Below are 72,089 nucleotides of genomic sequence, written 5' to 3'. Positions count from 1 at the left end.
CCCTATTTCGTCCCCCACATTCCCAAAACATAAAAACTTGCTCTACAAAGGAAAACTCTCGAAAACCTAACTCCTCAAGGGTCCCTCTACCATCCAAGGTAAGTTTTGATGGTGATTCTAAGTTAATTTCAATTTTACAACATCTTATTAACATGGGTAAACCCTCCATATCATTAGATATTCGATTTGGGATACCATTATTGAGAGAAGAAACCCTAGAACTCGAATTCAAGACGATTGAATGCCAAAAAGGTAATATCTTCACCCTCTAGTTGATTCTATCATTGAATTAATGATTATAGACTCTATTTCATGAGATATGAGTTGATGGGTTTGATAGAAAAGCATGAACGGTGATAGGTTTGGGTTGTTGATAGGTTATTATTGGTTATGGGTGTTGATTACCTTATAGATGATAAAGAATAATATTGTTTATAACTATTTGAGACTTTAGAATTTATCTAAGAGCAAGAGAATGAGTTATTGGGTGTAGAAACACCATTAATAAGGGCTATGAAGCTTTATGCCACCGAGTGTTTGATAAAATGCCTAAGTGACCAAAACATGACTATTGTTGCTAATTTGGAATCCCTTTGACTTGTATTGATATAGATTAAAGTTGAAAGGTTTGGCGAATGTTGTATTATGCTCAAGAGAAGGAAGTTAAGGTATGTGAGGCTAACTCTCTATGTTTGGGAATTTTAATGATTCTCCCTACACTACGTTTCTTTTACGATGTATCAATTGCCTTAGAAATATAGTTAAGCCTAGTTCCTTGAATAGTTGTAGGACTTTTATTCTCTAGCTTCATAACTCGTTCATGACTCTCATTCTGAACGTTGTGAGCTCAGTTCGTATTCAATATAGACTTGGGTTTGATGTCCCTAAGTCTCAATATAGCTTACTCAGCATGTCATAAATAGTTGAAGTTTCAGTATTCATAATCAGTTCAAGAATACATGTCTCATTCTAGTCTTATTCAGTATTCCAGTATTATGTAACTCAGTATGATTCAATATTCCAGTATTATGTAACTCAGTGTGATCTAGTATTTCAGTATCATGTAACTCAGCGTGATTCAGTATTTCACTATTATGTATTGCAGTATGATTCTCAATTCCTAATTTTAAATCCCTGAATGTTGAACACCTGTATTTGGGCCTGAGGCTGCAGTTAATGCTTTATGCATCTTTGGGCCTGAGACCGCAGTTAATGCTTTATGCATCTTTGGGCCTGAGGCTGCAGTTTATGCTTTATGCATTTTGGACCTGAGGTCGCAATTATGTATACATATACTTGGGCCTGAGGCCACAGTTTGTGCAAACACACACACACACACACACACACACACACACATATATATATATATATATATATATATATATATATATATATATATATATATAAAGGTTGTTCAGATAAACAGGTAAACAGGTTGTTCATCATTCAGAAGAGGGAGTATTCATATCCTTACTTCCTTTATCATTTCAGTTATCAGTTATCAGTTCAGTTACCAGCTATTAGTTCAGTTATCAGTTATCAGTTCAGTTATCTGTTATCAGTTATCATTTCAGTTTCAGTTTCAATAGTTATCATTTCAGTTATTAATTATCAATTCTCAGTTATCAGCTTAGTTTTAGTTTTAGCATTTTTAATTCTTTCTTTTAGTTGCTTTACATACCAATACAATTCAAATGTACTGACGTCCCTTTTTCCTAGGGCCTGCGTCTCACAATGCAAGCAATGATTTACAGGTTGACGATTCAGAGCGCTAGGACTCTCGTATCAGCTGTTTGGTGATCCCCAGTTCTTTAGGGGCATTATCATTACTTTACAGCCAGTATTTACAGATAATTAGTGTTTTCAGTACTTCAATAGAGGCTTCATAGACTAGAGTAACAGCTAGACAAAGTCACGGGCTTTTCATATTAAGCTATGTTGGCTACAAATATGTTTCAGAATTGTATTAGTATTTTCGTACTTTGATTTATATCATCCAGACTTTCAGTATATCAGCATATGTTAGTTTATCTTCCGCATTCAGTATGTTATGATACCACATGTTGATTCAGCCAACCGGTTGATTCACTAGGTCACATGTAGTCAGGCACCGAGTGTCGTGTTACGTCCAGGCCCAGGTTCGGGGCATGACAACTAAGTTTCTTGGTTCAGCTTTTCTACTGATTCTATATGTCTATGTTCATGGTAAACCAGGCCCAGGTTCGGGGCATGACAACTAAGTTTCTTGGTTTAGCTTTTCTACTGATTCTATATGTCTATGTTCATTCCGGCTATTCATGGTAAACCAATATTTTTCTCCTTAAATCAGGGTTGTTTTGAATTTTGATTTACCAATTTGCTTCATTAAAAACTATGTGTTGAGCCTTGACTATTCCTTCCTTGCCTGTTTGAATTGTCTACGATATTTGCTGACTCTTTACGTGATTTTCTCTTTAATTGAACCCTTGACTGTTCTGAAATTCTTATTTTCTTGTTTGATTTGAACTATTTTTCTTAGCAAACCTCTAATTCTTACTTCTTCACTCAGCTTGATTGAACTTCTTGCCTTAATTAGTTTTCTCTTGCCTTATTTGAATCAACTATGTTACTTGTTGATTCTTACTAATTGTTTCCTTAATTGAACTCCTTTTCAGTCATCCCTAATTACCTACTCTATACCTAAGTCTTACTTGATTTTCTTCCTTAAATATTTGTCCTGCTTTTACCGTTGAGTGATTATCCCTTGATTAAGGGGAAGACATTACTGATTTCACGTGCGTGACTGATTCTTTGAATTTTAATTGCTACATAATTGATTCTTTACCTTATTTTGTTTAACTCTTGATTACTATATATGCCCTTACCTATTCTCACTTCTGAACACGAACAATAGTTAAGAAACTACCACTTTTACACTCTAAAATAGGCTCTCTCTGCTACTTGTGATCTCTGTTATTCTAGCCAGCTGTAAGCCAAGGTTGGAAATTGCACAATACCTTTCTCACATCTTGTGTTTTCTTTCTTAACTAGGTATGCTTCTGATTAATTTTAAGAATCTAAACCTATGTGCTTATTTACTGCCTTAGTTCATATGGCCTGAGTCCACTCTTGCTTCTATTTACTGCTTACCTAGCATGCCTAATGCTGCCTATTCAAATTTGTGATTAGCATATTTCCACTTTACTTGCTTGTTTGCTATCTTGTTTAACATGTCTACATGTGTAACTAGCCTATTTGATTGACTATTGTTTATCTTAGCATGCCTAAACTCTGCCTTTGTGTAATTATCATGCCCTCACCTGTTAATACTTGCCTAGAATGCCCATCCAAGTCTTTGCATGTTCTACCTCACTCCTGCTAAGCTAGTTACTCTCCCTAGAGTGGCTTCAACATGCTTCTGCTATGATCTTTGCTACATGGCCTGCATTCTATCTAACCTACTAGTTCTGTAGAACCCCTTAAGAACTCTATGTATCCTATTGTTTATGTGTTCCATTAAGGTGTATTCTCTGTGTTCCCAACCCCTCTTCCCTTAAAAGCTGCTTTCCAAAGTACTCCCTAAAATTGTTTGTTCTATGACTTGTGTTCTGATCGCAAATTGTTCCTTTACGCTTTCCCCAAACTGTTTTATCACTAATGGTTTTCAGAAATTCTTTTCAATCCTAAGACCTTTCTTTTAAACTCTTTCAAACCATTATGCACTTTCACTTACTCCTAGACTACTAAGTCTTGCCCCTCTGGTATGTGTACTACTTAGAGACCCTTGAGATCTCTTTGAACTCTGGTATACCAGGGATGGCACTTCCACACTACACATAAATCAGTTATTATTTGAGAAAGGTCTAGGTGTGCGCACTTCCCGGGATCCTTGAGGTCCTTAGGGAACTCTAACACACCTAGACATGAAATTAGCTATGGAACTTTGAGCATTTGAGGCTACTCGAGGCTTGGAAATCACTTTGGGCCCACTTCATGCTCCCTATAGCTTAATTTCTATTCTATTTATGTAATTCATTCAATTCTTGGTCTGTAATAATTAATTGTAAATAAACAGTGGGGGGATTAGTGAAAAGGAGAGGGTAGTTGTATATTGTGGGTAAAATTAGATAGATAACATGCCTATAGGTACTATTTCCATTCAAATGTGTTTGTTAGATGACATGCCTATAGGGGCTCGTTTGGTTCAAATGTGTTTGTTAGATAGTATGCCTATAGGATCTGCTTGGTTTCAATGAATTTCGCTTGCTTTATATAATTGGACATCATGCCTATAAGATCAAAATCAGCTTTTAATAATTAGATACCATGCCTATAGGATTTAAAATTAGCTGTAATAGAAATCATGCCTATAGGGATTTCGCGTTGGTCAAATAAATTCTGCTTGCTTCACCTTATGTTCAATTAGAAATCATGCCTATAGGATCTAAAACTTGTTTAGTTAGACTTAAAATCAGTTTAACTGAATCAAATTAAATAACCTACTCTTTTCGTGTTAATAAATATCACCAGAAAGCATGCCTATAGGATTCAAATTGCCCGTTTAAAAATTATTTACTGATTTACTAGATTCCTAATCAATAATAGATACCATGCTCATAGGACATCACTATTATATGCATAGGCAAGCCTGTACAGAGATTAAAAGTCCTGCAACTATAAAACTATGCCTCGTATTTGTAACTGCTCATATTCAACAGGTCTAAATTCAGTAGGCAAACTGAACAGGTCGCTGACACTTTGGTCCTAATTCAATACTGTATACTCTCTGCTCACCTAGATATCATGTTCTAAGGTTTTCTCTTAAATACCTGAAACTGTTGTTTGAGACGTGCACTTACTTGTTCTATTTGTGGAGGTAAAGATGTGGGCCTTTAATTGTTCTCTCTTTAATGCAGTCCTAACTGTTTTGATTGACACCTAGACTTTTCCCTTTTAAGTACCTTAGGATGGTCTAGAACTACCTAAATTAGAGTCCTAAATACCTCCATGGCCACAAGGAAGGGACGGGTAATGCACGCATAGGATATCTTTCAAGGTTGCTAGAACGCTTTAGGCTATGACCAAGGGGAGGGAATTGGGTAGTAAGGATATGATAACTACGCGCTAATGCCACGTGTAGCCACTCATTGAGGAGTGACTACCAGGCAATGTGTGGGTATGATCTTGTAGGCTAGCCAACCTAGGACCCCTCTTTCCCAATTTCTGTTGTTTAAATGAGTTTATTTCCCTTTACATATATGCAAATCGTTCAACCTTTTCCCTTATTTTCATTACTTGAATCATACATGCACTTAGAATGTCAAGACATGTCTTTATTTGTGAGTACATGTTAAAAATGTTTGTTTGTTAAAATGACTAATTCACATAGTTTAAGTTCGGTCGGGACCCACCGTTGCGGACCACGAGGGGTACCTAATACCTTTCCCTCAAGGTTATTTCGAGCCCTCCCTAATCTCTGGTAATGCAAACTAGTCCAAGAGTTAATTACTCTAGGTACCCTAACGCACCATAATCCATTGGGTGACGACTCTTCAAATACCCAATTCCCAAAAGGAAATAAATTATTTCTCCCATGAATGTCGAAACCCGGACTTCCCCGCGAAAAGGGAAAAAGAGAGCGCGACAATACCCAAACCTCAAATCAATCTTAGAGAATACCCTCGCTCCCTGAAGCTGGTCAAATAAATTATAAAAGGCACGACAAAGGATACTTGTTCTTGATTGTAACTTTGTTCAACTGCCTATAGTCAATGCACATCCGCATAGTACCATCTTTCTTCTTCACAAACAGGACTGGTGCACTCCAAGGCGACACACTAGGCCTAATAAACCCCTTATCAAGAAGTTCCTGAAGCTGCTCTTTCAATTCTTTCAATGCAGCTGGTGCTATACGATAAGGAGGAATAGAAATGGTCTGAGTGCTCGGCACCAAGTCAATACCAAATTCAATATCCCTATCGAGCGGCATACCCAGCAGGTCTGCAGGAAACATATCCGGAAAGTCTCGCACCACTGGAACAGAATCAATAGTAGGAGTATCAACATCAACATCCCTCACAAAGGGAAAATAAGACAAACACCCCTTCCCAACCATCCTTTGGGCTTTCAAATATGAAATCACCCTGTTGGGAACATAATCTAGAGAACCTCTCCACTTGAGCCTTGGCAACCTAGGCATCGCCAACGCCATAGTCTTGGCGTGACAATCCAAAATAGCATGATATGGAGACACTTACGTCAAAATTGACCATACTAAGCAATAAGAGATCAATGACTCACGGGGCATATCCAAATAACGAGTAAAATAGGATGATACATAAGAATAAGTAGAACCAGGGTCAAATAATGTGGAAGCATCTTTGTGGCACACTGAGACAATACCTGTGATCACTGTGTCTGAAGCAATAATATCTGACCTAGAAGGAATAGCATAGAATCAAGTCTGGCCACCACCTGATCGGCCTCTCTCTATAGGGAGACCTCTAGCTGTTTGGGCCCCACCCCAAGCTAATTGGGGTATAGTAACTGGTGCTGAAGTCGTGGCCTGACTCCTCTGCTGAACTAGAGCTCCCGTAAGGAGGGGACAAAACTTCTTCACATGACCTAACTCTCCATACTCGAAACCTCCCCTCTCGAAAAATGGTGGCAAATACTGAGGCAGACCCCGAGAACTAGAATAACTACCAAAGGAACCAGGTGCAGATGAACCCTGAACTAAAGGTGCACGAGATAAACTATGAGCTGGGAGAGCACTGAGAGATAACTGACCCGGTCTAGCACTTTACGAAACATGGTTATATAATGCACTACGATGAACTGGACGAGCCATCTGAGCAGGCCTATAAGGACGAACCCTGATGTGATAGGACTGCCTTTAGAAGGAACACCACTAAAACCAAGAACCATGAGGCCTCTTGGCCTCCCTCTCCTCATGCTCATGAGTACAAACCATCTCTAGCTACCGAGCAATATCAACCACCTCGTCGAACGTAGCACCTGATACACTCTCCTGAGTCATAAAAAAATGTAACTAATAGTGTAGGCCATCAATGAATCTCCTAATCCTCTCCAACCAAACTGTGTGACGAGCCAAATCTAAAAACCTCATCTCGTACTAGGTCACAGATATGCCATCCTGACATAGCTGCTCGAACTGCTTATGCAGCTCCTCTTTGCGGGTGTGTGGCACAAACTTCTCCATGAAGAGAACGGAGAACTCATGCCATGTAAGTTGTGTTGCACCGACTGGCCTGCGCCTCTCATAGGCCTCCCACCATCTGAAGGCAGACCCAATAAACTAAAAAGTAGTGAATGAGACCATACTGGTTTCCAGAATACCCGCCATGCAAAGAATCTTCTAGCACCTATCCAAGAAGTCCTGGGCATTCTCCGACTCAACCACATTAAATGATGGAGGCTGAAGCCTCCCAAATCTCTCTAGTTTCATCTGCTCATCATCACTCATAATAGGACCCACCTGGGCTTAAGCAACTACAATCGGTTGGGCGAGTAGTACCCCCGGTGTCTGAAGTCCCTGTATCACCTGCTCTGGAGTACGGGCGACGGGAGTCTGAGTACATCCCCCTGCCTGAGAAGTGGTTGGCGCGTTCACAACAGAAACCGCCTGAGCAAGGCTAGTGAAGATAGTCAATATCTGAGCCAAAGCCTCTCGAAGGCTTGGAAATCACAACGGGCACAGCTGGTGCCTGAGCTGGCCCCACTGGCTCAACCACAACTGGTACTTACTCTTGGGCTGGAGCAACTGGTGGATATGCGGGTGTTTCTCTAGCTGCAGTACGAGCTACACCTTGGCCCCTATCGCGAACCCCGACCTCTCGTGGACCTAGATGGTGGTATTGTGAGTTGTCTGTCCTATACGGTAGTACGTGTCCTTACCATCTATGAGAGAATAAAATAGCAGATGTTGAGTTCCCAGAATCAACAAATCCGTACGACAAGAATATAGGAATGTGAAGTTTTCCTAAGGGTTCGGCAGCCTCTCGAAGATAAGTACAGACGTCTTCGTACTGATCCGCAAGACTCTACTAAACCTGCTCATGACTCGTGAGACCTATATAACGTAGGCTCTGGTACCAACTTGTCATGACCGAAAACTCAACCTATCGTGATGGCACCTATCATGGTACTAAGCAAGTCGACAACTAGACATGACCAACACTTCCAAATGAAAAAGATATTAAAACAGGTTTAAATAAGTAAAACTCTCATAAAACTGGATAAAATGTCATAACTCAATACAAAAGTTTCCCAAAACTAGGGTGTCACTGAGAACATGAGCATATATACAACACAAGTCTGAAATACTGTCTAAGAAAACTGAAACTAAATAAATAAGACTGAGGGATAAGGGAGGAAAGTCAAGGTCTGCGGATGCCAGACAACTATCTCAAATATCTCCGAATGACAGTAAACTCTGAGAATTAGCAACCAGCGTGTCCGGAAATACCTGGATCTGCACACGAAGTGCAGGGTGTAGTGTCAGTACAACCAACTCAGTAAGTAACAAGTCCAACTATTGGGTTGAAAGTAGTGACGAGCTTCACAGGTACAGTTCAATTACAGAATTATAGTACAGAAATGTTGGCAAGCTTTCAAGTTCAACAATTAAATCTCAAAATAGGTAAGTCATGTCAAGTTCAATTGAAACAAGATATGGTACATCTCAGTATCTACATGACAGTCATATATGCCAACTGAGGTACAAGATAGTAATGAAATCATATGCATACTCTTAGAATATTAGCCGCTCAGTCCTCCCATTCACTCCATCCTCACAGTCACTCGTTCCTCACAATCACTCCATCCTCACAACCGCCCGGCACTCACACTCACACTCGCACTCAGTAGGTACATGCGCTCACTATGAATGTGCAGACTCCGGAGGGGCAATTCCAGCCCAAGCGATATAATAAGCCAAACATGGCATGAATCACATAACATACTGCGGCGTGAAATCCGATCCCATAAATATCCTCACAATCAGGCCATCAGCTCACTCAGTCATTAATCTCTCCAGTCTCTCGGGCTCTCCAGAATCATGATAATCAGCCCAAAACAATGATGATATAATGTATCAATAAAGGACAAGAGAGATGAGGTATAATATGCAAATAATAGTTGTAACTGAGTATAAAATGGCAAATTAAGCAAATAATTCAACATGTAACACGACCTCTGTAGGTACCAACAGCACCAATACATAGCCTAAGCAGGATTTCTAACATGACTGGTAGCTAAATTTCTCTAACACATGGTGAAAATACGTGTAACGACAAGATTAATCAACTATATAGTTCCATGGAATCGACCAAGTCACAATTCTTATGGTTCACGCCCACACGCCCTTCACCTAGCATGTGCGTCACTCCAACAAAAATCACATAACACGTAATTCGGGGTTTTATACCCTCAGAACCAAGTTTAGAAGTGTTACTTACCTTAAACCGTACAAATCTCTACTCCAACACGTCCTTGCCTCGTGAATCGGCCTCCAAATACCTCGAATCTATCCACAAACAATTCGATACAATCAACGCGAGCTAAAAGAATCAATTCCACAAGAAAATACTATGTTCTTAATCAAAAGTCAAAAAGTCAACTCAAAAGTCGACCCCCAGGTCCACGTCTCAAAATCCGATAAAAGTCACAAGATTCGGAATCCCATTCAACCATGAGTCCAACCATATAAAATTTACCAAATTCCAACACCAAATAGGCACTCAAATCCCCTAAATTAACTCTCCAAATCCCTAACCCCAAACTCCTAAATTCCACCTCAGAAACACACAAACTAGGTGGGAAATTCAATGGGGAAACAAGATTATTGAATAAAAATGACCACAAGTGACTTACCTCAAGAAACCCTTCGAAGTCCCTCTCAAAAAATTGCCTTGGTTCGAGTTTGCAAAGTCCAACATGAGAAAAATCACAAAACCCTTTGGATTTAACACTGCTAGTGCTTTCGCACCTGCGACCCACTTAACCTCATATGCGGTCACACAGCTGCGGACACTTCTCCATTTCTGCGGTTAAACCTGAGATCTCTACCTTCACTTCTGCGATCCCACATGCACAGGTGTGAGTCAGCATCTGCGAAACTTCCTCCGCATTTGCGCTCCACAGCTGCCTCACTGCCCACTATTGTGCCCATACCCCGCATTTGCGACCACGCATGTGCGAAAATACTCTAGCACCTACGACCACTGCACACCCCTCTCCAGACCGCATCTACTCTCCCCTGCGATCAAAAATCCGCAGGTGCTATCACACCAGACCTGGTGCACTACAGTAGTCTTTCAAATTTCAAACTTGATTTGTTAACCATCCGAACTCCACCGAAAGCCCTTGGGACCTCAATAAAATATACCAACAATTCTTAAAACACGATATGAACTTAGTCGAGCCCTCAAATCACATCAAACAACATCGATAATACGAATCGCACCTCAATTCAAGCCTAATGAAAAGTAGGAAACTTCAACTTCTACAATCGATGTTGAAACATATCAAATCTCACATCCGATTGACATCAAATTTCGCACACAAATTATAAATGACACAACAGACCTACTCTATCTTTCGAACCTAAAATATGAGCCCAGTAATCACAAAGTCAACTCTCGGTCAAACTTTTCAATTTCCAAAACTTCAAATTTTTCAACTTTCGTCATTTCAAGCCTAATTTAACTATGGACCTCCAAATCACTATCCAAACACATTCCTAAGTCCAAAATCATCCAACGGAGCTATCGGAACTCCATTCTAGAGTCATTTACACATAAGTCAATATCCGGTCAATCTTTTCAACTTAAGCTTCCAACCTTGAGACTAAGTGTCTTAACTCATTTCGAAACCTCCCCGGAATCGAATCAACCACCCCGAGAAGTCACATAACAACAATTAAGAAGAAAATGAGCAGTAAATGGGGGAACGGGACCATAACACTCAAAATAACTGGTTGGGTTACTACATATTTGTTCCAAAAATCAAGAGATTCAATCCCAACCTTAACTGGTACATCATGAGAATAAGCTGCACAAGAGAATTCTTGAAGAATCTTCTATTTCTTCAATATTTGCCAATGTGAATTCCCAATTAATTTTTCACATTATAATTGAACCGGGATGGCCAAGCGGTCATGCCAACTTATATTTGTTTCAGTAAAGCTCTAGTTTACTTGTGGAATGTGATTCAATCATCATGCTTATACTTGTGTAGTACAAATAAAAGGAAAGTCAGGCAGCCTTTCATATTTTTCCGGTATGATTATAGTAATTTAAAGATATTCAATCTTTCTTTTACTTATAGCCTCAATATGCCAACGCTTTGACTAATATATTTGAAACTCAAAAGGTTTATTTTTAAGACTTACTACAATATCAATATCGTGAACAATTTTATTTATCTGGGTAGTAAAGAATTAGCTCTTCCGGAGCTCTTAACTGCTTTTGTACTACAAGATCTTTTGTCACACCATTCATATGGCAAATATCTCCTTCACAGAGAAAATCATATCATAATAAATTGTCATGGTCAAAATCATCATAAGCAAAATCATTTCTTGCTTTAATTTTGCCTTTAATAATTTTTTAAAATACATAACAAAATATTTTTTGGCGTACCACATGTACGCGACTAATGATATATTCATGTAACCACACAAAATGTTCATTATATTTATTTCTCTCAAACTTCCCTTAGAGGTGAGTTGTGGTATTTATCCAACCATACATAAGCACATTATTATACATAATCTTTATCATATATATATATTTTCATATTCACTTTCAAGAATGAGTAAGCATTTACAATGCTTATAAGAAGTCACATTTTCAAGAAATGGACTATAATCATGTGAATGTGTCTCATATTTACAGACCATATTGATACATATTTCCTTCACTTTTGAAAAATTATTTTGAGAACCCTCATTGTTCTCCTTATTACAATTACCATAATGATAATTATTATTATTATGGTCTTTGGAATGCCCACATTAATTCGTGAATCACTTGTCTTCATTTAGACTTATTATACACCCGCTATCATATTCAATTCAAGAATGGAGCAAATCAAGTGGGACAAGCTTCATGCCTTTTCATGAAAAATATATTATTTTTCTTCAGTCATCATTATATCATCAATAAGGTACATTGGGACTCAAACCTAATGTCTTACTCTCATGGTGGTTGGGACTTAAACCCACAATCTTACCCTTAACAATGTCATAATAGAGCAAAATGCACTATTACTCACCCCTGAGCCTTTAAAAAGTATTATCACTTTGATAGGTTCATAATGATGTAGATGTAGATCTCTACCCGATCTTATGCCCTAATACTCTTGATTTTATTTACAATGATGTATGTATATAGTAATATATGTGCACTTGATTAATATTAATAAGAATATGCAACAACTATATAACATAGAATTTCACTAATGAAAGAAAGGTTCCTTGGTTGCTTACTTTTAAATAATGATATTCCCACCATTGGGAGTCGTGATGGCGCCTACTCATGAAAACTAGGCAAGCCGAGTGTTACAGATTTTATTACCCTTTTTCCTTAACCTCTTAACAATTCCAAATTAACATGTGATCAACATCGGAATGTCCATAATAACAAAAGAAATGAGGAAGACGAAATCTGATAATTTAACTAAGTACTAGTACAAAATCCAACATACAACTCTACCCAGAATTGGTGTCACAATGTCACGGACCATCTAAGAATACTACAAACAGTGGTCTGAATGAAAAATACAAATCTGTCTCTGAAGTACATAAAAATAGAATGGAAAATGTAGAAGGGGACGCCAAGGCCTGCGGACATCTGCAGGACTACCTCGAGTCTCCGCTGGACTGAAGGCAGCAACCTCTCTATGGTCCAAATGCTCTAGAACCGGGATCTGTACATAGTGCAGAGTGTAGTATCAACACAACCGACCCCATGTGCTGGTAAGTGTTGATCCTAACCTCGGCGAAGTAGTGACGAGGCTAGGACAAGACTACCAAATAAACCTGTGCAGTTATAACATATACGACAAATAATAACAACAGAAACTAGCAATTATAGATGGGAAGGGGGAACATGCTACGGTGGGACACCAAGTACTAACAGAATTTCAGTAGAGAAGCACAAAGAACACCATAATTCAATTATGAGCAAAAATAAGGAAAACAGTAACAAGTGCACGACATCACCCTTCGTGCTTTTACTCTCGTTCTCACCATAAAATTAATTGATTCGGCACGGCATCACCCTTCGTGCTTTTACCTCACATAATCATGGCACGACATTAACCTTCGTGCATTATCACTCATATCATGGCACGACATCACCCTTCATGCTTTTACATTCACAATATCGGTACGACATCACCCTTCATGCATTAACACTCACTCACCAATATCATGCACGGTATCACCCTTCGTGCTTTCCACTCTTCCTTACCCAAGCAACAATCACAAGAAATTCGGGCAAGGGAATCAATAAAATCATAATAGAATCCCTGCAAGAGAACAATAGTGTAATAATAATATCCAGGCAAGGGAACGATATCATAAGCAATAATATCCCGAAAAGGGAAACAATATCATAAGCCTCTCCTAATTTCTACAATCACTTCACAACATAATCTCAACTTGAGCCAATGCTCTATAATGTTCAATTACCAAGAATACTTCCATAAGATTTGTTCAATATTGATAATCATAATATTAAGCATGGACAATACATAACGGAGTCACAATAATCATAGTATAAGACTCACGGGCATGCTTGATACCAATGTATAGATACCCGTCACTATACCTATACGCCGTACTCAACAATTAACACATAGCAAATAAGACCACAACTCCTATTGCCTCAAGCTAAGGTTAGACCACCAAACACTTACCTCAATGCCACGAACACAATCAAGCCTCAACTACCGTTTTACCTCTTGATTCCACCACCAACCCGCTTGTATCTAGCCACAATTTACTTAATAACATTAATAAATGTTAAATAAACCAATTCTAATGCATGAAAATAGGTTTTCAAATGATTTCCCCAAAAAGTCAAAAATCGACCCCGGGTTCGCTGGGTCAAAACCCGAGGTTCGAACCAAAACCCGATCATCCATTCACCCATGAACTCAAATATATAATTTGTTTTGAAATCGGAACTCAAATCGAGGTCCAAATCCCCAAAATTTGAAAATCCTAAGTTCTACCCAAAATTACCCAATTTTCCCATGAAAAACCCTTGATTTTGAAATGAAATCATGTAAAAAGATGGATTAGATTGAAAGAAATGAGTTAGAAATGACTTACTAATGATTTGGAAGAGTATGTACCTTTGAAAAATCGCCCAAAGATGTTTTAGGGTTTGAAGAGTTGTAAAAATGGATGAAATCCCGTCTGAAATCCTACTTATCAGGTGCAGATGTCGCAATTGTGACCAGAGGTTCGCAATTGCGAACCTTGAGAATTCCTACTAGCTTCGCAAATGCGAAGAAACTATCACAGTTGCGACCCTCACAAATTCCTGTCATCTTCACAATTATGAAGGAGAGGGTCGCCTTTGCGACCTCTGGGATTTCTGGGGTTTTCGCATTTGCGAAGAAAGGCTAGCAATTACGAGCTAAGCTGGTCAGGGCTTGTTTCGCAATTGCGATCGGCCCTTCACAATTCCCATGCCATCAGGCATCGCATTTGCGATCCCTGATCTCGCAATTGCGAGACTAGAGGCCAAAATACCAGAACTGAACCTGCAACAATTTTCCTAAGTCCAAATACAGTTCGTGGCCTATCCAAAACTCACCCGAGTCCTCGGGGCTCCAAACCAAACATGCACGTAAGTCCAAAAATATCATACATACTTGCTCGTGCAATCAAATCATCAAAATAACATCAACAACTATGAATTAAACCTCAAATTCATGAAATCACTTAGGAACATTGAAATTTTTACTTTCTCAACTATAGGTCCATTTTATACCAAACGAACTCTGATTCTTACCAAATTCCACAAACTCAACCAATTTATTATTTTAAACTTGTACCGGGCTCCGGAACCAAGATACGTGCCCGATACCATCAAAAATTTACATCAATTCACTTCTAAAAACTTTTATATTTTCCAGCAAATAATTTTCTTTAAAAATTCATTTCTCGGGCTTGGGACCTCGGAATTCGATTTCGGGCATACGCCCAAGTCCCATATTTTACTACGGACCCTACGAGACCGTCGGATCACGGGTCCGGGTTCGTTTACCAAGAATGTTGACCAAAGTCAACTTTAATCAATTTTAAAGGCTAATTTCCTTATTTTACTTAGATTTCACATAAAAGCTTTTCGGAAAGGCGCCCAGTCTGCACACGCAAATCAAGGTGGGACAAAAAGAGGTTTTTAAGGCCTTGGAACATAGAAGTCATCACAATCTCCACCTCTAAAACAATCGTTCGTCCTCAAACAGACATAAGAAATGTACTTGAGTTGGAGAAAAGATGGGGATATCGGCTCCACATATCGGAATCGGACTCCTAGATCGCTGCCTCAACAGGTTGACCCCTCCACTGAACACGAACCGAAGGAAAACTCTTCGATCTCAATTGATGAACATGCCGGTCTATAATAGCTATCGTCTTCTCCTCATAGGACAAGTCCTTGTCCAACTAGACAATGCTGAAGTCTAACTTGTGGGATGGATTACCGTGATACTTCCGAAGCATGGACACATGAAACACTGGATGCACGGCTGATAAACTCGGTGGCAACGCAAGTTTGTAAGCCACCTCTCCCACTCAATCAAGAATCTCAAAAGGGCCAATGAATCTAGGGCTTAGCTTGCGCTTCTTTCCAAATCTCATCACGCCCTTCATAGGCGACACCCGAAGCAACACCCGCTCGCCAACCATGAATGCCACATCACGATCCTTACGGTCGGTATAACTCTTTTGTCTGGACGGAGCTGTACGAAGCCTATCCTGAATGATCTTAACCTTGACCAAGGCATCCTATACTAGATTCGTACACAACAATCGAGCCTCTCCCGGCTCAAACCACCCAATCGGCAACCAACACCGCCTACCATATAAAGCCTCATAGGAAGCCATCTGGATGCTCGACTGGTAACTGTTGTTGTAACCGAACTCCGCTAAAGGCAAGAACTGATCCCACGAGCCTTTAAAGTCAATAACACAAGCTCAGAGCATATCCTCCAAAATCTGAATAGTACACTCGGACTGCCCGTTTGTCTGAGGATGAAATGTTGTGCTCAACTCGACCCGTGTGCCCAACTCACGCTAAATTGCCCTCCAGAAATGTGAGGAAAAATACATACCTCAGTCAGAAATGATAGACACGGGCACACCATGAAGACGAACAATCTCCCGGATATAAATCTTTGCCAACCGCTCAGAAGAATAGGAAACTGCCGTGGGAATGAAATGCGTTGACTTAGTCAGCCTATCTAAATAACCCACACTGCGTCGAACTTCCTCTAAGCCTGTGGGAGTCCAACAATGAAGTCTATAGTGATACGCTCTCACTTCCACTCAGGAATCTTAATCTTCTAAAACAAACCACCAGGTCTCTGATGCTCGTACTTTACCTACTGACAATTCAAACACCGAGCCATATATGCAACAATATCCTTCTTCATCCTCCTCCACCATTAATGTTGCCGCAAATCCTGATAAATTTTAGCGGCGCCCGAATGAATAGAGTACCGGGAGCTTTAGGTCTCCTCTAGAATCAACTCCCGAAGTCCATCCACATTAGGCACACAAACTTGTCTCTGCATCCTCAAAACTCCATCATCTCCTAATGTAACTTGCTTGGCACGGTCTCAATGTGTCCCTAAGGACACACAAATGAGGATCATTATACTACTGATCTCTTATACGCTCAAATAATGAAGAATGAGCGATTGTACAAGCTAACATACGGCTGGGCTCAGAAACATCCAACCTCACAAACTGATTGGCTAAAGCTTGAACATCCAAAGCAAGCGGTCTCTCACTGACTGGAATATACGCAAGACTGCCCATGTTGACTGACCTTCTACTCAAAGCATCGGCCACTACATTGGCCTTCCCTGGATGGTATAAGATGGTGATATCATAGTCTTTTTGTATCTCCAACCACATTCTCTGCCTCAAATTTAGCTCCTTCTGCTCGAATAAGTAATGTAGACTCTTGTGATCCGTGAACACCTCACATGACACGCCGTATAAATAGTGCCTCCGGATCTTTAGCGCGTGAACAATGGCTGCTAACTCCAAATCATGAACTAGATAATTCTTCTCATGAATCTTCAACTATCGCGAAGCATAAGCAATGACCTTGACATCCTGCATCAACACTGCACCAAGTCCAATACAAGATGCGTCACAACACACTATATATGGCCTTGAACCTATGGGCAAAACAAACACTAGTGACATAGTCAAAGCTATCTTGAGCTTCTGAAAGCTCGCCTTACACTCATCCGACCACCTAAACTGGGCACCCTTCTGGGCCAACCTGGTCATCGGTGCTGCAATAGATGAAAATCCCTCCACAAACCAAGGTAATAGCCTGTCAAACCCAAGATACTCTGGATCTTTGTAGCTGATGCGGGTCTAGGCTAGTCCTTGATTGCCTCTATCTTCTTCGGATCCACCTGAATACCCTCTGCTAATATAACGTGACCCAAGAAAGCAACTGATCCCAACCAAAACTCACACTTCAAAAACTTAGCATACAACTGACTATCTCTCAAAGTTTGAAGAACGACTCTCTGATGCTGCTCATGCTCCTTCCGACTGCGGGAATAGATCAAAATATCATCAATGAAGACTATCATGAATGAATCCAAGTAGGGCTTGAACACTCGGTTCATCAAATCCATGAAAGTTTCTGGGGCATTTGTCAACCCTAATGACATCACCAAGAACTCATAATGCTCGTACCGAGTGCGGAAAGCTGTCTTAAGGACATCGGATGCCCTAATCCTCAACTGATGGTAGCCAGACCTCAAGTCGATCTTCAAAAATACCTTGGCACCCTATTGGCAATGGATACTTAATCTTGATTGTGACCTTGTTCAACTGCCGATAATCTATACACATCTTCACGGACCCATCCTTCTTCTTAACAAACAACACTGGTGCACCCTAAGGCGAGACACTTGGTCTAATAAAGCCCTTATCAAGCAAGTCTTGCAACTGCTCCTTCAATTCTTTCAACTCAGCGGGGCCATACGATATGGCGGAATAGAAATGGGCTGAGTGCCCGAAGCCAAATCAATGCAAAAGTTAATATCCTTGTCAGGTGGCATACCCGACAGGTTTGAAGGAAATACCTCAGGAAACTCACGAACAACATGCACAGAATCCATAGAAGGAACTTCGGCACTAGAATCACGAACATATTCCAAGCAGGCCAAACATCCCTTATCAACCATATGTCGAGCCTTCATATATGAGATAACCCTACGAGTGGAATGACCAGGAGTCCCTCTCCACTCTAAACGAGGTAGACCCGGCAAGGCTAAGGTCACAGTCTTGGCATGACAGTCCAAGATAGCATGGTAAGGTGATAACTAGTCCATCCCCAATATGAGATCAAAATCAACCATATCCAAAAGTAACAGATCTACTCGGGTCTCAAGACCCTCAATCACAACTACACATGAATGATGGACACGATCTACCACAATAGAATCACCGAACGGTGTAGACACATATATAGGAACACTCAAGGAATCACTGGGCATGACCAAATACGGTGTAAAATAAGATGACACATAGGAGTATGTAGATATTGGATCAAATAGAACTGAAGTATCTCTACTACAAACTAGGACAGTACCTATGATAACTGCATAAGAGTCCTCAGCCTCAGGCCTGGCTGGAAGCATAACATCGGGGTTGGGCCCCACCACTCTGAACTACATCTCTAGGACGGCCTCCTGCTGGCTGGACTTCACCTCTAATACCTCTACCTCCACCTCTAGCACCTCTACCTCCACCTCTAGCTGGCTGAGCAGGCGATGGAACACTCGCTGCCTGAACCATGGCACGGGAACCCTAATGCTGAGAGCTGCTTGGTGCTCAGGGGCAAAATCTAGCAATATGCATCGTGTCGCCACAAGTATAACAAGCCCTCGACTGCTGGGACTGACGACCTTGAAAGCTCTAGAGCGGAGGTGCACTGATAGGAGTTGGCGATGCACTGTAGGGCAGCTGATAAGAATATTGCATATGAGAACCACGAGCACCTGGAGCACCGTGAGAAGCCTGTAGTGCTGAATGAAACAACCTGGAAGGATGTCCCCTACCAAAAGATCCCTGCCTCCAGACGAGGCACTACTAAACCTGCCCGAATGACGAGGCCTCTTGTCAGACCCCTGACCACTCCCCTGTGATAGAACCATCTTAACTCTCCTAGCCACATTGGCCGCATCCTGAAAAGAAATCTCGCTGCCCGTCTCCTTAGCCATCTACAATCGAATAGGCTGGACGAGTCCCTCAATGAACCTCCTCACTTTCTCTCTCTCAGTAGGAAGTATAAGAAAAGTATGACGGGCTAAGTCAACAAATCTGGTCTCGTAATGAGTGATAGTCATAGAACCCTGTTGGAGACACTCAAACTGCCTCCAATAGTTCTCCCTCTGAGTGATAGGAAGAAACTTCTCCAGAAATAGTTGAGAGAACTAATCCCAAGTTAAAGCCGGTGACCCAACTAGTCTAGCCAAACAATAATCCCTCCACCAAGTTTTGGCGGATCCAGATAGATGAAAAACAACAAAGTCGACCCCATTTGTCTCCACTATCCCCATGTTCCATAGAACCTCCTGACAGCTGTCCAAATAATCCTGGGGATCCTCAGAAGATGTACCACCAAAAGTGGTAGTAAAAAGCTTGGTGAACCTATCCAATCTCCACAAGGCATCAACAAACATAGCTGGCCCCTCACTGGTCTATGCCACAATACCTGGATGAACTACCCCAATCGGCTGAGCTGCTGGAGTCTGAAACTGGGAGCCATCTACTCCGGAGTGCGAGTAGCAGGAGTTTGTACTCCTCCCCCAGCTTGAGAGACGTCTGGTGCTACAGGAAGTAAGCCTGCCTGGGCGACATTCTCCATAAGGCCCACTAGATGGACCAGAGCATCCTGAAGTAACGGGGTGGCGATGAACCCCTCTTGGACCTGAGCTGGTCTAGCTGGAACTGTTTGGGCTGGAACCTCATCGTCAAACTCAACCTGAGGCTCCGCCGCTGGTGTTGCTACTTAAGTTCTAGGCTGAGCCTTGCCTCTACATCGGGCCCTAGCATGGCCTCGGACTCTACCCCTTACAAGAGCTGCTACTGGGGGCTCGGGCTACTGGTCAGTTGATGAAGCAGTACGTGTTCTCACCATTTGCGAAAGAACAGAGTGGAAGTTCAATTAGCATTGAGAAATTAAGTCCTACGACAAGAAAGAATAGATGTAAAGTTTTTCCTAAACTCTGTAGCCTCTAGGGGATAGACATAAACGACTCTGTACCGATCCCTCAGACTCTACTAAGCTTGTCCGTGAACTGTGAGACCTAAGCAACCTAGAGCTCTGATACCAACTTGTCACAACCCGGTTTTCCCATCCTCGGGAGTCGTGATGGTACCTACTCATAAAAACTAGGCAAGCCGAGTGTTACAGATTTTATTACCCTTTTTTCCTTAACCTTTTAACAATTCCATGTTAACATATGATCAACGGCAGAATGTCCATAATAACAAAAGAAATGCGGAAGACGAAATCTGATAATTTAACTAAGTACTAGTACAAAATCCATACAACTCTACCCAGAATTGGTGTCACAATGTCACGGACCATCTACGAATACTACAAACAGTGGTATGAATGGAAAATACAAATCTGTCTCTGAAGTAAATAAAAACAGAATGTAAAAGATAGAAGGGGACGCCAAGGCTTGCGGACGTCTGCAGGACTACCTCGGGTCTCCGCTGGACTGAAGGCAACAACCTCTCTATGGTCCAAATGCTCTAGAACCGGAATATGTACACAGTGCAGAGTGTAGTATTAGTACAACTGACCCTAAGTGCTGGTAAGTGTTAAGCCTAACCTCGGCGAAGTAGTGACGAGGCTAGGTCAAGACTACCAAATAAACATGTGCAGTTATATCATATACCGCAAATAATTACAACAGAAACTAGCAGTTATAGATGGGAAGGGGGAACATGCTGCGGGGGGACACCAAGTACTAACAGAATTTCAGTAGAGGAGCACAAAGAACACCGAAATTCAATTATGAGCAATAATAAGGAAAACAGTAACAAGTGCACGACATCACCCTTCGTTCTTTTACTCTCGTTCTAACAATAAAATCAATAGATTCGGCATAACATCACCCTTCGCTCTTTTACCTCACATAATCATGGCATTGCATTAACCTTCGTGCATTATCACTCATATCATGGCACATCATCACCCTTCGTGCTTTTACATTCACAATATCGGCACGGCATCACCCTTCGTACATTAACACTCACTCACCAATATCACGCACGACATTACCCTTCGTGTTTTCCACTCTTCCTTACCCAAGCAACAATCACAATCAATTTGGGCAAGGGAATCAATAAAATTACAATAGAATCTCGGCAAGGGAACAATAGTATAACAATAATATCTCGGCAAGGGAACAATATCATAAGCAATAACATCCTGACAAGGGAAATAATATCATAAACCTCTCCTCATTTCTACAATCACTTCACAACATAATCTCAACTTGAGCTAATGCTCTACAATGTTCAATTACCAAGAATACTTCCATCAGCTTTGTTCAACATAGATAATCATCATATTAAGCATGGACAATACATAACAGAGTCACAACAATCATAGTATAAGACTCACGGGCATGCTTGACACCAACGTATAGATACCCGTCACCACACCTATACGTCGTACTCAACAATTAACACATAGCAAATAAGACCACAACTCCTACTCCCTCAAGCTAAGGTTAGACCAAACACTTACCTCAATGCCACGAACACAATCAAGCCTCAACTACCGCTTTACCTCTTGATTCCACCACCAACCCGCTTGTATCTAGCCACAATTTACTTAATAACATTAGTAAATGCTAAGTAAACAAATTCTAATGCATGAAAATAGGTTTTCAAATGATTTCCCCAAAAAGTCAAAAATCGATCTCGGGCCCGCTTGGTCAAAACCCGAAGTTCGAACCAAAACCCAATCACCCATTCATCCACGAACTCAAATATATAATTTTTTTGAATCGGACCTCAAATCGAGGTCCAAATCCCCATAATTTGAAAATCTTAAGTTCTACCCAAAATCACCCAATTTCCCATGAAAAACCCTTGATTTTAAAATAAAATCATGTATAAAGATGGATTAGATTAAAAGAAATGAGTTAAAAATGACTTATTAATGATTTGGAAGAGTATGTGCCTTTGAAAAATCGCCCAAAGATGTTTTAGGGTTTGAAGAGTTGTTAAAATGGATGAAATCCCGTCTGAAATCCCACTTATCAGGTGCAGTTGTCGCAATTGCGACCAGGGGTTCGCAATTGCAAACCTTGTGAATTCCTACTAGCTTCGCAAATGCGACAGTTTGCGAAGAAACTGTCGCATTTGCGACCCTGACAAATTCCTATCATCTTCGTAATTGCGAAGGAGAGGGTCGCATTTGCGACCTCTGGGATTTTCGCATTTGCGAAGAAAGGCTCGCAATTGCAAGCTAGGCTGGCCAGAGCTTGTTTCACAATTGCGATCAGCCCTTCGCAATTCCCATGCCATCAGATATCGCATTTGCCATCCATGCTCTCGCAATTGCGAGATCAGAGGCCAAAATACTAGAACTGAACCTGCAACAATTTTCCCAAGTCCAAATACACTCTGTGGCCTATCCAAAGCTCACCCGAGCCCTCGGGGCTCCAAATCAAACATGCACGCAAGTCAAAAATATCATACGGACTTGCTCATGCGATCAAATCATCAAAATAACATCAACAACTATGAATTAAACCTCAAATTCATGAAATCACTCAAGAACATTGAAATTTCTATTTTCTCAACTATAGGTCCGTTTTATACCAAACGAACTCCGATTCTTATCAAATTCAACAAACTCAACCAATTTATTATTTTAAACTTGTACCGGCCTCCGAAACCAAAATACGGGCCCGATACCATCAAGAAATTACATCAATTTACTTCTAAAAACCTTTATATTTTCCAGCAAATAATTTTCTTTAAAAATTTATTTCTCGAGATTGGGACCTCGAAATTCGAATCCCGGCATGCGCCCAAGTCCCGTATTTTACTATGGACCCTACAAGATCATCGGATCACGGGTCCGGGTCCGTTTACCAAGAATGTTGATCAAAGTCAACTTTAATCAATTTTAAAGGTCAATTTCCTTATTTTACTTAGATTTCACATAAAAACTTTCCGGAAAGGCGCCCAGACTAGGCACGTAAATCGAGGTAGGACAAAAAGAGATTTTTAAGACCTCGGAATACAAATTTTACTTTCAAAACGGGTAAAATGTCCATGTAAACTCTTATTTTTAAGATTGATTTGAGTATAAATGAGCATAACTCAATCCTAACCAATATTTTCATTTTTATTTTGTCAGATCTCTCCTTACTCATTAATTACCAAATTGAAAGCCATGTTAGTAGGAGGCTTACTTAAAGATACTTGCAACAAATCTTAAGCTTGAAATTATAACAAAGGAGAAAAATTCTTCATGTGTTTTCGTTAATTATTTCTAGTGAATTTTGTGTTTAGAATGCTAAAATATAGCTTCCAAATATGTTGATATTACGCTACACAATTCTGAAAATTTTAACCACAATACATACCATTAAAAATAGATGTATGTATTTTAAACTAAAATAGAAAAACATGCGATATAATTTTCTAAGGTGTCTTGGCAAAAACTTATGAACGAAGTTCAAAATTAATTTACTTGCCAACAAGAGGGATGAACAATAATTTACAGAGAGGTTCGTGAATAGATTGGCTATTCATGCAACGACAACGACCAGAGGTATCAATTAGCAAAATAAAGCATCTACTTACCTTTTCTTTTCCTTGGATATGAAAAGTGCTCACAGTTGCGACTAAAGTTTTGTTACTTATGCAAAATATACTATGAATTGGTGAGTTAGTAATATTAGAGCCTCCGTGCTAATAATGTGTTATGAAAATAAAAGCAATTTAGTAAATAATAAATAAAGATAGAAAGAAAGAGGAGTTTTTCCTCTTCAATTGTATCCATTTATCCATATGTTACAAAGCCTTTATATAGGCATGAAAAGTGAATCACTATTATAAAATAATGGTAGGAATGGACACTAAAATAGTGGGGGGAATAATCACCATACATTAAATGATGGAGGAAGATCACAGGGGTTATCATGGAATTACAATCATAATTCCATAAGTATTAGAGTAGTGAAAGTTATGAAGATAATGGAGAAGAGTAGGGAGCATTACTCCTTTGGTGGTTATGGACATCTTCCATAGTTTAATATTTTATAACAAATGTTTAAATCTACTATTTTTTCTAATTAGAGGCTTAATTAGTGAACAATAACAGAAAAAGATCTCTTTAATTATATTTTCACCATAGCTTGTTTATATTAGTACACTTTATTATTGATGTCGTACTTTGTGTTGCATGCCTAGATTGTCTTTACTTTATATTATTGAGCTAGTTTACGGCTACCCTAATTTGCAAAATTGACACTACAAGCTTAAAGGACAAAATAAAAGTTGGTGAAATGTTATGATTTTTAACATATAAGTTTGACTAATTTCTTGGTGAAATTATAAGTTTTATCCGTGATCAACTAACGAGTACTTTTTAAATGAAAATTACAAATTTACATTTTTAAGTTTCTACTTTCTTTTCACCTATTAACTGTTTATCAAAATTTTCTTTGGTTGACTAACTCTAAGATATGGTGGATCCAAAATTGCAAGATTTTTAATAAAAAAGTTTTTTAGGAAAGAGTTTACATAATAATATAATGAAAAAGATCTTTTTCTGTTTTATTTTCGTTTTATTGTCCACCAATTAAGCCTCTAATTGGGAAAAAGAGTAGTCTTAAACATTGTCATTTTAGCTTATATTTTAAAATAAATAAATAAGAACATGAGTCTATTTGTCATGGAATAAACTAGACTCATATAAGTAAGGTTGGTTATGTGACTCACATAGTAAAATGTATTGGAACAAGGTAACTTGTATGTTGCGAGAAAAAGACCAAAGATCTTTCGTTATTTCTTTCATATACAGTCAATCCTTTCTGTAACAGTATTGTTCATCCCGATATTTTTTTGGCTTTTATCGTGAATAGTTATTATATACCTACAATAGTATCTAACGTTTAAATACCTTTTAGCTGAGCTGTTATATACAAAACTTGTTCAATGAAAAAAAATAAATGCAGATTTTTAGAATTATTATTAACCTTCATTGCTATGCAAAGCTGTTGTAGAGGTTGTGAACACCTAATTTTTGCCCTACATGAAAATAACTCCTAAAAATTAGACCAAAATAATTTTAATTGATTTTTAAGAGTTTTTTCTTTATTTAGTTGCATTTTCATGCATTTTTTAATATTTTAGAATAACAGAAAAATCATAAAAAAAAAGTTGTTGTCACATTTTAATGTCATGCCATCTTAGGTTCAATTTTCATATGAGAATTAATTTTTTTAAGCAAAAGTCACAAAATGGTCATTTTTTACATATTTAGATTTTAGCCTTTAAAATTAGCATTTCTCTTTAGTTTTAAGTTAATTAGTCGTTTTAATGTCAAAAAATAAATAAAGAATTTTAATTTCTACAAAATAGAATGATTTAGAATTTTAATTAATTTAATTAGGATTTTTAATTAAAGAAAAGAAAAAGAAAACAAAGAGAAAGGAAAATAGGCAAAGAATTTAATCTAGTCTTATAGCCCGTTTGGCCAAGCTGCGAAAATTAACTTATTTTGAGAAATGTTTTTTTTAAAAGTGCTTTTCTCAAAAGTACTTTTGGTGAGAATCAGTTTGTGTTTGGCTAATTAGTTTGAAAAACACTTCTAAGCAGCAATTAATGTTTGACCAAGCTTTAAAAAACTGCTTCTAAGTGTATTTTTTTTCAAAAGTGCTTCTCAAAAAAGTGCTTTTGAAGAGAAGCTACTTTTTTCTGTTTTTCCAAAACTGCTTCTTCTTCTCCTCAAAAGCACTTTTTCCTTCCAGAAGCTTGGCCAAACACCTCAAATTGAGGCCAAAAGTGTTTTTGGAGAAAAAAACATTTTTGGCCAAAAATAAGCTTGACCAAACGGCTATTAGTATATTGGGCCAAAGTCTAGCTAGCCCAAATACAATATACAACTCCTCACAATCAGCCCCAAAACCCAATCTCCCTACGCGACCTGTTTTACACCATTTCTAAATTTGATAACAATTTAGCTTAAACTTACAATTTTACCCTTAATAACAAACGTTTATAACCACACAAATACTCTGAAACATCTCAACCACAAATTCCAACAACAACAACGACAACGACCCAGTATAATCCGACAAGTCGGGTCTGGGGAGGGTAATATGTACGCAGACCTTACCCCTACCCCGAAGGGTAGAGAGGCTGTTTCCAGGAGACCCTCGGCTCAAAAAAGCAATAGGAGATGATATATTAGTACCATAGAAATGCGTAATAAAAATAACAACAATAACAACAACAATATATAAGAGATACGAAATATGGAATACAGGATACAAAATACGAAATACGAAATAGATGGCTGGTATAGTACAACTAGAAGGGAAAGCCCTGCATCAATAGACGACCAATGACATTCCTAGTCTAACTCCTAACTGGATAGTCTCCCTCTATTGCGCTGTAGAAATATTCACACTCTCCCCTAACCTACAACCTTAATGCTCGACCTCCATAATTCCCTATCAAGGGCCATGTCCTCAGTAATCCTAAGTCGCGCCATGTCCTGTCTGATCACCTCTCCCCAATACTTCTTAGGTCTTCCTCTACCTCTCCGCGTGCCCACTACAGCCAGTCGCTCACACCTCCTCACCGGTGCATCAGTGCTCCTCCTCTGAATGTGCCCGAACCATCTGAGTCTTACTTCCCGCATCTTGTCCTCCATGGGGGCCACACCCACCTTCTCTCGAATATCTTCATTCCTAATCTTATCCATCCTTGTATGCCCGCACATCCACCTCAACATCCTCATCTCTGCTACTTTCATCTTCTGGATGTGTGAGTTCTTTACCGGCCAACATTCAGTTCCATACAACATGGCAGGCCTAACCACTGCTCTATAAAACTTACCTTTTAGTAACGGTGGCACTTTCTTGTCACACAAGACTCCCGACGCTAACCTCCACTTCATCCACCCCACCCCTATACGGTGTGTGACATCCTCGTCAATCTCCCCGATCCCCTGCATAACCGATCCAAGGTACTTGAAACTACCTCTCTTGGGAATGACTTGAGAGTCAAGCCTCACTTCAACTCCCGCTTCCGTCGGCTCAACTCCAAATTTGCACTCGAGGTATTCCGTCTTCGTCCTACTCAACTTGAAACCTTTAGACTCAAGAGCATGTCTCCAAATCTCTAGCCTCTCGTTGACGCCGCCTCTTGTCTCGTCAATTAGAATAATGTCATCAGCAAATAGCATGCACCATGGAACCTCCCCTTGAATATGATGAGTCAGTGCATCCATCACCAGGGCAAATAGGAATGGGCTGAGCGCAGACCCTTGGTGCAACCCCGTAATAACTGGAAAGTGTTCAGAGTCGCCTCCTACTGTCCTAACCCGAGTCTTAGCTCCATCATACATGTCTTTAATCACCCTAATATAGTTACTCGGGACCCCTTTATCCTCTAAGCAGCTCCATAAGACCTTCCTAGGAACCTTATCGTACGCTTTCTCCAGATCAATAAACACCATGTGGAGATCCTTCTTCTTATCTCTGTACTGTTCCACCATCCTCCTAATAAGGTGGATAGCTTCTGTGGTAGATCGTCCCGGCATGAACCCGAACTGGTTGTCTGAAATAGACACCGTCCTTCGCACTCTCATTTCTACCACTCTCTCCCAAACTTTCATGGTATGACTTAATAATTTGATGCCCCTATAGTTGTTACAGCTCTGGACATCACCTTTGTTCTTATACAGCGGGACCATTGTACTCCACCTCCACTCTTCAGGCATTCTCTTAGTCTTGAATATAACACTAAACAATGCAGTAAGCCATTCCAAGCCTGCTCTACCCACACACCTCCACAGTTCAACCGGAATTTCGTCTGGCCCGGTAGCTCTGCCCCTTCTCATCTTACGCATTGCCTCCATGACTTCATCGATCTCAATGTCCCTACAATTACTTACTTCATGGTGACTGTCGGCATTCCTCGATTCCCCAAGTATAGTATCCTGATCCCCTTCTTCACTTAGAAGTTTATGAAAATAGGTCTGCCACCTCCTCTTAATCTGGTCATCTCCCATCAAAACTTTGCCGTCATCATCTTTTATGCACCTCACTTGGTCCAGATCCCGAGTTGTCCTCTCTCTCGCCTTAGCGAGTCGGAATAACTTCTTCTCCCCACCTTTGTTCCTTAGTTCCTCATACAGACGAGCAAAAGCTGTCGTCTTAGCCTCCGTCACTGCCATCTTCGCCTCCTTCCTAGCTACCTTATACCTTTGACTGTTCTCTCTCTTCTCCTCCTCGTCAGTGCTCCCTACTAACCTTAGGTAAGCCGCCTTCTTTGCTTCCACTTTACCTTGGACCACTGCATTCCACCACCAATCTCCTTTGTGTCCACCATAGTGGCCCGTAGATATCCCTAACACCTCTCTCGCCGCCTTTCTTATACAGTCCGCCGTCGTCGACCACATTGTGTTTGCGTCCCCACTACTTCTCCAAGCTCTCATTGCCGATAACCTTCCTTCCAACTCTTTAGCCTTATCCTTAGTTAAGGCACCCCACCTAATCCTGGGGCGTCCTCGTACTGACTTCTTCTTCCTCCTTATCCTAATACAAATGTCCATCACCAAAAGCCTATGCCGCGTTGAGAGGGTCTCACTTGGGATAACCTTGCAGTCCTCGCACAACCTTCTGTCGCATCTCCTGAGGAGGAGATAGTCAATCTGAGTCTTCGCCACCGAACTTTGGTAAGTAACCAAATGTTCATCCCGCTTCGTAAAACTCGAGTTTGCAATGACTAGATCGAAAGCCTTGGCAAAGTCCAACAGCGCAATGCCCCCTCCGTTCCGCTCTCCGAAACCAAATCCGCCATGCACCTCAGTGTACCCACCTGCAGATAACCCAATATGACCATTGAAATCTCCTCCTATGAATAACCTCTCAGAAGGCGGTATACTACGAACAATCTCATCCAACCCCTCCCAAAATTGCCTTTTAATATCCTCATCCAAGCCTGCTTGTGGTGCGTACGCGCTAACGACATTTAAAGTACCCTCACCCACCACCAACTTAATAGTCATTAGCCTATCATTCACCCGTCTGACCTCCACCACGGACTCCCTAAGATGGCTATCTACCAGGATACCCACTCCATTCTTACCCCTCAGGACACCAGAGTACCACAACTTATACCCATCCACATTTTTCGCCCTCGATCCGACCCACCTAGTCTCCTAGACACACGCTATATTAATCTTCCTCTTCTGCAGGATTTTCGCCAACTCTATGGATTTACTCGTTAGTGAACCTATGTTCCATGACCCGATTCTCAACTTATAGGCTCCCTTGCCCCCTCTACCTCCCCTGCTACCCGACCTACCCCCTGAACCCCACCCCACACTCCGCCCCACCCGAGGACATGCCCTTATTCTATCATCCCAGACTGCAGCCACTACACCTACAACAATCTAGAGAATACTCGCTAGTACACAACGTACACAAATCAAACTAGAAGGAAACACGTGGTAACTAGTATCCTAGTTTAAAAGTTTAACTATTGCGAAGTAAATTAACAGTAATTTAGCTAACACCAAAAGGGAAGTAAAACAGGAGGTACCAACTCCCGATAACAAAACCTGTGGCTGATTTGTTGTGCTCGATGTAGTTGTATGCTCCTGCCCACTTCCTACCACCCTTGCTGACACTCGCCCAGGTTGCTCTCCTTAGCCAGTGCTCGCGCGCCCAACTTGTCTCCAATACTCCGAGAATTCCTGAAAACACAGAAAATACCACGACCCAAAAATCAGAAGGAGCTATCGCCGCTACCACTTTTGCGGTGCAGTGAACTTAAGGCACAGGTCTCGGCTCAGCGAATCGGCGAGCAAACACGAAAAGATTTCTGCTCTTTTATGCCTCAAGTCCGAACGGAACGAAAAAGAAATTTGAAGAAAGCTTGGGTTTCAAAATGTTTGCGACCAGTGGTATTTGAGGGAAAGGATGCAGCTGAAGTTTAAGGTTAAAGGAGGGAGTTCAAGATTGTCTGAAATAGCATCCAAACGCCGGTATTTATAGGTGTAAAATTAGGGTTCTTAGTTTTGGGCCAAAACTTTATTTTTTCCTTAAAACTCCCCGGCCAAACAAGTTCACATCACACCAAAACGGCGGATCTCCCGATCTAAAAAATCAAATCAGTCGCAAATCACCCCATTTTTTTCCCCATCTCCACGCTACATAGCCCTCCGCCCAGACCAAGAAGCACAGACGCCGGTCACCACCATCTCGCCGAAATTCGACAACGCCCTTCTGCCGAGAACTAAGCCATCAACGAATGAATCCGTGATTTGCTGCTGCTATTACTCCCCTGTTGCTAGCTGAGCTCCAATCCTCTTTTCAAGCCTTCATTTGGTTTCATTGCCTTCTAAATCTCGGCCTTTGTTAATTAGAACTGGTTCTTGCGCAACTAGCTATTGGAATCGTTTTGAGCTTCATTCGAATTTGTATTTGCCTCGATTTGGTTCGTTCATTTCAGTTATCTCATTGTGTAATTATCGCTGTGGAAATTGTTGCTGGAGTTACATTTGCTGATTCTACCATATTTGAGCTTATTTCAGTGTTTCACTTTCAATAGGTAAGTTCATCTCCTATTTTATCATTCTGCTCTTGAGTTAAGTGTTTTCTTCTTCTCTATATGCTTCCCATATTATTTGTCTATGATTTTTGGTGATGTTTCTCGAGTAATATTGTATTCTGCAGTTCTGCTAATTGCAATCTAAGGTAATGCTATAAACTATTGTGCCATTTCCCTTATATGAAGCCTGTAGTTCTCAATTTGTTTCTGTTGGCAGCTGAATTAGACTAATAAACTTTATAGAATGTGAAATATTGGGTTTACTCAAGGTGATAGCTTGTTTAGCTCAAAATGCATACTTTCTTGAGGCATGTTTTTTTTTTTTTTTTTTTGAAATTTAATGTTATCAGCATTAGGAGTTGTGTTTGGCATGGTTTAACGCATATTACAGAAAGTATTTTCCTTGGTAAAAGCATCTTCTACTGTTTGGATGTTGTTAAGATGTGGATAATGTTTTTTTTTTTTTTTTTTTTTTTTGCAAAAGAAAACATGTTTTCACCAAATGGGGGAAATTGACTTACATTGATGCACGTGAATCATTTTTCTTTACAATTGTTAACTCGTCCATTTTCTTGCTTCAACCAATGCATAACAGTTTCCATCTTTATACTCAATATTATCATAAAGCACCTCCCGGATGTCCCAATCCCACATTATACTATTGTGATGGGTTGTAAATTGTGTTCTGAAACAACATTTCCATGTTCACTCAGAAAACTATTTTCTAGATCATGTTAAGAGTATTGGGTGATAAGATCGTAACTTATATCAATAGTAAAATTCATGGGATGCGCCACAAGGTTTCTACTTTTCAGAACCAAAGCTTTACATTAAAGAATTAATCTTTGAACAAAGTAGTTTGCTTTAGGCACGCAATTAAAATTATTACAACTGTGGGTACGGTTTCCGTGACGTGGTTGTGATACCTAATTTTAAATTAGATTAAAGTAGGAACATCTTTAGTTTGCCTTAGAGAAAAATACAAATCTTTTCTTTTAAAAATAAATTGAGGTGTGCCATACGCAAACAAAATCCATAACCTATGGCCCTCACATTAATATTAACTTAGTATAGAAAAATACCTTTTCAAACATCGTAGCTTGCTTTAGGCGCGATTAATAGTAAATCATCATAGCTACAGGTACGGTTCCCGTGACGTAGTTGTGACACCTAATTTTCAAATTCGGGGTACATTTATGTGACCCGGCCACAACAACTAATAATTTTAATAAATTAAACATGTTGTAGATCGTGAGTACGGTTCACGTGACATGATTCGCGATGTGTATCAAACAAACAAGTGTACGACAATCGTAACTTGTTCCAGAATAATTCCATAAAATAATTAAAAGCGGTTTAAAGTTAAAAATGCACAATAGGTTTAAAACATGTAGTAAGTCGGATAATAGGCCAATTATTAATAGTTTAAGCGACCGTGCTAGAACCACGAAACCCGGGAATGCCTAACACCTTCTTCCGGGTTAACAGAATTCCTTACTTAGAATTTCTGGTTCGCAGACTTTTAAAATAAAGTCGAAATTTCCTCGATTTGAGATTTTAAAAATAAATCGGTGACTTGGGACACCAAATAAATTATTCCAAGTGGCGACTCTGATTAAATTAAATAAAATAATTTCATTTCGAATGATGTCACTTTAATTGAAAAAACTCCCTTATACACTCCTTCCGTAGAAAAAGGAGGTGTGACAGGGGTAAAATATAATTTTAAAAAATCAGAAAAGTTGACTTTTTAGGGAATTAACTGTTACTCCGTGTAGCGTTTGGTCGGGGCTTTAGAAGATTTATAATTCCCAAAGGTTTTAAGGGCATTGCCCTTTTTGCTGGTGCTAAGATTTGCTCCTTTTTTCCTTTCTGGTAAGCTTTCTCCAACTTCTGTTTCATTATTTCTGGGTTCCTTAATGTAAGTGGATTTGCCTCTTGAATTTCTTCGTGGTTCTATGTGATTTCTTTTATTTGTTTCTGTCCTTTTTTTTTAAAATTTTAATTTCGTTCTTAGCATTTGAGTATGCAATTTTTGGTTTTCCATTTAGAATGGCATTAGTTAACAGATTGCAGTCAACTGTTCAATAGGTACACAAAAGGATGATCTTTTTTGGTCCAATATTTTCCTTTTGTACAATTCTCTTCAAGTATTGTGGAGCGAAAGCAATTAGTTTTCATAATTTGAATGTCGAATCAAAGCAATTAGTTTTTGAAGTCCTACTGGAAAAGGTGAAATTTCACATTGTGCTTTGTCAATGATATTACATATACAGGATCATAATGATTTTGATGCCAATAGAAATTGTCCCCTGCTTCACTATACAGTCACAAGTGCAAAGTGGCAAGCTCTTTTGTCCACATTCAAGAAAGTTGAGCTTTCAATCAGTCAGCCTAATTTTGCAATATATATTTTGTGCAATCTTATGTTTTTGCTGTTGGGCTGTTTGATTTTCCTTTGCCTTTTTCTTGTAACTTGTTCTGATTTACGTTGAAGAGCATATATAGTAGATGAAACAATTGAGCGCTGTATCACATATCCATCCTAAACTAAATATAGTTGCTTAATTAGCAGAGCTTCACTTCATATGATTTTCTGTCAAAGCACATATTATTTTAAAAAAACAGATAAAAATATTGGTTTGATGGTAAGTAATAATTGAAATAACTACTACAATACCGACATTGAGATCTCATGTTCTTTCGTGTGAATGCAAACTTATTGACAACCTTTCTTTTAACTTTCTTGGGATTAGACCTTGTACTCCGGACCACCAGTCAAATACTTTGTGCTTAGCACGGGCTGCGACTCATCTAGTACAATTACAAGAATGAGGTTGAATCATAATAAGTGAGAGTCTCCCAGTTGTGAGTGCCAATCTGTACTAAGAACATAAACGTACTATCCTAGTAGCTCATAGTAACCCATTGTCACAACGTTTTAGGGGGTTGGGTGGAGGAGCATGGGCCGGGGAAAAGAGGGTTGGCCTAGGGACATCTCAATAGAATAGGTGGCCTTAAGCCAAATCTGAATAACATGCCTTAAACTTTTATATATTTATATATATGGGGTTTGCTAACCTACTACATGGCTCTAGTAGATTAGCATTGTACTTGCTTTTTATTTATCCAACGAAAGTGTAAATTTTCTTGGAAGAACTTCTAGAAGGCAACACCATGAGCAACAAACTAGTTCTGTTGCAAAAGTGTTGGAGGAAATATTTTACAAGGTTTACAATAACAATAGGAGCAGTCTAAATATAATTTTAACCCTTTGATTAAGCAGCAGAAGTCATTTTTAATGGGCGAAAACCATGATCAAGACTAGCTTTCCACGCTTTCTCAATATCAAGCATCATGTCACCACATTCATGCTCATTCCAACCTTCCAATGCATGCAAAATTCCAGCTATTCTCCAGGCACTCATCACTCTTCTTGGCAGCCAATTCTAGAATTAGAACAATATCACTTATGAATTTCTTTTGTTATTCACGCACAATCAAATTAGTATAGAGAAATTAAGTAAATTAAATGATCCTTTTCAACCTCACAAGAGTCTACATTTTCAAGATGTTTTGGAGTAAGCATGGCTGGTGTGTTGAAGTAGAAGCAATTCTTGCGAACTTTTCTTGGTGGAAATTGTGAAAAAGGAATATATAATGTTCCTTTTGGCGCTTTCAGTTGTTCGTCTTCGCTCAATCCATCATCTACTAGCCATATCTGCAATATAATACTTCAATCAAGAACCTTCATTTAAATCTATAGACAGGAGACAGGAGATGTGGGGGAGGATTCTTAATATTGAACTTTCTAAAATCCGGAATTGTTCGAAGCTCGACATAATGACAAAACTTTAGGTTAGGAGAGGGAGGGGGGAGATGAAAGGAATTGTTATAAATCATCAAGATTTAGGTTAGTATTTTTCAATGTATTTTGGTTTATACCTTTGGTAAATAGGTCTTTGACTGGACCAAATTAGTTGCAGCCTCAGGGGTAAGCCTTGCTTTAAGTCTCTTGTACTCTTCTTCATCTAACATGATAACCTATATATAAATATTGCAATGAATGAGAAAAAGGGAAACGAAGGTGATCGAGGAGATTAATAGTAAGAGATACCTGAATTCCTCTTTGGCACAATACAAGGGCGATGGAGCAAGAAACTTTGGACAAACGACCTCTAAGGACCACTTGGGAAGTTCCTTTAGGAATGGAGTTTAGGACCACAGCAACAACTAGACTACTTCCATCAACCACCTTCACTTTCAACTGAGGATTTTTCCTTATGTAAAGTTCACCATTATTGTTCAGCTGCTCTTCCTGCTAGAACGTTGAATTTGTGTATAATTGTAAGTATCAACTGGAACCCTCTTTCGTCCAGTCAACAAACATTGGATATAGGGTGATGGGAGAATTCTTTTTAATTTATTTTCTCTGTAATAGTAAATATCTACCATAGCTAACATAATGTTTTTCTCAAGAAAATTGCATTTTAGGTAGAGATCATGCATTTTTCTTATATATCATATAAAGTAAGGATGAGAATTATTTGATTTTCTATAGTTTTACTTACCTGATTTAGGAGTCCAAGGCTCAAAACTTTTATGCCTTTCTGATCAGCTTCCATGATGGCTTCCTCAATCAAATTGTTAATAGTATCTCTTTGCCCTTGCATAAAGTACTGAACAAAATAAAAAATTAGGCAAGTCGCTTTAGCAATCCAGAACATATAACTAGTCATGATTAACAATAAGTTCTTACTTGTTTCCTGTACTTTAGGATAGCCCAAGTTTGTAGTTTAATATTCCTGAATAAATTTCTCTCGACAACAAATGTTTGACCATAAATCCAAGTAATAAAAAATGACCATAGCGTAACAGGCCACATTAACAAGATATACCACTTGGAAGCGTGAGGCCTCGAGGCCAAGGATGCAAACCCTAGTCTGAGATGGTAGATAGATTCTGGGGTTGTTAGATGTGTTAGGTGCACAACGTCAGGTAATTCAGCTTTCCTCTCAAGTGACTTTTCATACAATGTATCTAACGACTTGTCCACTGTACCATACAGATGGTCATACATTGGCACGAAAAGCGAATAATTTGTTCTAAATTGAGTGTGATGTAGTGAGTGGAACCTGTGCCATCAAAGATTTGACATTAGTGTTAAAAAAGTAAAACAAAATTCAAGGATACTATTCTGTTTAGTCTGTAGGAAAAAATACATTTGAAAGAAGACTTCTACATTTTCCCCTTTATTTCCCCGGGGCCCGGTGAACAAAAGTTAGAAGCAAATACAAAAGTTCTGTTCACTGAGGCCTCTTAACTTTGGTTGTACCCAAGTTGTATCTCTCTTGTCACTTTTAATTAAACTGTTCTGCTACCTTGTAGATATGCATGACGAATTACATCTTTTTTCTTTTGAGAAGGACATGACGAATTACATCTTGGGTCCCCTGAATATGAAGAAACATTAATGTTCTGGAAGTGAAAAAAATGAAAAGTTATAACTATGCGTAGAGTATCTTTGTTGTAGATTCTGTTTCTAAGGAGATTCTGGGGGGGGGGGGGCTGTGCATTTGAACCTTTTACATTGCACTTTTCCTTCAAATGAGCTAGGTTTTTGTGTTTACATACTTGATTTGAGTGTTTTCTGATGATCAGTCATCTCCAAGCCAAACTTCCAAACAACATTTTGTGGTCAATGAACTTACCATTTTAACAGTAAAATCATCTTAATAGGTAGGTTTTGCGATTATAGTGGTAAAGTTTAGTAACTTTACTAGTATAGTGGGTAAATTTCAATTACGTTAATGTGAGAAAAAAGTTATGTGACTTATAGCTTCAGTGTTATAGTGGGTAAAGTTTCAATTACTTTAGTGATAAAAAATAAATTTCTAACTTTACCATTATCATGGATAAAGTACGTGAAGTTAATCCTTATAGGTTTCTAGTAAATTTCCTTTTTACTTGCAATAGTCTCGAATACTATTTCATCACCCAATTAATTTCCTATGATATTTCAAACTATGCTGTTCAGACTCGCCGAAAATATCGATGGGTGCATGTCGGATCCTCCAAAAATAGTGTATTTTTTGGAGGATCCAATACGGGTGCGGCAGCTATTTTGGAGAGTCCGTGCAACATAGATTTCAAATCACTTCTAGAGATAGCTATTGTAAATGAAAGTTGAATATGAAACCAAAAGTACTTTTGTGTATGATGCTAATGGATAGGCTAATTGTGACGCTAATTTTTGTTATATGTTTATCCGTGTTACACAGAGAAGTGATCTCGACCTGCATGTAACTCCACTGCATATCACACAACACAACATCAATTTCTGCAATCATATTGTAAATAATTGGGAGTAACTCTCTTTTATTTTTTGAGGACGTTCAGTTTTATTACCCCTCATTCATATTTTGACCTTTTGGGATGTTTATTTACATGGTAGGCATCTATACCAACCCCCAGCCCCAAAGGCGACTTAATTAAAATAAAATTACAAAAAGAAACTGCAGAATGGAAAAACACATGATTAGTTAAGTCTTGGCGAGGCAAAACCAAAACTAAAGCATTGTTGATGCTGTAAATATAAAAATTGAAATATAGGGAAACAGACTCACGTGGGCGTATACATCAAGTACTTGAGAGGGGGAAACATAGAGAACATCCACTTAGGAATGAGCTCAAAGTTGCAATGCCCCATGTAGTTCATGAAATCAATATAGGTGGTGTAAGCACCAAGTGAAGCTATAGAAGCAGTTCCAGTGAAAAGTGTTGTGGTCATTGGTATAAGAAAGAGCGTCAAATATGCTACGATCTCAGCAAACGGATGAATGACAGCTGCCAAAATAAAAGAACTTTGCTTTGTAAGTCTTTGCATATAGGTAATTGATTGTCATTGAAATTAAACTGAGGCTAGCGGGAAGGTCTTTAACATGCAGAAAACCATTCTACAAAGTACTTACATTCTCATTCATCTCATTTTACTTGAGATAGTTATTTGCTTAAGAATTTAAATCATATTTACTGACAGCATAAAGATTTTTCCACATTATGTGTGCAGATATTATTTTGTAGGTTACTATGTCAGGCTTAATATGGAGAGCTGCCTATTGTTGTAGGTCAACTTAACCTGATAGCTATAAAAATATTTACATTATCAGTGTACAGAACATAAGCTCCTCGTTTAAATATCTGATGTATTTTCTCCAAGACTGATCGTTCTACCTCTGAAAACTACATCAAATAAAACAAATGATACAGAACATTTCTGAAGACGACTTACAGGTGATGGGCTCAGTAACAATGGAGGAGTGATGATGGGAATGATAACGAGAGTAGAGAAAATGGTGGTGAAAAGCTCTGTGAAGCCAGTAATAGAGAAACTCCACTGGACCGATATGCATCAAGGCAGTTATTATGATCCCATCAGTTCTCCACAAAGGCAAGTGATGTGTCTGTTGGAACTTCAGGTACGCAATGTAGAATACCACCCCATTAAGTATGATCTGATCATCCCTACAGAAAACACTTCAACCTTAAACAAATCATGCCATGTACTTTATTTGCATATTCTTTTCGCTTGGTGGATTCCTTTTGGACACTATCAAAATCTAATTAGTACTGTCCAAAGCATGGTTTAGACATGTGCAACCTAGTACATGATTCTGACTCTTGTAAGGTATAGCTTATCTTCTGACTGAAACTTTCCAATAACATACTCGGCTGGACAAAACCTAAATGTTGCATCATAAATTTTAGAGCTCAAAATGGCCTTAGTTGTAGCAGCTTTGGCCACCAGTGATATTCTCAGCTTTGGGCTTTGGTCCGATTGGTCTTAAAAGACGTCACTAGGGTCTAAGACTTGCTTGCTTATATACCCAACATCTCGTATGCGTTTTGCCGATGTGAGATTTGTCTAAATTGTAACATACACAATCCCTCTTAGGGATTCAACGGTGTTGATGTTTACCCCGCCATCATTTCGAAGATGTGGGATTCACCTAAGCTCAGTTGGAGTTCTGTGCCACCACAACTCCCAATGTTGTGGGTTTTGCATAAACTCAACTGCGCACTAAGATTTGTCCCACCATCACCAAAAGTTGTAGGTTGAGTGGTTTTGATAACATTTGTAGCAGTCTAGCCTACTAATGGATACTGTCCGCTTTGAATCTAGGCCCAAATGACCTTAAAACGTGTCATAAGGGTCTATGGATTGATTGGCCGATGTTGAATTTGCTCCGAGTTTATAGTGGTTTAAGTATGCGCTCCAAAATCAAACCTTTCTTAAAGAAGAAGGGGCAGCTCATTGAAATAACTTTTCTCTTCTTTTACTTTCTTTTGGGAAGGAAGTGTGGGCGCCAGCCAGCGGGGGACAGGGACATGTATGATAGTATATATATTTCACTTACTACTACTGTGGAGTGGGTGAAAGAATGAAGGCTTGAGGGTGGGAAGTACATACCAGTTGGTTTCTCGATCAACTTGATCAAATTCAATGCTCTTGTCTAGAATTCGATTATTACCCTTAGCAGTCCTGTAGCGAGATAGAGATGTCCATATCTGATTGTGAATCATTCTCGAGAGTAGATATGGAAGTATGAATATGTATGAGATGTCCCTTTGGCTTTCATCTTTGCTCATGATGAAAGAGTATATGCTATGACCCACAAATGGTGCCAAAAGCAAGTACTTCATCCCAACAAATTATTTCAAAAAGAAAAAGTAAAGAGTTTAGCAAAATTCTAGCTATAATAACTTCATGATATATTTAGCACAAAATCGTATCGAAAAAGAAATAGAAGGAAGAAAAGAATACAAAAGTTGAATGCATTAAGCTTGTCAATGCCAATACTACATAAACGTAACCATAATCTGAAAACATTAAAGTTTTGCATGGAGCTAATTAGGTTGTTACTTTTTACCTTAAAAAGTAGAAGCTAGAAAAGGTAATATCTTACGAGTACTATAAGAATTTTATCAAAACAGCCAGCAAATATACAGGTTTTGAAAACACCAGATACTTATATTAATAAGAAAGAATTTTTTCCTTAAATCTGTCAAATTTAATTACTACTATATTAGAATTGAAGCACTAAACGGAAGTCCTTTTCTTCCTTTCTCTTCTGGACAACCATATATCATCCTCCCATGATAATATAGTACTTTTCCCCCCAAAGAAATAGGGAAACAATAGGCAAAACAAAGTGAACACGCACAATCTTCTTGTTCACTTTTATGTGGGACCGGAAATAACTCAGTGCAAGATCATAGTACTGATGCATCAATCGAGGAATATGTTTTCCAACAGCAAAAAAAAGAAAAAGAAAAGAAAGCGATGCATGTAACTCAATACTGACATTACTTCTAAAAGACACCTCATTTTAAATACGCGCTTTTGAATATACTTTAAACATAACATGTTTTGACAGCAAAAGAAAGGAGAAAAAATAGTTGGGAATTCAAGAAAGAGTACCTTGAAGTTCCCAAGGCGTGCCCATGGCCACTCTGTGAGAATGCCAGGTTTAGTAGCCATTGTTTTGTTCCTTCACCACAAATCTTGAGAAACTAGGTACTTAGTTGTAGCTTTGCCCCATTCGTTGTTCTCTAAAAGCCTCTGCTTCCACGGCTTTATATAAAATTCGCTACTATATAGGTAACCACAATCTATACCGTTTCATTAATTAGCAACTGTGACTCGTTAATTGGCCTGTGCCAATTAACTTGGTTGGCGGAGGTTCATGATGACCAAGTTTGGTATATGTGATGGAAGGTAGTATTCTTTGAGCCCACGACTCTGCTCAGCTGTAATGTAAGTAGATTCTCCTCAGACCTTAGTTGAAGACACGCCGAGATAGAGCAAAAGCAGTGAGAAGTATCACAAGCACGGTAAGAAAATAATTCGTAAGTAAAGCGGGTTCTTTTATTTGAGTCTGTAGTCTCTTGAATTTTACTCGGGACTAGCAAGTGTAATGTTCCTTACTATAGTAGTTAATTTGTTCTTTTTGGTTTGTCATCTTTTTATCCTTTGTTATCTTTCTATTCTTGTTGATTACCATGTCTTAGTGCTCCATTAATATTGTTGTCATAGACGGTGAATATTATTTCTGTGTTATTTTTCCAACAACGGGCCCACCTAGCTATAGCTTATGCTACATTGTGTGTTTGCATTTTCAACCTATAGCTTCTGCCAATGAATAATATTCTTTTGAACTTTCTCAAAGTCAATCCTAATCACCATGTGATAATTTAGTATGCAGGAACAAAATATCCTGTCTAATTATGTACAAGCTTGATTCATGTTTTATTTTTTTAATGAAAGTCAAGATATTGTAGCCCTTGTCATGCTTAAATGAAGCTTAACCTTCTTTCTTTGGGTTGGTGTGACCAGGGGATAAGCAACTATAACTCCACCTAGCAATAGATTATGCTACATTAATGGTGTGTTTGCGTAGAAAGTTGGAAGTACGTATTAAAAGTGTGTCGAATGTCCTTTCAAATTACCTGTAACTCAATCCTGATGGACGTATCTCTTTTTGCATTTCACTTTGAAGCATGATGTACCATTGGTCTGACCACAGCAGTTCACCTATCTCAACAAAATATCCTTTCTAACCAAATGTTTTTGTTCAATTGTCTTGTTAACGAAAGTCGGAATTATAGCCCTTGGTCATTGTTAATTGAGTCATAACCTTTTGCTTTTTCAGGACCGGGAGACCAATGGATACGCAACTTTGAGTCCATCTAGTGTGTTTTTGTGTAGGAAGTTTGAAATTTATGTATTGAAAGTGTATTAGATCATATCAATGTTGCGGTCCAGTTCAAGTTGCAGCTAACAGGAAAAGGGGCTAATATACATCATAACAAATTAAAATGATAGAAATAATGATAATGATAAAAAATAATGATGTTAAAGTTTTCAAAGCTCCCGGATTAAAATATTTCGACCAAGAGGTAGAGGTGTTAAAACAATTTTCTTACTAATGTTTAGTTTAACAAATGAGAAATTGTTGTATCATTGAGATTTTTATGAGTTTTATATTTTAAATAAAATATCAGATGTTATTTGGATTTAACTGATATCAAGAGAAATCAATGTTATTGTGACCGTTTGAAAAAGTCTAATTTAGTATAAAATAAATTTCCTCGGATAGCCAATTACTCGTTTACAAACTAACAAACCTACTGAAAGGCACACAGATTTTAAGTGAGTCCCTTTTCTAGCTCACACATAGCCGTCCTTTAGCACCAATTTTTGTAAATTGTTGACTTTTGATTCATACATTTATTATTCTCAAATGCGAAAGGAGAGATGAAAAATATAGGGATGGGGGAACCGGGTACAGGAGTAGGGGAGCTACAGTTCCGCGTAGAGTTCAGAAGAACTCAACATCTGTATTCGTATTAAAAATGCATATATCCAGAATTCAAAAAAATAGTACCTTTATTAAAATTTAGAAATTCATAAATTTAAAATCCTAACGCCGCTTGTTAGCTACCTACTTGTTGCTGCGAGTGCTTAATTGTGCTTCACAGTCTTTAGAACTAGACTACTAGTGTGTTTAAAGCAAATGTCAAACTACAACAACTTAGCATTTGGTATCAATAAGATACATTTCAGAAAATACGTGAAATTTTTTTTTCCCATCAAATAGGAAGAAATGATTATACCCACTTTTGGGTGGAAAACATATTCTTTCACAACTATCTCAATTTTCAACTTTATATCATTAATTCTATCAACGGTTAATTAGACATGAACATCAAAATGTGATAATTTGTTTTTGCTATCAATATTATCAATATTTTAGTAAATACTTTTTTGAAATATATTTTTCACTCCCAATCGAATACCATAAAACATTTTTCAGAAAATAAGTCATTTTCCCTAAAAATATTGTTTGTCATAGAAAAAACACACCCACAAATAAAGGTAATGAATACAACTCACATAGTGAATAGTAATATCATATTATTCATTAATCTCATCTCTGTTTTTGTTACAATTGAGTCTTTTTAGCTCAACATATGCATGATAGATTGTAAAACTCCGATAATACAAATTAAATTTTAGGAAAGTTTTTGATCAATACATCTATCTCTCTCTCCTTTTCAAGATAATGGGAGAGATACACAAGAGTATATATTAGATTTTGAGAGAGAGAGAGCCAAAAGAGGAAAAAGAAGGGGTAGGGTAGAGAGTTCGCGCATATAATTGAAGGAAGAAGAAGGTCATTTGGGGGATTAAATTTGTGAGGGGATTCAATTAGAGATTTTGCCTAATTAGGAAGATGAATTCTAGTGGAATACTTGAAAGCATGCATGTATTGTGTTTCTATTCGCCTCTAGAAAACCTTAGGGGTCATCTTATCAAAAAAGAAAACCTTAGGGGTCCTTAGGTTGCGAGGATGTGATAGACAATACTATGAGATTAGCTATCCCACCTTCTATAAAGGATAGTTAATTCTACCATTTTAGTATAAAATGGTTCCCGAGACTAATTAATACTCATAACCAAACACGGGATAAAATAATCCTGCATTTTATCCCGGAATTGTTATCCTTTATCCGACCAGCCAAACGATCCTTTAGTGCTTATTGCTTAGTCCTATGTTTAGAGCAGTTGAAGATAACAACAACAACAACAACAAACTCAGTGTAATCCCATATATGGGGTCTGGGGAGGGTAGTGCGTACGCACACCTTACCCGTACCTTATATAGATAGAGAGACTGTTTCCGATAGACCTTACTCCTAGTACTACTAGCAAGTCTAGGAGGAACACACTACTATCGGTCAACCTACAACTCTAATCCTCGATCTCCACACCTTCCTATCGTGGGTCATATCCTCAATAAGCTGAAGCAACGACATGTCCTGCCTAATTACCTCTTCCCGATACTTCTTAGGCCTACCTCTTCCCTTCCTCAGACCCGCCATGGACAAGCCCTCACACCTCCTGACTGGAGCATTTATATCTCTCCTCTTCACATGCCCGAACCATCTCAACCTCGATTCCGTCCGTCTCAAGATAGTTCAAGGAATAATGCAAAAAGGTCCTTATGTGTGAGGTAGCTAGGTTCAAAATAATTCTTTGAATATACTTCTTATTACCAGTTTTGGTCGTTTAAGTGAAAGTAACCATATTTGGTTCGTTAAATACTTCACAAAATTGACTGTTAGATTTAAACTTTGGAAAGGAAAAAAAGATGTAACCAAAAATGACAAGAAAATCATGTCAAATTCTAGAAACTGCACCTCTAAATATTGTACCAAACTAGAAATAGAAATACTGTTAAAACTACACCTCAAGATGTTAATTCCTGTTACATCTTAATTATTTTTCTCACAATTTCCATGAAATGAAACAAACAAAGTTTGTTAAATATTTGCTGGAGACGAAAAATGTTCACTTTTGACAACACATAAAGTACCAAAATTATTAAGGGGTATATTTAATTTAAGAAACTATTTTGAACCTTTCCTCAAAAGTAAGGGATCAGTTTTGTCATTTTCTCTAATTTCTTTCGTATATCCCATAACACCTCTGGTATCTCCATTTTCTTCTTCCCTTCGACCTTCTTTTGTTGATCCTTTATCACTCTTTTTGCTATTCTCTGTGTTCTGCCGTTGCTGCTCGCGACCGACTCCCTACAATTTGCTCGTTTTTGCCTTTCTGGTAAGCTTCCCCAACTTCTGTTTCTTATTACTTTGTTATTGACCTTTGGCTCTATTTTGTCCAACAGAGTTTGTGTACGTGTTCAGTAGATGAAGCAAAAAAGAAAGTTGATCTTTTTTGGTCCAATATTTATGTTTTCCATATTTCTCTTCGGATATTATGTGGAGCTAAAAGGCCTACCTTTTGTTTTTCATAATTTGAATGACGAATCAGAGAAATTTGTATTTGAAGTCCAACTGGAATAGGTGAAATTTCACCTTGTGCTTTGTAAATTATAAATGCCATATATAGGATCACGACGATTTTTCATACCAATTAAAATATGCCCTGCTTCACGGTGGTATAAAATAATCACAAGTGCAAATTGTCATGGCCTGTTGTCCACATTCAAGAAAGTTGAGCTTTCTTTTAGTCAGCCTAATTCCTATAATGCAATATGTTTTTTGAGCGTATCCCCATCTGTAGTCTAATTAATTATATTCTAGTATTAATTTTTAAGTATAGGAGTCATGCACATGTCTATCTTGAGTGAGCGAATTCTAATATGTTTTAGATGTTGGATCTATTTGATTTTCCTTTGCCTTTTGCTTGGAACTTGTTCTGCACCTCAGTATTTAAGTTGAACAACATATATAGTTGATGAAAAGAATGAGTGCTTCATCACATATCCATCCGAAAATAAATATAGTTGCTTTGATGTTTTAGCAGAGCTTCACGGGTCACACGCATCTAGTACAATTACAAGAATGATGTTGAATCATAATAAGTGAAACTCTATCAGTTGTGAGTGCCAATCTGTACTAAGAACATAAGCATTGTAGCTCACAGTAACCAATTGTCACCTATGTTTGCGCGGACTCTCCAAAATGTAGCCGCATCCGTGTCGGATCATTCAAAAATGCACTACTTTGGGAGGATCTGACACGTATCCGGCCACATTTTCAGAGAGTCCGAGCAACATAGATTGTCACAACATCTGTAGGGGGTTGGGTGGGGGAGCATGGGCTGGGGAAAGAGATAGCTGGACCACAGCGGCCTCTCGGGTGGCCTTAAGCCAAATCTTAGCAAGATGCCTTAACTTTTATATAATTATATACATAAGTTTTTTTTTTTTTTTGATATGTATAATTATATATATATATGAGTTTTGCTAACCTACAACATGCCTCTAGTAGGTTAGCATTGTACCAACTTTTTATTTATACAATGTAAGTGTAAATTTTCTTGGAACAACTTCTAGAAGGCAACACCTTGTGCAACAAAATAGTTCTGTTGCATAAGTGTTGGAGGAAATATTTTACAAGCTTCTAAGTCACCATAGATCCAAGATCCCATAATAGTAGGAGCAGACTATTTATATATAATTTTAACCCTTTGAATAAGCAGCCGAAGTCATGGTTAATGGGTGAAATCCATGATGAAGACTTGCTTTCCACACTTTCTCAATATCAAGCACCATGTCACCACATTCCTGTTCATTCCAACCTTCCAATGCATGCAAAATTCCAGCTATTCTCCAGGCACTCATCACTCTTCTTGGCAGCCAATTCTAGGAAAAAATCACTCATGAATTTCTTTAGTTATCAAAACACAATCAAATTGATATAGAGAATTAAGAAGATTAAATGATCTTTTCTAACCTCGCAAGAGTCTACATTTTCAAGATATTTTGGAGTAATCATGGCTGGTGTGTTGAAGTAGAAGCAGTCTTTGCGAGCTTTTCTTGGTGGAAATTGTGAAAAGGGAATAAATAATGTTCCTTTTGGTGCTTTCAATTGTTCATCTTCACTCAATCCATCGCCTACTAGCCATGTCTGCAGTAAAATACTTCATTCAATCTCTTTTTAAATATATAGACAGAAGACAGGAGATGTGGGGGGAGGATTCTTTTCTATATTTGGACTTGCTAAACTCCAGGATTGTTGAAAGCTCGACAAAATGACAAAACTTTGGGTTAGGAGAGGAGGGAGGGGGGAGGCGAAAGGAATTGTTATAAATTATCAAGATTGAGGTTAGTATTTTCAATGTAATATGGTTTATACCTTTGATAAATAAGTTTTTGACAGGATCAAATTAGTTGCAGCCTCGGGGTTAAGCCTTGTTTTATGTCTCTTGTACTCTTCTTCATCTAACACAAGAACCTATATATAAAAATTATAGCCAATGAGAAAAAGGGAAACCAAAATGAAGGAGGAGATTAATAGTCAGAGATACCTGAATTCTTTCTAGGCACAAGGCTAGGGCGACGAAGTAAGCAACTTTGGACAAACGGCCTCGAAGTACAACTTGGGAAGTTCCATTAGGAATGGATTTTATGACCAAAGCAACAGCTAGGCTACTTCCATCTACCACCTTCACTTTCAGGTGAGGATACCTCTTTATGTAAAGTTCACCATAGCTATTCAGCTGCTCTTCCTGGAAAGTTACATTTGTATTTATAAAGTTTACATTTGTACAAAAGCTTAGGTATTAGCCCACCCCCTCTGTGGTTCAGCCTACAAATATTGATATCAGGTGAGGCGTGAATTCTATTCAAATCTTAATTCTCCATAATAATAATATTGTAGTAGCTTAGTAAACATTTTTTGAGAAGTTCGCAAGAAAATTACCAGTTAAGAATATATCATGAATTTTTCTCATAAATAAAGTAAAGATGAGTATTATTGGACTTTTTAGGCATATATTTTGACTTGCCTAATTTAAGAGTCCAAGGCTCAAAACCTTTATGCCTTTCTGATCTTCTTCAATGATGGCTTCCTCGATCAAACTGTTAATAGTCTCTCTTTGCCATTTCATAAAGTACTGCAACAAAATCTAGAGTTAGGTGAAATAATCATTTTAACACCGGACCTGCAAAATCTAAAAGCAGCCTTGAATGATAATAAATTACTTGTATGCGATACTTTGGGATAGCGCACGTTTGTAATTCGAGATTCTTGAATAAATTTCTCTCGACAACAAATGCGTGACCATAAATCCAAGTAATCATTGTTGACCATAGTGTGATGGGCCACAGTGACCAGAAATACCACTTAGAGGTGTGAGGCTTCGAGGCCAGAGATGCAAACCCTAGTCGAAGATGGTAGATGGATTCTGGGGTTGTTAGATGTGTAAGGTGCACCACATCAGGCACTTCAGCTTCCCTCTCAAGTGACTTTTCGTATAATGTGTCTGACGACTTGTCGGCTGTATCATAGATATAGTCATACATTGGCATGAAAAGAGAATTGTCCTGAATTGAGTGTGATGTAGTGAGTGGTACCTGTGCCACCAAAACATTGATCTTAGGGGCAAAAGAATAAACAGGATCTTCACAAATACAAAACGTCAATGATTGTTCCATCTCAAAAAAAACTTCACCTGACCTGCTCAATCTATAGGAAAAGTACTTTTAAGAGAAGAATTTAATTTCTACTGTTTCTATTTATTTCCCTGAGTAAGTAAAGTTGGAAGCAGAAGCCAAATTTGATAGAACTTTCCTGCTGGCCGTGCCCTCTTTAGTAGGTACAAGAGCTGCATCTCTCTTGTAACTTTAATCAGGCCACCGTACAACCGTTTAGACATGCATGATTAGTTACACCTTGGGGTTCCATGAACATGAAGTATTCTTGATTCTGTGATTCTATATCTAAATAAATTTCGAGATGTTTCAGAAGTTCCACCAAAAAATTTCTTAGCTGCAGGCTTACATAAAGGTCTAGTAAACTGTGTAGCCATCCTATAGAAATGTACTCATAATTTTTTTGAAACAAATATAAAAATTTAGATATGATAAAAATTATATGTACTAATAGGATAAAGATCTTTTACAAGCTATAATAGTATGTTAGTTACCATTTTTATCAGGTTACTAGTTAGTGTTTATCATAAAAATTTACTTGTAATTATCTTATAAATGATATGATGATGTAATTTTTTTTTTTTTTACACCGTTGTAGCATAAAACTTAAAATATGGAAGAAGACTCACGAGGGAGTATACATCAAATATTTGAGAGGGGGAAACATAGAGAACATCCACTTAGGAATGAGCTCGAAGTTGCAATGACCCATGTTGTTCATGAAATCAACATAGGTGGCATAAGCACCAAATGCAGCTATAGAAGCAGTCCCAGTGAATACAGTTGTGAGCGTTGGTATGGCAAAGAGTGTGTAATATGCTAGTATCTCAGCAAATGGATGTATCACAGCTGCAAGAATACAAATATTTACTTCCACACAAATTGGTAATTGATTGTCTTTTTCTTTTAACTATATCCCTTCGGTTGGGTTGGGGGTCTTAGGTAACATGCTATTGTTTATAAATTGGCCAAAAGCCTCATTGTTTAGGTTGCCAAAGTTGAAAATGTCCCCACATCCTAAATATTCGGAAGAAAATGGAACTGATAATAAAATACCCAAAAATTTTAAACCTCAAGGCTTTCCGAACCAATTCAGTCACTTATGTTAGAGAAAGAAATTTTTTAAAAGTACTTCATTCTCATATGTTTTATTTAACCTGACATCTTTTTTTCTTTTGTTGTCTAAAACTGTAATGCATTTTCTCCAGGATTGATCATTCTAACTCTTGATAATTTGATCATTTGAAAGACGACTTACAAGTGATGGGCTCAGTAACAATGGAGGAGTGGTGACTGGTGATGGGAATGATAACGAGAGTAGAGAAAATGGTGGTGCAGAGCTCTGTGAAGCCAATAATAGAGGAACTCGACAGGACCAATATGAAGCAAGGCCATAATAATGATGTCATCAGTCCTCCACAAAGGCATGTGATGAGCTTGTTCCAGCATCAGGTATCCGATATAGTAAAACAGCCCATTAAGTATGATCTGATCATCCCTACAAAACCATATATGTGTTCAACCTTAAATCAATCATGCATGTACAGTGTCTTTTCCTTTTGTTCGATCCCTCTGTAGATACAGAAACTATATATCAAGCACAAGGTTGAGGTTTTTTAAGGTAAAGCTTATATTATGAGACAAAGCTTTCAAACTATTTTAGCTTACACGAAATCTATAGTAAAGGGCCTTAACAACCAATAGGGGTTCAATTTTGCTGCCTAAACCTCCCGTACAAAGCAGTGAAGAGCAGCTCGTCAAAATAGTAACTCTTTCATTTTAAACTTTCTTTGTGGAAAGAAGTGGGGAATCCAGAATGGTAAAAATTTACAGGCACTTAGATGTTTACACTAAATTAAGAAATGCACAACATGTGTCTTTCTTCCACCATGGTTATGTTATATAAATTTCACTTTAATTTGGAATTGCTAAAGGTTAAACTGGTTGGTTTGGTGTAAGCATCAAGTGCAAGTCAATATTTTTTAGAACAATAGTGAGTATGTTAGCACTTACTACTATATATGTAGCGGGTGAAGAATGAAAGTGTGAGGGTGAAAAGTGGGTACCAGTTGCTTTCTCTGTCAACTTGATCAAATTCGATGCTCCTATCAAGAATCCGCTTATTACCCTTGGCAGTCACGTAACGGGATAGAGATATTCATATCTGATTGTGAACCATCCTCGAGAGTAATAATGGGAGTACGGGTAAAAATGCTCCTTTCTCTGTCATCTTTGCTTATGAATAATGAGTATATTCTATGACCCACAAATGGTGCCAAAACCAAGTACTTCATCCCACACAAATTATTTTGTAAAAGAGAGTAGTTAGCATAATTCTAGCAAGAATAACCTCATGATTCAGGGCGAAGATAATAAAAAGTAGAGTATCGTAGCAGATTGACAATGCAAACTTCATGCACTGCGTAATACAGGCTCTATGAAAATGTTAACTTGTCACATGATGTTAACTAGTCACTTTTACCTTAGAGGCGCAAAAAAGTACTCCCTCCGCTTTGAGGTACTACTTATGCATTTTTATTTTAATTGGGATCTTGGAGTCTCTCTCACCCACTCCTTGAGGTTTTGAGAAACTTGACCCAAATAAAGTCAATTTGTTGCAGAATTATTTTTAGAAAAAAAGATGTTTATTGAGAGGAAAAATTTGACTTTTTTTTTTTACTCCAGCTCTTCCTAACAGTGAAATCAAAATGAAAACAAAATATATACCAATCTTATTTGAAATTTTTTCAGATGTATTGTTCTACTGTTCTACATCTTTTCATTATTTCTATAGATAAAAAGAAAAGAGAAAGAGGACAGAGGAATTAGAACAATAAAACAGAGAGTAAAAGGGAGAAAATAAAGATGATATATGTTGTGTCTGCATTTGTTGGTTTCATGGACAATGCAAAAACTTAATTATATATCAATATTAATGGTGCTTTTTTTTTTCCCTACTGATTTTTTCTTCTTCTTTTTTTAAAGTGTTTTATTCGCTTGATATTTGAGTGTCTTTGAAAAATTAGAGAACGAACAAAAAACAATGAAGTCTGGTAGATGGAAACATTGAGTTAAGCAGTTGCAGAAATTTGGAAGAGGAGAGAGTAAAAGAGCAACGACGGGGAGTTGACAAAATTTTATTGAAAGTGGGGCCCAAAATCAACGTGGCAAAATTCTAATGGAGTCTCATATAAGTTGTGTCTGCCACATAATAGGTGAGTCTCATACAGAATAAAATTTCTCAGGTAGTTTGACTCGCCACGGAATTTAAGAAAACAGAAGGAACTTTTAAAACTTGTGGTCTTAAAAGCTTAAGGGGTAAAAAGTTTGTGGGGCCATGACATTTGTGTGGCTATAAAAGCTTCTCATTAAGAGTAAATGGGTAAAATGAAAGAGTTTAAAGTTGAACTATTTCCAAATTTAGAAATGTGTCATTTATTTTGGAACAAACTAAAAAGGAAAGTACCTCATTTAATATGAAACAGAGGGATTTACGAGTACTATGTGGATTTCTCCAAAAGAGACAGTTTAGTAGAACTTTTGAAAATACTAACCACTTAGTCTAGAATATAACAACATACCCGGTGTGATCCTAACAAGAATCACTTAGTCTAGAATATTAACAAGAATAAATATTTGCGTGGAAGTAGGGCTCATGAGCTACATGCATTTTGATATTCGATAGAACACTCCCCGTTAAAAGCAAATGTTTTTTGTACTAATATTTAAATCTTTGAATCCATTCAGCACAAGAGAAGTTGATATTGTAGTGGCAAGGATAGCTCCAAAATTATTTTAAGTTGCACGTAGAAATCTGATATGTGGTATTGTAAAATATAAGTAGTCTATGAAATATTTTTCTCCCTCTTCTGGTTAACCGTACATCTCCGTTCCAGTATAGAATATTCTTCGAAGAAGTAAGGAAAAGACCAGCCAATACAAAACAAACACGTAAAAAGTTCGCCTTCGCTATTATGTGATAGGTATAGGTCGCAGATAGTTGGGAATTCAAAAAAGAGTACCTTGAAGTTCCCAAGGCGTGCCCATGGCCACTTTGTGAGAATGCCAGGTTTAGTAGCCATTCTTTTGTTACTTCACCACAAAGCTTGAGAAAACTAAGTATTTGCAGCTTTGCTCAACTTGTTCTTTCCCTGTACATGTTCCTCAACCCTCTGCTTCCACTGCCTTTTATAGAGTTATGCTATGTAGGGGCATGTGTATTTCCTATTTACCGCTTTAACTTATAAACATCAACAATGTAATGCTAGTATACGTGTGCTTGTTATAACAGGAAACTCGTATTAATTAATTTCTGAACTATGAATTCCATTTTTTAAGGATAATTGTACGTAATAGTATAAGATTTTTTTGTGTTTCTACATGGATGTTAAACTTTTTTCATTATTTTCGCATTTTCTACCGTGGTATCATTTTAACAGACTCGGTGCAATTATCCACAAAATCTACTTTCTAGCTACATGTTTGATAATTCCTAATTTTTTTTTTTCGTACTAAGAAAGTAAAAAAAAAGTTAATTGCGAGATACCCATAATCTGGACCGGACCGTGTCATCAATTAGCAACTCTAGTCTACCTAGAAGTAGCTTATGCTACATTGTGTGCTTGCGTATAAATTGGAAATATGCATCAAATTAAAGTGTGAAACACATGTCAATGCTACGATTCATGACAAGTTGCAGTAAACACATACTTGTACTACGTACAAATTTAATTATAAATTATATTCCTCTTCATATGAGTATCATATACTTGAGCTTGTTATGAAAAGCACCCCAAAGAACAATGAAAAAAATGTAAAAAAGATGATATTGATCTTTTTGGTCCCTTTATTTTTCGATATGCATATTTGACTCTTTTTTTTTTATGTAAAGTTCCCCAGACAGAGGTCTGGGTGTTGTATTGCAAAAAAAGATCAGTGAGAGGGGCCATGCCTTACCTCAGAACCAAATACAACATGGTGATTCCTATCACCCAAAAAAGGACAGCAAATTAATCTACCAATCTACTGTCATAACTATATATACACATCAAATTCAACTAACAAAAAAATTGTTCTTCTCATATTTTGTTCTGATACTAGGCATTTGCTACTTATCCATAATGAAGGCGCCTTTAGCTTCTTTTGGTAGTTGTTCGAAGGATTGGCATATCAATTCGTGCTAGAGATGGAGGCGATTTTAGCTAAAGCATCAGCTACCTGGTTGCCTTCTCTATAACAGTGTTGGACTGTTGCATTTGCATGCTGGACCAATCTTGTAATTCTATCCACCACCATCTTTAGTTTCATGTTCTTGTTTCCATCTTGATTGACCATGTTTACTATGATATTTGAGTCAAGTTCGAGAACAAAATTAGTGAAACCTAACTGGTTACACCATTTTCCTCCGAACTCAGCAGCTCGAGTTTCGGCCATGTTATGACTGCCACAATCAATTGACATTGCAAATGTCATGATACAATTTCCATCCTCATCTCTGATGATTCCTCCTATACCAGCTTTCCCACTTTCCTTGATGTAACTTCCATCTGTGTTAATTTTGACCTTGCCATGCAGCGGAGGATGCCACTAAACTTGCCTCCATGTTTGGACAGGTTTCAATCCTTCAATTTTGTAGCAAAGAGAAAGCCAGTGGTGTGGGGTGTCTCCATTTGGTATGAGCTTGGTTACTATGGATTTGAGGTTCCATATCACCTGGTGTTTCATGACATTGAGATGAAATTTCCTTTGTGTGCCATATCTACATGAACTTCTTTATTTCCAAATTTCCCAGCAAATAAGAGTTGGTGCAGCTTGTTGAACCAAGCCATGAATTTTATTCTTTGTTTTTGCATCCCACCAATTCTTGAAAATCGCTGTAATAGGTGCATTTGGGTGAATAATACCCAAGGGGCTGCCAATATTCCTCCAAATGTGCTTTGCAGTTTCACTTTCCACGAAAACATGCTGCATGGATTCCACCTGTGAGACACTACAACAAAAACATCTCGAAGCTATATTAGTACCAAGCTTACTAATCATGTCGTCAAAAGGTAATTTTCTTTTCATAATTCTCCAAGTTAGAAAGGACATTTTAAAAGGGATTGCCTGATGCCAAACATTCTTTAAAAAATTGTTTTTTGGTTTTTTTATATCTAATTAAATGCCACGCTGAATTATTTGAGAACTTTCCATCATCCGACAAGGTCCAAATAGGGAAATCATCTTCCGCATCATTACCTATATCAATTCTACAAATAAAATCAGTGATGTGAGAAGGAAGAAACTGGTTTAACCTGTTGATGTCCCATTGCCCATTTGTTAAAAATTCCTTCACCTGAGTTTTGGCCGATTTCCTGATACCTTGGACCTGGTGAGCAAGTGGACCTTCACCCATCCAATTATCCTACCAGAAGCTTGATGAGCTATTTTGAATGCTCCATTTGATGTGAACTTCCACCTTGTGCCTGGTCTTTAACAGGTTTTTCCAACTATGAGAGTCAGTCGAAGCCATGATTTTACCTACCGGGTGAGATCTTATGCAGTATTTGGCCCTGAGAAAGGTGGCCCATAGAGAGTTCTATGTTCTAAACCTCCACCATCTCTTAATACTAAAAGTATCAATAATATCTTGCATCTTCCTAATTCCAATGCCACCTTCGTCTTTGGGAAGACACATATTATGCCAAGAACTCCAATGATATTTGTTTGACCCATCTGTCGACCCCTAGAAGAAGTTTGCAAAATGTTTTTCCATGAGAGTAATAGTGCCTTTGGGAGGACTCATAGCAGACAGAGTGTAAGTGGGGAGATATTGTAATACATGCTTGATAAGTGTGATTTCCCCCCTGGAGATAGAATTTTACCTTGCCATCCATTGATCCTTTTAACAATCTTCGCTAACATTTCATCAAATAAGACTGTGTTTTTCCTTCCATGATAAATTGGGCACCTCAGATAATTGAAAGGAAACTTTTTATCCATGAACCCTGATGCTTGCCTAATTCTACTGATCCTGGAGGCAGAGGTATTATGAGAAGTGATGAAATAACTCTTGCCATTGTTGACTTTTTTCCCCGAAGCCTTTTCATACCTCCCGATTTGTTTCTTGATAAGTTTAATGGATTTATTGTTACCCCCACAGAATATGACAATGTCATCAGCATATGCAAGGTGATTGATCTTTGGACCTCTGTTATTCATGCTGAAAGGGGTAAAGTTTTCACAATTGAAGAGATTATTCAAGGACCTGGTTAGCACTTCAGCACTAATAATGAACAAAGAAGGTGACAGTGGATCTCCCTGTTTCAAGCCATGAGATGAGGTAAAGAAGCCTTTCCTATTGCCATTAATAATAATAGAGTACCAGACATCATTAATCAGACCCCAAATGATGTCAACCCATTCCTCCGAGAAGCCAAATTTCCTCAAAACTAACATGATAAAGCTCCAGGAGATTCTATCATATGCTTTCTCCATGTCTAATTTGATAATAACATTTCCCCCGCAGTTTTTATTCTTGATGTTCTGTGTGATCTCTTGTGCTAGCAAAATATTTTCAATAATGGATCTTCCTTTGACGAACCCACTTTGGTTCTCTGAAATGATTCTATGAAGCATTGGATTTAGCCTTCTCGAAAGAATTTTGGATATGATCTTGGCGGTGAAATTGCTTAGACTGATGGGTCTAAGTTCTGAAAAGCTACTGAGAGATTCTACTTTAGGAAGTAGAACTAGGAAAGTGTGGGAGAAGAACTTGGTTAGTCTCTTTCCATTGAAAATTTCTTGCACGAAGTCAGTGATATCATCTTTGATTATATCCCAACATTTCTGAAAAAAGATATCGTTAAAGCCATCAAGACTAGCTGCACTATTAGCTCCCATATCAAAAATAGCATCCCTGGTTTCCTCTGTGTTAGGTATGGAAGTCAGGACAATGTTGTCTTCTTCAGTAATAATCCTGGGGATGCATTCCAATATGTCATTATCATTGAATTGATGCTTGATGTTGAATCTCTTGTGGAAGTGTCTAATTGCGGATTTTACAATGTTATCATCACCTTCCACCCATCTGTCTCTATGATCTTTGATCTTGTGAAGTTGTAGCCTTTTTCTTCTTTCCCTGATTAGGCTATGGAAGTACTTGGTATTAGAATCACCTTCTTCGAACCACTTGATGTTTGATTTATGTTTAAGAATAGAGTCTTGCATGGTCATCCATTTGATGTATTCAGCTTGCCCTCGATTAAGCTCTTCTCTAGATAGGTCAGTATTGTTTTGTAGATCAAGTTCTTCAAGGGCAATCATTTTGGCTTCCTAGTGTTGAACATGCTCATACACATTTCCAATCTCCTCCTTAGACCATTGTGTAAGCCTTTTGCTAAGTTTTTTAAGTTTCTGTTGAAGTATCCACAAAGCATTCCCACTAATATTAGAGTTCCACACATCTTCTACCAGGTTCATGAAGGAAGGGTGCTGTCACGACCCAAACTGGAGGGCCATGACTAGCACCCGACCACACTTGCCGAGCACCAACGTACATTTCATCTAACCTTCATTATTATCTTTTAGGGCTGACGAGATCAATATAAATGGTAGACCTGGATCATGGACAACCAACAATAAAATATGACGGCATGAACATACATAGCAGGGGATGACCAGACAATCAAGAAACTACATATAAGGTATGAGCTACCACGCTACTATGAAAGACTATACAACAAAAACTAGCCGATAAGGCATACCAAACTATACATGAGTCGACACCTGTCTATGAGCCTCTAAAGGAACATAAGTGCTGCAACATAGCCGGAACAGGGCCCCGACATACCCATAATGTCTATAACAAAAATGCATACCAAGACCAAGGCAAGTCCGGAGAAGGGATCTCGCCAATCACCGCTGAACTGGACAGCCTACTGTGGTGGGGGAGCTGCACCTGCCTGTCTATCAGGACCTGCAACACGACATGCAGCGTCCACAAATAAAAGGACGTCAGTACGAATAAAGTACTGAGTATGTAAGGCAGGGAACCATAAATACGATCAGTAATGTAAGCAAGGATAGAGAATATACAACCTGTAACATCTTAGTACCTCTGAGGGCTACTTACATGAAATGCATGATACATATGTATAAATACATAAACCCTTAAAACATTCGCCTCTGTGGGCATCATCATCATCATATCGTACCCGGCCATAATAGGCTCGGTAAAAAAACGTACCCGGCCATCATAAGGCTCGGTAGAATCGTACCCGGCCACGTGGAGCTCGGTAAAACCCAACTGATCAGTGGTTGCACAATAGGTGCCGTACCCGGCCAACTATAGCGTGGCTCGGTAGAGTAAAATAGATACATATATATAATGCATGCTCGACTCATGGAATCACATTCTAAACCTTTTGGAGTGACGTAAGGTCGGTATCCTCTATACACGTTATTAGGACTAACTCTTCACTATGAACCTTATAAGAATCAGGAAGTACCAACAACATTGATAACATAAGAATAAGAGAAGCAACATTAACATCAATCGTTCCATAAGAGGGAAAACAATGTAAGTACTGCTAGCTTCTAAGAGTAGAGTATCTTGGAAGCTCGTTCATTACATTATGTACAATCGGAGTCGTGCAAAAGAAGGAAAGGTATAGCCTCACATACCTTGTATATACTGCCCCAATCTCAAGCTATGCAATTGTCAAAACTCCTTAGTCTACAATAAGAGAAACGATACTATCGTTATCATTTAAGCGTCATAACTATTATGTATCGACCACAACCTATTTTACGATGAAACGGACAGCACCTCCCCTATATATATGACCTCACACCATTCAAAACAGTCACCAAACAGCCCAAACAACATCAATAATAAACATATTGAGCCTCCCAAAATAGTCCACACACAGCCTAATCACTCCATACATACGACGACCACCGTAGTCGTGTCAAACAACCTGGAAATGTTACGAATAACTATCAGCCCATAACCCTACATATATATGGTGTTTCTCCACACCCTTCCTCCTCCAAAACTCCACAAGATAGTAGTAAAATACGCAGCCCAACAACAACGCAAAACAGTCCACAAAACAATAACATTACTACCAAGCCTTTCGATATATATCTCACAAGTTCTAGCTTCAATGGCTTAGCCGCAACTTGGATAATCTTAAATACATATAGAGTAAGAGGTTCCTTACCTTTATACAGAAAGAACAACTCCAATTTGACCTTAAATTTCCATGAAATATCCCTCCAATGCTGCCACAACAACAAAAAAGCGAAACTAGCGATCAATTAGTGTTTTTCGGCACTAGAATCACTTTAGAAGGCTTGAAATCACCTAGGATTGATATTAAGAACATGAGGGAGTATTTACAGAACATAAACCCTTTAAAACAACCTCCCACACGAGCTGGAACGACACAAAAATGAGCAACAACAAGAAGAACAAGAGACTTACTAGCGCCACGGAATTCCCGACACTTGATTTGTGTTGTTTGCCCCTTTTTGGGTCTTGAATCTTGAGAGAACCTTGAGAGGATGTTCCTAGGGTTCTAAGGTCTGAAAATAGTGAGAATAAATGACTTAAAACGGGTTGGGGGCATCCTATATAGGTTCAAATATCTTAAACCGCCTTAGTGGGCCCCATAGAGAGGTGCTTGGCGCAGTCTCGCGAAAACGCGAATATCTCTCTACTCTGAGATCGTATTGATGAACGGTTTAATGCGTTTTAAACTAGACTCATAGATATTTAATTTTGTTGGTAGATCACTCCGTAATTCCTTGTAAATTAGGAGAAAAGATTAGAAACATTTGACCTAATGTTTAAGTAAAATTATGAACCTAAGTTGCGACAAGTTTTGTCGACTTTTGTTTCATAACTCGTTTGACTACAAGACTTATGATACGGATATTATATGATTAAAATACCTTAATAAATGAACTCTTAAGTTTATTAAGCACCGCTAGATTACTTGAAAATATGAGTTACAACATCCTTGATTCATTTAACTTCTAATACTTGTTAATCACCCTTATACACTCTTGTATCACTTAAGACCAATAGGATTGACTTCTTATCATCTCAAAGATAATTCCTTCTTGGATTTATGTTAACTAATATATGACATGAACTAACACATGTGGATATGGGTTGTAACACCCTCCCCCCTTAGGAACATTCGTCCTCGAATGTAAGGGTTTATGGGGAGTTTAAATCATCGTGGATTCCAATGGAAATTTCCGATCAATTTTCCCCTATAAAATGGTCACTAGCAAAACTTGCAAGTAATTAAGCCCAACATATGGCTTCACAAGGCTACACAAAGCATTATGCGTATTTACATTATCTACATATCACCATTTTGTATTAAGGAGGAGTATTCTCAAATTATTGCTTACCTCATAGAGCCGTTTCACCTTCCAATGTATCCTGTCTTCCACCAGCATCCTTGTTATCTTCATTCTGGAATAAGTAAGGGTATTTAGACTTCATCTCCTCTTCTGCTTCCCATGTCATTTCTTCCATATTTTTGTTCCTCCACAATACTTTGACGGAAGCTACATCTTTTGTTCTCAGCTTGCGGACTTGCCGATCTAATATCGCCACTGGCACTTCTTCATATGATAGGTCCTCTGTAACTTGTACATCTTTGATAGGGACGACTCGAGAAGGGTCTCCAATACATTTTCTCAACATAGATACATGGAATACCGGGTGGACAAATTCCAATTCGGATGGCAATTCTAACTCATAAGCAACCTGTCCAATTCGTCGAAGAATTTTATACGGCCCGATATACCTTGGACTCAGCTTACCTTTCTTCCCAAAACGCATAATACCCTTCATTGGTGAGATCCTCAGGAAAACCCAATCACCAACCTCAAACTCTAGATCACGACGTCGGACATCAGAATAAGATTTTTGCCTGCTTTGTGCCGTCCTCAATCGCTCCTGTATCACTTTCACCTTCTCAATAGCTTGGTGAATCAAATCTGGCCCATATAATTCTGTTTCACCGACTTCGAACCATCCAACTGGTGATCTACATCTCCTCCCGTATAGTGCCTCGTATGGGGCCATTTTAATACTGGAATGGTAGCTATTGTTATAGGCGAATTCTATGAGTGGAAGATGATCATCCCAATTCCCCTTAAAATCTAGAACACATGCTCGTAGCATATCTTCCAGTGTCTGAATGGTACGTTCAGCCTGTCCGTCAGTCTGCAGATGAAATGCAGTGCTGAGATTTACTTGTGTGCCTAAACCCTTCTGGAAAGACCTCCAAAAGTTAGCCGTAAATTGAGCTCCTCGGTCTGATATAATAGATACGGGCACACCATGAAGCCTAACAATCTCCTTGATATACAACTTCGCATAATCTTCAGCCGTGTAAGTTGTCTTTACTGGCAGAAAATGGGCACATTTTGTAAGTCGATCAATTATCACCCAGATGGAGTCAAACTTATGATAAGAGCGAGGTAATCCAATAATGAAGTCCATATTAATCACCTCCCACTTCCAGGTCGGAATCTCTATATTTTGAAGCAATCCACCGGGTTTCTGATGTTCTATCTTTACTTGTTGACAATTGGGACACTGGGCTACAAATTCTGCAATAGACTTCTTCATATTATCCCACCAATACTGCTCCTTGACATCATGATACATCTTTGTCGAGCCGGGATGGATGGAATATCGGGATTGATGAATCTCATTCATAATCTTCTCTCGCAACCCTGCCACATTAGGCACACACAATCGGCTCTGGTATCTCAGTGCCCCATCTTTTCCGATCCCAAAAGCCATACTTTTACACTGTTGAATGCTTTCTCTTAATCGTACTAAGATAGGATCTTCATATTGTCGTGCTTTTACCTCGGCTACCAAAGATGATTCTGATGTATTCTGTACAGTAACACCTCCGTCATCAGAGTCTAACAATCTGATTCTCATATTGGCTAGCTGATGAAGCTCTTTAATCAACCCCCATCTACCTGCCTCAATATGTACTAAGCTTCCCATTGATTTACGGCTGAGAGCGTCTGCCACAACATTGGCTTTACCGGGATGATACAATATCTCGACGTCGTAGTCTTTCAATAATTCAAGCCACCTACGCTGCCTCAAATTCAACTCTTTCTGCTTGAAGATGTATTGTAAACTCTTGTGATCTGTGTAGATGTCAACATGGACGCCGTATAAGTAGTGCCGCCATATCTTCAAAGCATATATTACTGCAGCCAATTCCAAATCATGGGTTGGATAATTCTTTTCATGCTTCTTCAATTGTCTTGATGCATAAGCAATCACATTCCCATGCTGCATCAATACGCACCCCAAACCTATACCTGAGGCATCACAATATACCACATAACCTTCTGTTCCTTCAGGAAGAGTGAGCACTGGTGCGGATGTCAATCGATTCTTCAGCTCCTTGAAAACTACGTTCACAAGTGTCAGACCACTGGAATTTGGTAGCTTTTTGTGTTAACTTAGTCAATGGTGATGATATAGAGGAAAATCCTTCTACAAACCGCCTATAATATCCTGCTAGCCCTAGGAAGCTGCGGACTTCTGATGGTGTTGTAGGTCTCGGCCAATTCTTTACTGCATCGATCTTCTGAGTGTCGACACTAATACCCTCATCAGATATCACATGGCCAAGGAATGCTACTGAGTTCAGCCAGAATTCACATTTGGAGAGCTTAGCATATAACTTACGATCCTGAAGCATCTGTAATACTATCCGCAAGTGGCCCGCATGTTCTGCCTCCGAACGAGAATACACTAGAATGTCATCAATGAATACAATCATGAACACATCAAGATAGGGCCTGAATATAGTATTCATGAGATCCATAAAAGCTGCTGGGGCATTTGTTAGCCCGAACGACATCACCAAGAACTCAAAGTGCCCATATCTTGTCCGGAAGGCCGTCTTTGGAATATCCTTCTCCCTAACCCTCACCTGATGATACCCTGAACGTAAATCAATCTTGGAGAAATACTTGGCACCCTGGAGTTGGTCAAACAGGTCATCAATTCTTGGAAGTGGATACTTGTTCTTTATAGTAGACTTATTCAACTGTCGATAGTCGATACACATCCGTAACGACCCATCTTTCTTCCGCACGAATAGGACTGGTGCACCCCAAGGTGAAGTGCTAGGCCTAATAAAGCCCTTATCTAGCAAGTCCTTCAACTGCACCTTCAACTCTTGCAACTCTGCCGGGGCCATTCTGTATGGAGGAATAGAGATCGGTTGAGTGTCAGGCAACACATCAATGCTAAACTCAATCTCCCTTTCAGGAGGAAGGCCTGGGAGTTCATCTGGGAAAACATCTGGGAATTCGTTGACCACAAGGATTGATTGTAAAGTAGGCGGTTTCGCCTCCGCATCCCTAACGCGAACGAGATGATAAATGTAACCTTTTGAGATCATTTTCCTTGCCTTAAGATAGGAAATAAACCTACCTTTCGGTGTAGCAATGTTCCCTTTCCATTCAATGACGGGTTCACCCGGAAATTGGAACCTAACCATCTTCGTACGACAGTCAACATTTGCATAGCATGAGGCCAACCAGTCCATTCCCATTATCACATCAAAATCAACCATTTCTAACTCAAATAAATTTGCCGAGGTTTGACGACTACAAATCATCACAGTGCAACCTCTATATACCCTTCTAGCAATCACAGAATCTCCTATCGGAGTAGATACCGCGAGGGGTTTACTTATCAATTCAGGTTCAATGCCAAACTTATTAGCCACAAAGGGTGTAACATATGATAATGTAGATCCCGGATCAATCAACGCATATACATCATAAGAAAACACAGATATAATACCTGTAACAACATCTGGAGACGACTCGAGATCCTGTCGACCTACTAGAGCATAGGTTCGATTTTGAGCACCACTCGAACTCGGCACTGCACCTCTACCCCTACCACGACCTGTCGACTGCTGAAAACCCCGTGCTGGAGGTCGAACTGATGAGGAAGAACCAGACACAGATCCAGTCGGCTGAGCCATACCATCACCTCCTCTATTAGGACAATCCCGCATCATATGGCCAGGCTGCCCGCACGAATAGCATGCATCAGAACCTCGACGACACAGTCCAAAGTGGGCCTTGCCGCACTGATCACAATGTGGTGTTGGGGGTCTCATCTGACTAGTATCCCTGTGATGTTGCGAGCCAGATGCCCGCGAACTCTGACCTGGACCAGAATAGGATCGATCATATCGAGGCCTCTGAAACTGTGGAGGAGCACTAGCTACAGGTGGCGCCGAACTCCTCGAAAACTGTGGCCTGATGCGGCCTCTGAAGTCATCAGAATACCCTGCAAATCTCGCCCTCTTATGCTGGCCCCTATCCTGCTCCCTAACTGCCCTCTGCTGGCGCTTACGATCCTCTAGGGTCTGGGCATAAGCTTGAATACGGGAAATATCCATGCCCTCCACCAAGGAGGCTGTCGTACACTCATTTATCAGATGTGGTCCCAACCCATTCACGAACATATGCACCCTATCACTCATCTCGGCCACCATATGGGGAGCATACCTTGCCAAAGAATCAAACTGCATACTGTACTCTCGCACACTCATATTACCTTGTCTAAGGTTCAAGAACTTATCAGCTCTAGCTCGTCGTATCTCAACTGGCAAGTAGTGACGAAGAAAGGCCTCAGAAAATTCCTTCCACACAGCTGGAGGAGGGTTCGGACCCCTGGATCTCTCCCAACTATCATACCAGAGAACCGCTAAATCCCGTAGCCGATAAGAAGCCAACTCTACTGCCTCTGTATCACTAACATGCATAACCCGAAGTGTACGATGAACCTGGTCAATAAAAGTCTGTGGGTCCTCCTTGGGGTCTGATCCGGTAAACACTGGAGGGTCTAAATTAATAAAATCACGAACTCTTGTACTAACTGGTTTCTCAGCAGCACCTGTATTCTGCCTCTGAGCCTGAGCAGCTACCAAGCTAGTCAATAACTGCAAAGCACTCCGCATATCCTGGTCTGGAGTGCCAGACGGAGGAACTGGAGGCGCTGGGTGCCTTCTAATATCCTCTGGAGGAGATGGAGTAGATGAGGTATGAGAGGGCATCTCACTTTGAGCCTCACTTTGTCCTGCTCTGACTTGGGGCACCTGACTGGTACCCTCTCCCGCTGCTGTATCAAGCCGTCTACTAATCGTTTGCTTCCTAGTCGAAGGCATCACTGAAAAAAACAAGGTGAATATTAGAGACGAACACTTACGACTCAACTCTACGCACGATCTAGATTCAGGAAGAAGGTAACAACCCTAGATGTCATGTAGCCTCCTGATTATAAATGTGGCGCGCTACACATCCATAATCAAGAATCTACTAGACACGGCTCATAGACAACCCCTAGGACAGACTTGCTCTGATACCAAGTTTGTCACGACCCAAACTGGAGGGCCATGACTAGCACCCGACCACACTTGCCGAGCACCAACGTACATTTCATCTAACCTTCATTATTATCTTTTAGGGCTGACGAGATCAATATAAATGGTAGACCTGGATCATGGACAACCAACAATAAAATATGACGGCATGAACATACATAGCAGGGGATGACCAGACAATCAAGAAACTACATATAAGGTATGAGCTACCACGCTACTATGAAAGACTATACAACAAAAACTAGCCGACAAGGCATACCAAACTATACATGAGTCGACACCTGTCTATGAGCCTCTAAAGGAACATAAGTGCTGCAACATAGCCGGAACAGGGCCCCGACATACCCATAATGTCTATAACAAAAATGCATACCAAGACCAAGGCAAGTCCGGAGAAGGGATCTCGCCAATCACCGCTGAACTGGACAGCCTACTGTGGTGGGGGAGCTGCACCTGCCTGTCTATCAGGACCTGCAGCACGACATGCAGCGTCCACAAATAAAAGGACGTCAGTACGAATAAAGTACTGAGTATGTAAGGCAGGGAACCATAAATACGATCAGTAATGTAAGCAAGGATAGAGAATATACAACCTGTAACATCTTAGTACCTCTGAGGGCTACTTACATGAAATGCATGATACATATGTATAAATACATAAACCCTTAAAACATTCGCCTCTGTGGGCATCATCATCATCATATCGTACCCGGCCATAATAGGCTCGGTAAAAAAATGTACCCGGCCATCATAAGGCTCGGTAGAATCGTACCCGGCCACGTGGAGCTCGGTAAAACCCAACTGATCAGTGGTTGCACAATAGGTGCCGTACCCGGCCAACTATAGCGTGGCTCGGTAGAGTAAAATAGATACATATATATAATGCATGCTCGACTCATGGAATCACATTCTAAACCTTTCGGAGTGACGTAAGGTCGGTATCCTCTATACACGTTATTAGGACTAACTCTTCACTATGAACCTTATAAGAATCAGGAAGTACCAACAACATTGATAACATAAGAATAAGAGAAGCAACATTAACATCAATCGTTCCATAAGAGGGAAAACAATGTAAGTACTGCTAGCTTCTAAGAGTAGAGTATCTTGGAAGCTCGTTCATTACATTATGTACAATTGGAGTCGTGCAAAAGAAGGAAAGGGATAGCCTCACATACCTTGTATATACTGCCCCAATCTCAAGCTATGCAATTGTCAAAACTCCTTAGTCTACAATAAGAGAAACGATACTATCGTTATCATTTAAGCGTCATAACTATTATGTATCGACCACAACCTATTTTACGATGAAACGGACAGCACCTCCCCTATATATATGACCTCACACCATTCAAAACAGTCACCAAACAGCCCAAACAACATCAATAATAAACATATTGAGCCTCCCAAAATAGTCCACACACAGCCTAATCACTCCATACATACGACGACCACCGTAGTCGTGTCAAACAACCTGGAAATGTTACGAATAACTATCAGCCCATAACCCTACATATATATGGTGTTTATCCACACCCTTCCTCCTCCAAAACTCCACAAAACAGTAGTAAAATACGCAGCCCAACAGCAACGCAAAACAGTCCACAAAACAATAACATTACTACCAAGCCTTTCGATATATATTTCACAAGTTCTAGCTTCAATGGCTTAGCCGCAACTTGGATAATCTTAAATACATATAGAGTAAGAGGTTCCTTACCTTTATACAGAAATAACAACTCTAATTTGACCTTAAATTTCCATGAAATATCCCTCCAATGCTGCCACAACAACAAAAAAGCGAAACTAGCGATCAATTAGTGTTTTTCGGCACTAGAATCACTTTAGAAGGCTTGAAATCACCTAGGATTGATATTAAGAACATGAGGGAGTATTTACAGAACATAAACCCTTTAAAACAACCTCCCACACGAGCTGGAACGACACAAAAATGAGCAACAACAAGAAGAACAAGAGACTTACTAGCGCCACGGAATTCCCGACACTTGATTTGTGTTGTTTGCCCCTTTTTTGGGTCTTGAATCTTGAGAGAACCTTGAGAGGATGTTCCTAGGGTTCTAAGGTCTGAAAATAGTGAGAATAAATGACTTAAAACGGGTTGGAGGCATCCTATATAGGTCCAAATATCTTAAACCGCCTTAGTGGGCCCCATAGAGAGGTGCTTGGCGCAGTCTCGCGAAAACGCGAATATCTCTCTACTCCGAGATCGTATCGATGAACGGTTTAATGCGTTGGAAACTAGACTCATAGATATTTAATTTGGTTGGTAGATCACCCCGTAATTCCTTGTAAATTATGAGAAAAGATTAGAAACATTTGACCTAATGTTTAAGTAAAATTATGAACCTAAGTTGCGACAACTTTTGTCGACTTTTGTTTCATAACTCGTTTGACTTCAAGACTTATGATACGGATATTATATGATTAAAATACCTTAATAAATGAACTCTTGAGTGTATTAAGCACCGCTAGATTACTTGAAAATACGAGTTACAACATCCTTGATTCATTTAACTTCTAATACTTGTTAATCACCCTTATACACTCTTGTATCACTTAAGACCAATAGGATTGACTTATTATCATCTCAAAGATAATTCCTTCTTGGATTTATGTTAACTAATATATGGCATGAACTAACACATGTGGATATGGGTTGTAACAGGTGCTCCATCCAGAAATCCAGGAATTTGAAGTACTTAATACCATTGTTGTTTGTATTATAGCACTTGAGAAGTAAAGGTCTATGGTCAGAACCAGTTCTTGAAAGATGCTTCACAACATTATTTTGCATAATCTGGCACCACAAGTTATTAACAAAGACTCTATCAAGCCTCTTACAAACTCTTATTCTAGCTTCCCAATTATTGCACCAAGTGAATTTAGGCCCAGCATAGCCCAAATCCTTAACTTCACAGTTGTTCATACAGGAGCTGAAATCTAAACTTTTATACATTCTGTGAGGTCGACCTCCCTATTTCTCTTCCAGATCCAGAATAACATTGAAGTCACCTCCAATGCACCAAGGGCCATCAATCATCATGTGTGTGTCTTCCAAGCTACACCATAGGTCTTTTCTTTTGTTAGTGTTACATTTTGCATACACTGCATTTAGGAACATAGTCTTGGCATCCACCCCATTATGAATTTTGATAGTAATTTGTTGATCATCCATAGTAATCACACTTGATTGAATGTTTTCAGACCAAATGAGCCAAATTTGCCCATTTATGTTAGATATGCAATGCTTAAGCCTAAGAAATTTCATATATTTGTCGATCTTGTTCATACTAACAAAAGGTTCCATGAGCGCTATTAAATCTACTTTGTTGATGTTGACAAGCCTTTTCAGTCTAGGCATGGCTTTTTTGTGTTAACTCTTCTAATGTTCCAAAAAATGACACTAATCATGGAACAATGAGGGAAATTAGTTTGATCTACCTCCGTGAGGAGGCGCATTGTCTTTTTGTTTTTTCTTATTTTCCCTTTTTTTGTTCTGATTCTTGCGTCTGATCACATGAGAGAATTCTTCTTCATTGTCATGGTCCTGCCCATTTTGAAGTTGATTTTCTTGTATCCGAACAGTCACAGTATTTGGAGATGTGATCTCAAATTGTTGTTGTGTTTCTTTTCTCATTGAGACTGAATCACTATTGCTTTGTTGTTGCACTGGGTTCAGATCTAGTTCAAGACATATTCCAGGCAAATTTTTGATTTCTAAGGGGATGCTGACTGACTCATTGACATACTCTTTCCATTCCAACCCCTTGGTTGTCTTGACCACAATATTACTTGATTTCAAACCACTTTTCTCATTATCCGAAGGGCCTTCCTTCATGTTGCCATTGATACTCCTTTCTTTTATGATTTCTTCACTATTAAACCCCTCTGTTGTGTTTATTTTGCTGCTGCTAATTTGAAGGTTTTCTTCATTAGGCAATAAAATAGTTTTGTTTTTTAAGCTGCTGAAAACTTTGACATGTTTGAAAACAACTTTACACCTCTTTTTTGGATTTTTTTTGTGTCTTCTAACCTTGTTCTTCTTTGTAGTTCTACTCTTGATGCTTTGCTGCTTTGGTAAGTCTTCATTTTTATCCTGATCCCTAGCAGTTTCGTTTTGTACCTGGGCAATACTACAGGTCTGATCAGCAGTGTTATTTTCAGACTTGTTAGAACTTTGTTTTTTCTGTGTTCTGTTTTGCCCCTATTTTATCTGGGAATGCTGCAATTCATTGGAGCTGCCAGCTTTCCCTGTTTCACCCTCGTTATTCACTGCACTCTTTGCCTTAATTTCAGTTTCTTCTCTTCCTTATTTGTTCAATTCTTCCTCTTGTTCTCTCTTTTCCAGCTCTCTTTTCCTCTCTAAAACTCTGCAATTCATCATATTGTGACTAAGTTTTCTAAATTGTTTATAATATTTAGGAACCCCTTCATATTCAAGTTTTTGTATGAACCCTTTTTGAGGAGAATTCTTGAATACCTTCCCGACATAAACAACATCTGGTTGCTGTTTAAGTAGATCAATCTCAATTCGAACCTTCACCATGCTAGGTCTAGTTTTACCACGCGTAGCTAGGTCCATTTCGAATGGAGTTCCGACGACACTGACTACTTGCTTAACATACTGCCATGTGTGCATATGAAAGGGGAGACCGGGTAACAACACTCATACCGATGCCATTGGGAGGTCCTCCCCTGGCTTAAAGTCCGGCGACCACCTCTGAAGCCACATTTGTTGTCCCTCTATTTCAATTACTCGCTTGAACCAGACCACATTAAAATCATCTTCGTTTGTAAAATCCAGAAACACATTAAAGTTGTCATAAACCCCAATTTTCACATTACCTTTGATGGAGATTATCTCTTTGAATTTTGACCTAGGGCCTAGGTTTAAGGAATCTACCCACAATTGTGTGTTTACATTCTTCAACCATGATTCCATAGTAGTCCGATGCCTTGAATAAGACTGTTGGCATCCCATTGTGAGTTGAGTGTGATGACCATTTTGGTCATCACTTACTTTTAATTGAATTATGTGTCTTCGAGGCGTGATTTACTTTAGAGTCGCCTCGATTTGCGTGCACAGTCCGGGCACATAGACGGAAAGCTTAAATATGAAATTCTATGAAAAATGATAAAATTTGGTTATAAAATGAGTTAATTTGACTTCGGTCAACATTTTGGGTAAATGGACCCGGACTCTCCTGGAGGTCCGTAGGAAAATATGGGACTTGGGCGTTTGCCCGGAATCTAATTCCGAAGTCCCAAGCCCGAGAAATAAATTTTTTAAAGAAAACTATATTCTAAAATTGTTTAAGGAAATTTGAAAAGAAAATCGATTAGAATGTGATGGTATCGGGCCCGTATTTTGGTTTCAGTGCCCGGTACAAGTCTTATATATGATTTAAGATATTTCTGAAAAATTTGGTGAAAAACGGATGTCGTTTGACGTGATTCAGACCTAAATTGCTAACTTTGATGTTTTATGAAGTTTGAGATTTTTTTTTTGATTTTGAGATTTAATTCGTTGTTATTGAGGTTATTTTGGAGAGTGGATCACACGGATAAGTTCGTATGATGTTGTTGAGTTAGTACGTGTGTTTGGTTAGGAGCCCCGAGGGCTCGGGTGTGTTTCGGATGTGTTTCGGGAAGTTTTGAACTTAAGAAAAGTTGCAGATATAGCTGTTCAGGTGCACTGATATGTTCTTCTTCGCGTTCGCGGGATGGCCCTTGCGAACGCAATGTGTAAATTATGCTGAAGGAAAATCCTTCTATGTGAATGCGCAGATCAGGTCGCGAACGCGAGGCAGTGTGTGTGTGTGTGTGTGTGTGTGGAGGGGTTATCCCTTCGCGAACGCGGTCCTGGCCACGCGAACGCGAAGGCCAAGTGGGCCTGGAAAGGGGATGGGGAAATTACCCTACGCGAACGCGATCCACTGGACGCGAACGCGAGGGCTCGAGGGGTTAAAGCTCCGCGAACGCGAGCCCGTTCACGCGAACGTGAAGGCCTACCTAGCCCGACCCATCGCGAACGCGAGGGGTTTGTCGCGAACACGAATTGTGTTTTCGCCCAGTGATTTTAAAAGACAAAAAACAGAACACTTTTGGGATTTCATAAAAATTTCATAAACTTCTTCTTCTTCAAAGCTCTGGGGCGACTTTTGAAGCATTTCTTCACCATAATCTCTTGGGTAAGTAATCGTTAACTTGTTTTCTTCTATTTTCATCAACACCCACTAGATTTCTAGGCCTAAAATATGAGATTAAAGGTAGAAAATTATTGATTTGGGTAGAATTAGGGCTTTTCGATTAATTGCAATTTAGACCTCGTTTCGGGGTCGGATTTGAAAACAAATTATATATTCGGGCTCGTGAGTGAATGGGTAATCGGGTTTTGGTCCGAACCTCATGTTTTGACCAAACGGGCCCGCGGTCGATTTTTGGATTTTTAGGAAGAATGATTAGAAAGCTATAATAAGGCATTGGATTCGAATTGTCGATTATGTATAGATACAATTGATTTGGAGCTGAATTCGAGAGGAAAGGCGGTAATTGAGGATTGAGTTGGCCGTGGAAGTTTGTGGTAAGTGTCCGATCCAACCTTAGCTTGAGGGATTAGGAGTTGTGTCATATTTGCTAATTGCTTCTTGTTGAGTACGACATATAGACATGGTGACGAGTATCTATACATTGGTGTCGAGCATGACCGTGAGTCTTAAATTGATAGTTGTTGTGTTCTTAAATGTTACTACGGATGCTTTAATTGATGACTCTCGATATGGAGCAAAGATTTAGTTTATTCTCGTGGATTTTATTTATGAATGAGTATTGGTATTAATTGAGCTGAGTAGAAGTTGAGTTAGGATTGGTTATAGCTGATTCTCCCTTGCCGGGATGTTTGTTTCGATATTATTGCTCCATTGTCGGGAAGTTATTATATTGCCTTTGTCCCCTTGTGGGGAAGTTATTATATTGCTTTTGTTCCCTTGTCGGGAAGTTATTATATTGCTTTTGTTCCCTTGCCAGGAAGTTATTATATTGCTTTTATTCCATTGACGGGAAGTTATTATATTGCTTTTGTTCTATTGCCGGGATTCCTTATGATTTTGTGTTGGCTTGTAAATAGGAGCGGGTGGTACGCCTACCATAAGATATGATGAAATGGGAGAGGTGGTACGCCTACCACGAGATTGATGAAATGGGAGCAGGTGGTACGCCTACCACGAGATTTAATGAAGTGGGAGCGGGTGGTACGCCTGCCACAAGATATGATGGAATGGGAACGAGTGGTACGCCTACCACAAGAGTTAATGAAATGGGAGCGGGTGGTACGCCTACCACAAGATATGAGAAATGGGATCGGGTTGCACGCCTGCAACAAGATGTGAACCAAAAGTGAAATTTGCCTTTGTTTTCCTTATCCTTATTAGACTTTAAATTTTGGTTTCCTTATAATTCTCTTGAGATTCTGTTTTATCTAATATT

At 39.0% G+C, this 72,089-nt stretch overlaps 1 protein-coding gene, 2 long non-coding RNA genes and 1 pseudogene across 7 annotated transcripts; 2 read left to right on the top strand and 2 right to left on the bottom strand.

Moving 5' to 3' along the window:
- The first annotated feature begins 29,909 nt into the window (after positions 1-29,909).
- On the top strand, positions 29,910-33,697 carry LOC104212479 (uncharacterized). Its single transcript, XR_707366.2, has 2 exons — positions 29,910-31,105; positions 33,197-33,697. It is a non-coding gene; the product is annotated as an uncharacterized lncRNA (long non-coding RNA).
- Positions 33,698-34,143: 446 nt separating this feature from the next.
- Positions 34,144-40,730, bottom strand: LOC104212478 (very-long-chain aldehyde decarbonylase CER1-like). Of its 4 annotated transcripts, none has more exons than XM_009761757.2 (10): positions 40,587-40,730; positions 39,576-39,802; positions 38,397-38,629; positions 37,732-37,951; positions 35,865-36,240; positions 35,677-35,784; positions 35,223-35,426; positions 35,051-35,149; positions 34,668-34,826; positions 34,144-34,554 (listed from the first exon to the last, which is right to left on the bottom strand). In XM_009761757.2, exons 1-10 carry the CDS (start codon positions 40,644-40,646, stop codon positions 34,384-34,386), a joined length of 1,857 nt encoding a protein of 618 aa, XP_009760059.1. In that variant the 5' UTR covers positions 40,647-40,730; the 3' UTR covers positions 34,144-34,383. The 4 variants fall into 4 exon arrangements, with proteins under 4 accessions (XP_009760059.1, XP_070021982.1, XP_009760057.1 ...); XM_070165881.1 differs by having other exon boundaries at positions 35,223-35,423; XM_009761755.2 differs by having other exon boundaries at positions 34,653-34,826; positions 40,587-40,729.
- Positions 40,731-44,602: 3,872 nt separating this feature from the next.
- Positions 44,603-49,749, top strand: LOC138884985 (uncharacterized). Of its 2 annotated transcripts, XR_011404899.1 has the most exons (3): positions 46,613-46,800; positions 46,950-47,153; positions 48,728-49,749. It is a non-coding gene; the product is annotated as an uncharacterized lncRNA (long non-coding RNA). The 2 variants fall into 2 exon arrangements; XR_011404900.1 differs by lacking the exons at positions 46,613-46,800; positions 46,950-47,153 and adding an exon at positions 44,603-44,789.
- LOC104212477 (very-long-chain aldehyde decarbonylase GL1-5-like) lies at positions 45,423-52,300 on the bottom strand (annotated as a pseudogene).
- Positions 52,301-72,089: the final 19,789 nt, after the last annotated feature.

The sequence above is a fragment of the Nicotiana sylvestris genome, chromosome 1 (genome assembly GCF_000393655.2).
Source record: "Nicotiana sylvestris chromosome 1, ASM39365v2, whole genome shotgun sequence".
NCBI lineage: Eukaryota > Viridiplantae > Streptophyta > Magnoliopsida > Solanales > Solanaceae > Nicotiana > Nicotiana sylvestris.
Note: the sequence above shows the minus strand (reverse complement) of the source record. Positions and strands in the feature narration are given on the sequence as shown.

Bases quoted from the DNA above. Each gene is read 5' to 3' on its own strand.
- LOC104212478 (XM_009761755.2), bottom strand. From the start codon at position 40,646: ATGGCTACTAAACCTGGCATTCTCACAGAGTGGCCATGGGCACGCCTT. The intron at 39,803-40,586 runs GTACTCTTTCTT...GTTGGGATGAAG, and splicing joins CACGCCTTGGGAACTTCAAG to TACTTGCTTTTGGCACCATT. The intron at 35,427-35,676 runs GTAAGTAAAACT...TCAACGTTCTAG, and splicing joins GCCTTGGACTCCTAAATCAG to CAGGAAGAGCAGCTGAACAA.